Consider the following 60286-nt stretch of genomic DNA (forward strand, 5'->3'; position numbering starts at 1 on the left):
GCCCAACAGCCATGCTTTGGGGGACAATTTGAAGCGGGGAACCTCAGGTCCCAGTGATGGGCAGTAACCCCCACCCTTAGTGATCACGACCAACTAGAGGCAAAGGTGGGGAAGCCAGTTAAACGGGAGTCTGGGGCTATCTAGCAAACGCAGGGGCACAGCTGCTCCCTAGGCCAGCCAGTTCCAGGTGCAGTTTCATATTTCCCCCTCCTCCCCAATAAGGGAAAACTGCCAAGCATGTATTCTGCACCCTTTTTCTGTGGGAGCCCATCTGAGCTGGGCCACTACAATCAACAGCATTCCATAGGCTTGCAACTAGGGTAGGTGCCATGCCTAAAATAGCGCGGGGGGGGGGGGGCACAGCACGTGGCACACAGCCATGGAGACCTGCCAGCCACACGGTTTCAATTAGCTTCCCAAACTTGTACACAACAGGCCCTTCCCTCACTGCAAAAACCACGACCCATTTGTTTTAGGATTTTATTTGACAAGAGGGCAACAGAAACAGAGTTGGTAGGGGGACAAACAGGGATGCCCGGTCAGGGAAGTCAGCTCTTTGCTAAGACCCTGGGATCATGACCTGAAGGTGGTTAGCAGACCGAGGACCTAACCAGCCAGGTGGCCCAGAGGCCTTTACACCAGGTGAAGCAGCATGCTTTATATTGATAGTATAGGTCTGAGAAGTCTGCTATTTTCAGCCACCAGGAAGGAACACCTTGAAATGGGAAACGAAGTCAGAAGGGAGGTCGATCCTAGGCTTTACTAAATGCTGTTAAGAACTGGATTATGGAAAAAATACACTCAAGCTACAAAAACGCATGAAGTTAGAGAAGTGGGCAGGACAGACGGACGTGGGCAGTGGGGACAGCTGGGCTGGAGGCCGCGGCTCAGACCCCGGAACTGGAGGTAGGAGGCTGGAGAAAGCATCAATGCCACCTTGAGAACATTCACCAAGATCCCTTGCTTCCCCAGTTGGTCCCGAGAATGCAGCTGCTTTCCTCAGACAAGGACACACAAAAATGGGAGCACTTTCCAGACGGAAAACAGGAAGTGCCCTCATTTTGTGTATCCCAGCCTGAGCAGTTGGAATCTGCTCCTGCAGTCACTGCACCGCGTAAGGCAATGAGCCACACACCACTGAGGCTAATATGGAAATGAATAAAGTATGTTAACATGCACGGAAATGCTTCCCAGAATCCCCAAACTGCATGCACTCCATTTTAACTTCATCTCCCACAAAAGACTCAGCCACTGACAGATTAGTCAAGTGTAGCCCAGATCAGAGCCCAATCTGGGTACCGTGATGGTGCCCTCCAGCAACACCCAAATATTGTAGCACTTTTCACTGAGTTGTCCGAAGAGTGCTTCCACATTTGAGTGTCACAGGGGAGCCCTGCAGAGACCTGACCTTGGCCCCCTCCGAGAAACGTGGCTCTTCAGAACGATTAGGGACCCGTCCGGGACAGCTCCAGGAGACAGTCTCCGTCGGTGACACTCAAAAAATGGCGGCACTTCCCTACTCAGAACAGAAAGTGCCCCCACAGTTTGAGTTGCACAGACTGAGTCGGCACAGCCGTAGGATACCAGCGGAGCCGCTTACCAGGCAGGAAGGAGACAAGACCTTTGCCCTGAAAGTAGAAAAGGACATTGAGCAAATGAGGATACAACAGTTAAAAAAAGGCTTTTGACGTGGACCCAGGATTCTCAGGGGACAACGCCCTTTAGGTTAATGGGATTCCTCCAACCCTTCAGGCTGGGGCTCTGAAAGAAATGGGTTTTTCCTTAAAAACAAAACCACCTTACACATTCAACCACCAGAGAAAAACCCACTCACACCCACTTCTCCCCACACCAGCCCACAGAGTAAGCCCTCAGAATACGAAAGTGCTTAGAAAAAGTGGGGATTCTAGAAGGAAAAGAAAAAGTAGGACTAAATCATGCCCCAACAACCTCAGACATACAGATCGGGGGAAAAAAAGAAATCTAGAAAAAAAAAAAAAAAAAAAACAGGAGGAAGAGGTAGATCATACTCACAACCGGAAGGACCAAAAAGTCATCTGTGTTTGCTGAAGCAAGCAGTGGTCCTAGCCCTGCTGGGCTCTTATATAAGCTGATGGCCCACTCTCCCCCACCCCACAGATCCCTAGGGGAGGACCCTTTTCCCCTCCCCTTCTCCGCCCAGACCCACCTGAGAGCCTCTGATTGGACTGGTCTGGGTCAAACACTCCCTTACCCGATGAAATGTTTCCTCCTGGGCCGGGTGGCTCTCCTGGGGAAAATGCAGATTCACTCAGCAAACACTTAAAAACATATAATCTGTTTTGCGTTTATGGAGTTGACAAGATTTACCAGGCACTTTGCTAATCTCTAGGGGAGGGGGGATCAGTAAGACCATATATTGTGTTGTCTAGTACAGCGGTTTCCAACTAGAGGTGGGTGGCTTTCTCCTCAGGGGACAATTGGCAATGTCTGGGGGACTTTTTGGTTGTTACAGGTGGGTCGGGGGCAGAGTGCTTTAGGCATTTAGTGCCTGGGGGTCAAGGACTGCTTGTAAGCATCCTTCAACGCGGGCAGCCCTTCTTGGTGAAGAAGGATCCCCGCCCCCAAAGACGAGGAACTGATTAGCACAAGGCTGCAGAGCCAGGGAAAAAAAAAAAAAGCCACCCTCCCCCACCCTCTGCCCCGCAGCCACTAAGCACACAGAGGTGTAATTGCTGTTCAATTGATGCCATCTCAATGTGGCAGGATACTCATAATTGTCTGTGTTGGGAGCAGGCCTATGTGCTTTTAAATCCAACAGTGTGTTACAAAATATTTAAAATGTATCTTAGGGATGCCAGGCTGGCTGGTGGAGGGGGAGCAGATGACTTGATCTTGGGGTTGAGTCTGAGCTCCAGGTTGGGTATAGAGATTACTTTTTTTTGTTTTTGCCTTTTTTGTTTTTCTTTTTTTTTTAAGATTTTTATTTGACAGAGATCACAAGTAGACAGAGAGGAAGCAGGCGGGGGGAGGGGGAAGCAGGCTCCCTGCTGAGCAGAAAGCCCGTTGTGGGGCTAGATCCCAGGACCCTGAGATCATGACCTGAGCTGAAGGTAGAGGCTTAACCCACTGAGCCACCTAGGCGCCCCTAGAGATTACGTTTAAATAAAAATCTTAAAACGTGCTTTTACAACCATTTAAATTTGATACTTTTGAAAGTGTGCCGTTTTACTTAATTCATGCATCTTGCTGAGGTCTGAGGCCTTACTGGAATTCTCCCGTAATAGATCTTGGAGGTGTATCTGAAGTCCTTGGGACCTGATAAGGGAGGTTGGGGGAAATAGAATATATAAGCAAAGCCATTGAGAAATAGGTAAAATGTGTGTTTTATTTTTTTTTTAAAGATTTTATTTATTTATTCGACAGAGAGAGATCACAAGTAGGCAGAGAGGCAGGCAGAGAGAGAGGAGGAAGCAGGCTCCCTGCTGAGCAGAGAGCCCGATGCGGGACTCGATCCCAGGACCCTGAGATCATGACCTGAGCCGAAGGCAGCGGCTTAACCCACTGAGCCACCCAGGCGCCCCGTGTGTGTTTTTTTTTTAAAGATTTTATTCATTTATTTGACAGACAGAGATCACAAGAAGGCAGAGAGGCAGGCAGAGAGAGAGAGGAGGAAGCAGGCTCCCTGCTGAGCAGAGAGCCCGATGCGGGGCTGGATCCCAGGACCCTGGGATCATGACTTGAGCCAAAGGCAGAGGCTTTAACCCACTGAGCCACCCAGGCGCCCCAGGTAAAATGTGTTTTAAATGCCGAAGGGCAATACAGAGAATGCTTTATCATAATTTCATGAATCCTCTAAAGTTAGATGTTTTCAATTAAAAAAATATTTAGGATTTTTTTTAAGTAGGCTCCTCCTCCAATCTGGGGCTTGAATTTTGACACCCAAGATCAAGACCCGGTTGTTCTACCAACTGGGCTAACCAGGCACCCCTAAATTTTAGGATAATTTAAAAAGTTATCCCAAACTTGTCTGAGGGCAGCTCTAAGAGTGGGGGCATTTCTGACGTCATTTAGGAATCCAAGTTAACCCTCCAAAGGCTGTGGACGGTTGACGGATGCGACCACGGAGATGCAGCGATTTCCCCGGGAAAACAAGGGCCAGAAAGAAGTAAGGTTTAGAAGTCCAGGCGCCAGATTCTTGCTTTGGCCCTTGTTGAGTTGCTGGAGAGCTGTGCATTGGACGGGGCTCCTGCTCCAGATTCAGATCTGGACTGTCCTCTCCCCCTGCCTCCCACCACACCTGGACACCTGGACCTTCAGGCGTTTCTCCAAACTCAGCAAGCTCTCTCCCATCACTGCACCTGTTCCTTGCGACTTTCTGGGCCAGCAGCAGCTTTCTCCTCCCGCACTTGACCCCCATAAGCGTCCTCATACTGAAAGTTGCCTGTCTAGGGGTTCCCGTGGGCACTGCAGAGACAATACAATGTCCTATATGCCTTTTTGACCATGTGCTCCTGCTTACGAGTTCTGTGTGTTGCTTTAATGAAGCACTTAACCAGCTCTGGTTATTTCCCAGTTTTTTTACCTGCCTCTCATGCATAGCTCCTGGGGAGCGATGGCTTCTCTGTCGTATTCATCTCTCCCACCTCCCCCTGCCCCCAACCCCCACACCAGTCTTGGATTTGACACAAGGTAGAGGTGCAGCAAGCATTCTCCCCCCACACCCCCCAGGGCAATAAATGTGGTCAGTGCAATTGAATTTAAGGAACTTTAAAGATGCAAAGATGCTTTTAAGTAAATTGATAGTAAAGGACCCAATTTGATATTTTCCCAGTGATTTGTGATGTTTGTGCTGAGACAGGGAAGAGAACACACCCCTCACGCCTTCCTCTGATTCACCAGTTCCAAACTTGGTCTAACCTTGCATTTTGGCAATTTAACACATCTGTTGAGTCTCAAGTCGATATCATTGTTGGTAATTTTTCCCCCCAGTGTTCCGCTTTCTTTGTTTCCAGGTATCTTGACTTTAAGTCTCAAATTAATATTCTAAAGATTTTTGGGTTTTGGTGTTTTTTTGTTTTGTTTTGTTTTTTTTTTTTGGTTTTTTTTTTTTTTGGATTCCTGATGGAAAGAGTCAAAAATTCCACAGACTTGATTTGATAGCCTGAGGTGGAGGTCGTAGCGTGAGGTTAGAAAGACATCCAGGAGTTTTCCCTAATCAGGAATTCCTCCTGCAGAATTGGTAGATCTTCATTTGCAAGTCACTAGACCTTGTTGTCATTACAATCTCCCTAGACAGCCTCCCCCTCCCCGCCACACGCACACCCTCCCCACCCAGGACTCCGCACTCTCTGGCTGGTTTCCATACCAATGAGAATAGATTCTTCCGCAAGGAGCCCAACAGTTTTTTGAAATCCTTTTAGGTAGGTATTGTTCCCTCTAATCCCACATTCTCTGGCTCCAGTGATACCTACAGCCCGGGGGGTGGGGAGGGTCAATAATCCTATTTCCCGCCATTTTATCTAAACGTCCCGCTTTGGGAAGAGGTTTGGAAGAAAAAGTGGAGAAAGGATTCTTTCTTGAGTAGCTTAGATCCTTCTGAAGAGCACAGAGGGTGTCCCTGAGGCCTATCTCTGCCCAGCACCTCCCAAGACTTGAGACACATCCTTTAATATGGCGGGAGACTTAATGGGGGCTGGCAAGGGTAAGTGCTGGCTAAGAAACACTGAAGCAGAGTCCTGACTCACTGGGAGTTTGCATTCGAGCGGGGAAGAGAGAGGTCAAGAAACATCGTGGACCAGCAAAATGTGCGGTCACGTTAGGAAGTCACACCTGAATGGAAACCGGGAGGCCGGGAACGGAGCTTATGCAAATGCAGAAGAGTCCCTGAGCCCGGACGTGACCCCCAGGGCTCAGTGCTAGGCCAGGAATCCAATCATGCCTCCTTCTGGAAGCTTATTCCCCGTGGGATTTCTAGAGGAGCAGTCCCAGATGCTTTCCCCCACACTGAGGCCATAATAGTTCTGATGACTCCACTTGGCTATTCACAGCCCTGTCTCCATGACTAGAAGGCAAGCTTGCTAAAGGTGGAACGTTCTCCTGTTTTTGGTTTTTTTTTTTTTCAGGGTTGTATGTCCCACAGAGGCTCAGAGTATTTACTCAGCGAATCTGTCATTTGGGGAAAGGTCAAGTGTGGGGGACACTTGGGAAACTGGGGGAATCCTCGTGAATGTTCTGTGTTGTGATCATTTTGCCTTTGGAAAGTATAAGTGATGAAGTTCTAGAACCTAGGTGAGGTTTGGTGGGCTGAGGTCCGGAGCCGATGACCAAGAAAGAATTCTTGAGACATCTTTGGTGCAAAATGGTGGTTTATTAAAGCACGGGTCCTCAGCCAGCCTCCTGCTCCCTCATCATAAGCAAACCTTCACTTTTGGGAACACTAGCTGAGCAGCTAGCAGAAGACTTTAGGAGACATTTTATTTTTTCAAGATTTTTATTTATTTATTTGACAGATCACAAGTAGGCAGAGAGGCAGGCAGAGAGAGGAGGAAGCAGGCTCCCCACTGGGCAGAGAGCCCGATGGGGGGCTCGATCCCAAGACCCTGGGACCATTACCTGAGCCCAAGGCAGAGCCTTTAGCCCACTGAGCCACCCAGGCGCCCCTGGGAGACATTTTAGATGTGCATTCTTCACAAGATGTGCTCAGGGTGGGGTGGGCGTTGAGTGAAACAGCCCTAGGGTGGAACATTTTCTGAGGTGTTTTTTTTTTTTTTTTAAGTAAGCCCCATGCCCGTTGTGGGGCCGTGGGGCTCAAACTCACGATCCCGAGATCAGGAGTCCAGCCCCACCGACCAAGCTGGCCAGGAGCCCCTCTGAGGCATCTTTGCAAGTTATGTGCTGGTTTTCACCTCAATAACCTCCATTTCCTTCAGGGTGCTCGCGTACTGAAATGCCAATAGAGTATTACCCCCACCTTAAAAGACCACCAGAGACGTGAGTCAAAGCCAATCAGCAAGGGTCGTTTATTGTTCGAACCTGGACCTCTGCGCTGCTCGTTGCCAATAACGCCGAGAGGTCCAGAGCTGGGTTGGTGCAGGGTTTTTATAGACAGGTACAAACATATGGAGGGGAGCTGGTGAAGGGGGGTGGTGCAAGGCGCCAGCCTTTGCTTTGTCCTCAGCCAGCCTCCTGCTCCTTCAGTACCTTGTGCAGTTAAGAAATCCAGGAAAGGGGGTGAGTTTCGGTCTCTCCCATATGTGTCTAAGGGCTTAGGGAAGGAAACTCAGCACTTGTAATGTCAGGAACCCCTCCCCGGACCCTAGGGTTGTTCTCAAACTGAAAAACGCTGATGTTAAAACACAGTCATGAGGGGCGCCTGGGTGGCTCAGTGGGTTAAAGCCTCTGCCTTCGGCTCAGGTCATGATCCCAGCAAGGCCCGAATCGGTGGGGGAGCCTGCTTCCTCCCCTCTCTCTGTCTGCCTCTCTGCCTACTTGTGATCTCTGTCTGTCAAATAAATAAATAAAATCTTAAAAAAAAAAAATAGTCATGACCCATGCCTTTTTTTTTTTTTTTAAAGATTTTATTTATTTATTTGACAGAGAGAAATCACAAGTAGACTGAGAGGCAGGCAGAGAGAGAGAGAGGGAAGCAGACTCCCTGCTGAGCAGAAAGCCCGATGCGGGACTCGATCCCAGGACCCTGAGATCATGACCTGAGCCGAAGGCAGCGGCTTAACCCACTGAGCCACCCAGGCGCCCTGACCCATGCCTTTTAAGTCTGTTGCATTCTCCATGGTGGAGGTAGGGTTAGGGTTAGAGTAGTGGACTGGGTAGGAAATTGGGGTTTATGGTGCTAGAATGGGAGGGTTCGTGGTGGTCCTGCCCCCTGGTTTGGGGGAGTTGGCTGAAGCAAGTGCCTTCCGTGGTCATCAGCCAGAAGGCCTTAGCTTGGGGTCAGCAGGGATCTGGCCTCCAGGGTCACTCAAGGTCCCTAGATGTCTGTGCTCATCTGAGGAAGCCGGTGATGATATTCCGCAGGTGGTCTGGGGGTCTTCTAGGCAATCCTGTTGCAGAGAACCTCCTGGGGTCTGCTCACTCACTGTGCTACAGCCTCTCCCTCTCCCGCCCCCAAAATACCCCTCCTTAGAATGTCCATGACCTCAGGATTCCATCCTGCCACCCCCATCCCGCCACCTTATACCGCTTGATTTCTCCTCAATACCCTTATGACCTTCAGATGAAGTGTCCATTTTTTTGGTTTTATTGGCCAGCCTTGGGCTTTTCCTGTGTCCTGAAAGCAGCGCTGGTGAGGAAGTCCCTTCCGGACACTTCCGTGTTCCAGGAAAAGACTCTGTAAATCGCTGCCCTTCTCCATATGCCCAGGCGATTCCCCTGTCCCGAAACAAGGCCAAACACTGACCTCTACCCTTTATGCCTGCACCCGCTGACAAGGCCAGACCCGGAAATTGGGCTCCCTGTTCTGTGTCTCCCAGATGCTTTAGCTGAAGAGAAAATCCTGGAACTATAGAGAGAGATGCTCCCTGGCCGGGGGGCCCCCTCAGACCGGTGATCATGCTGTCCTGCTCATTCCTTTCTAAAAATCTTCCACAACAGTGCAGCTCTGCCCAGATGCTCTGATCATTGCTCAGTCAGCAATGGTCTGGAATGTTCTCCCAGCTGTAAAAGAATGAATACACACACTTTCCTTCTGTGTCTGGCTCTTCTCCGTGACTGCTTTGTTGCCTTTTTTGCCCGACCACCAAAATGTCGTCAGAAAATAGCTATTTGTGGGAACCTGGGCGGCTCAGTCAGTGAAGCATCTGCCTTCGGCTCAGGTCATAGTTCCAGGGTCCCGGGATCGAGCCCTGAGTCCCTGCTCAGGGGAGAGCCTGCTTCTCCCTATCCCTCTGCCTGCTGCTCTGCCTGCTTGTGCTTTTTTTCTCTCTCTCTCAAATAAATAATCTTTTTTTTTTTTAAAAGATTTTATTTATTTATTTGACAGACAGAGATCACAAGTAGGCAGAGAGGCAGAGAGAGAGAGTGGGGGAGGCAGGCTCCCTGCTGATTAGAGAGCCCGATGCGGGGCTCAATGCCAGGACCCTGAGATCATGACCTGAGCCAAAGGCAGAGGCTTTACCCACTGAGCCCCCTAGGTGCCCCATAAATAATCTTAAAAAACAAAAAACCCGGGCTCTGGCACTGACCACCTGTGGGACCTTCAGCCTCCACATCCCCATCCATGAAGTAGGGCCAATCCCACTTCTCCCCAGAGACAACAGTATGGCTTTCCTTTGCAGGGGAAATCTGGAAATTCCATCTCTTGCTTTTCAGAAAAAAAAAAAAAAAAAAAAAAGGAGTGCTTTTTGTGGATTGGCTGTGTTTCAGGTGTCTTTCACTCCAAAGAGCCAATCTGTCAGAGCAGAGTGGTATAGTTTTGGGGTGTCACGTTAAGTCCTGAAATCCTTTAGGGTCCAGACTCTCAGTGGGTGCACGGATTGAGCTCAAGGACCACGGTAACAGGGGGAAAAGAGGATTTGCAGCCGAGGAGCTGAGGGAGGGCGCAAGTGGGTGGAAATTAGTAAGAGGGACACCTCTGGTATGGGGCTCCTCCCAACCTGGCCTCAAGCTTTTTGCAGAGGATGGGGATATCTAAGAGCCGGGATGGGAACTGCATCAGATACCGAGGATCCTGAGATACCAAGGGTGGGGTGACAGGAGGATTCTTTATCAAGATTGGGCTGGGCAGGCCTCAAAGGTCGAAGGCCAAGGTCGAGGTCCGGGGAGCCTGGCTACAGTCTGGTCAGGGACAGAATTTTATGTTCAAAATGCACAGATCACAAAGGAGGAAATAATCCCAGATCTTGGGCTGGAAGCAAAGTGGGTGTTGAGCCTTAAGCACCGTTTGTGACCGTCCATCTCCTCACCCCCAAAGTCCTATCTGTGGGGCCGCAGGAATCCAAGGATGGCCAAGAGTGGTGGTGTTGGGGCAGGGGTGATCTAAACAGGACTGGGAATCAAAGGCAGGAATTCCTCCTTCCACCGGCTTTAGCAGACCGGCAGACCTTTCTCCTTTGCAAAGAATGAGACTTGAAGGCTGTTTTAGGGAATATTTTGAATACCAGGGAACACAAAGGGTAGGCCTGCATCAGTTAATAGTGGCAAATACAGTTCTGTTTACTAAGCCCTGGGGGTTGGGGGGCTGGGATGTTGGGGGTGGGGAATAGAACCAGCTCCCAGTCCAGTCGCTGGATTTCTAGGAGTTTGCCAAGCCAGAGACCTTTTTTTTTTTTTTTTTTTAAATTTAAAGATTTTATCTTTACGTAATCCATACACCCAGCCTGGGGCTTGAACTCACAACGATCAAGTCTCACATTCCAACAACCGAGCCAGACTGGTCCTCAGACTTTTTTTTTTTTTTTTTTTTTTTAACAAAACTTTAAATTTTAGAACAAGTTTAGATTTATAGAAAACCTGGGAGGATAACAGAGTTCCCATGGTACCCTGTAGGCCCAGTTCTCCTACTATAAACGGGTTGGTATTTGTTCCAGTTCCAGAGCCAGTATTACCAATGTTACTGCCCACAGGCCGCAGTTCTTTCAGTCTCCTTAGGAGCCCTGGCTCCCACCCAGGAGACCACATGCTCCATCTTCACCAGCACTCCTCAGACTTAATGTATCTCCAGTGGCAACGGCTGGGTTGGGGCATCCTGTCAGACTTTGTAGAAAGGGCTTCCGTTGGGCTTTGTCTCAATTTTTGGTCCTATTAGCCTGGGACTGTGGGATTCGGGAGAAAGAGCAGGGATGTGTATGCCTTTTTCATCACGCTCCAAGGGGACATCCTGACCCAGACGCTCTCCGTGACCAAACTGTGGTTGGGCTCCCCATCCCTAACTAGGCCTTGACCTTGGCCCCGACCTGTCTAGGGCCTGCCCTGCAGGTCTCAACAAGGAATCCTGCTGTCACCTCCTCACACCCTTGATATCTGATCAAGTTTCTCATCCTCCACCTTTGATGTCCACGTCCTCGCTGACCCTCCTGGAGAAGCCCGAGGCCAGTCCAGTAGGATCGCCCTTCCCATGGCCCCCCTCTGCAATTTCCCAGCCAGGGACCCTTTCCCCTGCACCTTGTCTGTACCTCCCTCCCTGCCTTCCTTATGGAGTTGAGCTCGGTATTTTCTCCCCACTCCTGCCATCATCATGACTCTGCAGGGGTTCGGAACGCAGCACCCTAAAACTGGCCACTTCAGCATGCTTCTTAAGGGACATGAGCGACCACAGGGGCAAGGAGGCCATTTTGACCTTCCTCTGTCCTTGAAAACAGGATATAAATTTCTCACGTGAAAGATGCCTCCCAGCAGCCAGAAGGTAGACAGCCACCTTCCTCACCAGAGAGGGGGTCCAGGCCAAGGGGGCTGTGTAAACCACTCCTGTGGACTACCCGAGGGCCAAACCCCTTTCTTTTTTATCAATTCTTCACGACTTTTTTCTAAAAGGTCTAGAACCTTCCTGCTCTGGTCACCTTACAGTCTTTAACATCTTTGGGAGCCTCTCACACGTACATCTGTGCACAATCAAATTTGTCCCTGCTCATCTTTTTATTTTGGGGGGGCACATAATAAAAAGGGGGGGCCCGGCTGGGGGAGGTCTCAGCCCAGACCCTAGTAGGGTCCTAGACAATTATTGGAATTATTTCCTCTTCCTAACAATCCCTAGTCATTTGTCTTCAATACACTCTTTCTTACCATTTTTTTAAAGCTGTAGGCCCAACATGGGGCTCATGCTCACAGCCCCAAGAGTCACCCGCTCAACCGACTTAACCAGCCAGGTGACCCCGCTGTTGAGTTTTTAGATCCCAGATGATCCAAGGAGTGTGGAGCACGTTTTACTGTGTGCCCCGTGTTCGTGTGTCCTAAAGCTTACAGCTGTCCTCCAGCACGGTAGCCCGTCAGGGTCCATGGACTCCTGAACCTTGTGTCCCCGTGCAGGACAGCGGAGACGCACACCCGCGTCCTCGCCGGATGTCTGGCTGGGCAGGGAGGTGCAAAGCAGCTGGCATGGACACCGTCAGACGTGCAGACCTGGAGGGACAGGGCTGAGGAGAGCCAGCTGGGAGGAAGGGCGGGTTTGATGGCGGTCTGGGAAATGGGAGGAGACGCCCAGGCATGAACCACACGATTTGCTGCTTTTGCAAAAAGAGATTTCAGGGGCTGGTGCATTCATTCCGAGAGTTGCTTCTGATGGCCTTGTTGCAAAAACAGTGGTGTTTTTTTGGTTTTTGTTTTTTTAAAGTGACATGGGTCAGGGATCGGGTCTGTTCCCCACAGGGAGCTTCTTTCGGATTACTGCAGAACCCCCGAGAGGACTGAGGTGGGGCAGAAATCTTTCTGCCCCTTGAGGATTTGCTAGGCAAGGACTGTGTTTAAGGTTCCAGAGCTCCCTCTTCATGATTCCTGCGAATTTCAGTCATTCAACCAGTGTCCCTCGACACCTGCCGCTTTCCAGGTCCCACAGTAAGGAGGGGAGATGGAATTCCTTCCTAGCTGGGAGCTGCGGTCCAGAGCTCAGAACCGTAAAAGGATGGGAACTGAGGCATTTGCGGGGGGGGGGGGGTTGGTTTGGGATTCCCCGCCCCCCCCCCTCGGTTTTCTAAGGTGTTCCTTAGAAAACATTGGGAGGGAAAACTTTCCTCTTCCAGCCCAAGTCCAGCGTGCGGGGGCCTGGAAATTAACTGACAATGGCCAGATTAACAGGAGAAAGACAGGTTTATTTACACGTGGATGCGGGACCTCCCGGCAAACTGCAGGAAGGGCCCGAAGAAATGTTGATGTGTATCAGCGTAACAAAAGGAAGGTCGTTAGGGCTTTGCTGGGAGACGATGGAGATTCTTTGGGGGGGCTTTTTGATGCTAAGGGAAATGGGCAGACGAGTCCATCCGGGCTGACGAGTCCATCCGGGCAGGCGACTTTGCTGGAAAATCCCCCAGAGGGAGGCTGAGGGCAGCTGTCCCTGTCGTAGCACCCACCCCCTGCGGGAGGTTCATCTAAGATTTCTCTCTGCATCTTCTCTAGCTCTGATGTTTGGGGCAAAGATAAAATAATCCCGATGGCAGCTCGGGGCTCCACGTGTGTCCCAGCCTCCGATCCCGGTGAGACGGGCACCAAGGTGTGCGCAGGCGGACGGCCGGTCTGCTAGCACTTGTACACACGGGATGAAGAGCGGTTCAGGAAGACCGGGGTGTTTCTCAGAGGGCAGTGTGCTAAGTAAAATAAGTTCGACACAGAAAGGCAAATACCATATGGTCTCACTTACATGCGGAATCTTAAAAAAAAAAAAAAAAGTTAAAAATAGAAACAACCCAAACTCCTCAATACAAGCAGCAGATCTGAGGCTGCGGTGGGGGAGGGGCAAAGGGGCTAACGAGGACAAAGTCCGTCATGGGGATGTCATGTACAGCACGGGGACTGTGGTTACACACACTCCACTGGATATCAAAGTTCTCATCACAAGGAAACATGACAAGGCGGATGGCGATGGATGAGAGTTCTGGGGGGTTAGGACCCTCCGAGACGAGTCGTGAGGCCCTCAAGCAGGGCTGCAGCCTCCAACAGGAACCTGGTCTCGGAAACAAGCAGCCCCATGAGAGCAGAGGTCAGCCCTGAAGGAATGCCCGGTGTCTTTCCAGCACAGTTGCGTCTGTGATCGCCATCTGATGAGTCATTTATGAATATTATCCTACAGTTGGCTTTTATTTTATTTTATTTTTTAAATTGTGGGTCAGCTGGAATTCTACAAACAATGTTGTCATTTAGACGGTTGGTCGCTGTCCCCATTTTGCAGATGGGCTCACAGAGATGGCGGCAGGGAGGGGGTGAGGTCCCAGCTGCCATCTCCCGTCAGGGACCAGCGAGCACATCTGAGTGAGCACAGGGCCGAGGCTGCTGGAGACGAGAAAGCAGCCCCCAGAAAGATGCACATCTGCAACGACAGGCCCTCTTGGGGTGAGGACTTGCGTTCGGAAATATCATTTGTGACTTGCCAAATACTCCACTGCTTGGGCCCCCGTGGGCTGTGGCTGCCTTCTCCTCAACCGGGGAGGGTCTCGGACACATCCCTGGTGTCATTTAGCATTGGTGCTGGTCGGCAGAAAGCTGACTGGAAGTGGACAGATGGATGGATGGATGGATGGATGGACTGATGAGCGAGTCAAGGAGCCTCAATACAGCAGAACCCAGGGAAAAGCCACCAGCCACAAGGACCCTGCTGGGTGGCTCGGTCATGAAGGCTCCATTTACTGCGTGGGCCGTGTTTGCAACTCTGCATGCCGAGAACCCGAGGCACAGTCTTTCCTGCATTTCTCTCTCCCTCACCCCATGAGGAAGGCATGGGGTATCTGAGAATCCAAAGAGGTCAAGCCATTTGCTCAAGGTCATGGAGCATGGAGGCTTCCTGCCGTTCTCGATCAATGGTACAGCACCTCAGCTGTAGTCCAGAAAGTGCAGGAAAACCTCCGTCCAGTCCCCGCTCAGAGCCAAAGGCTGGGAGTGTCTTCCTGGGGACTCTCCTCGGGGCGGAGAAGGTGGGCAGGGAAGGGAAGGGTTGGCTGAAGTTTCCTCCAAGGCCCAGGAGTCTGGAATCAGAAATAACAGGGATGTTTATAATACATGGTGATAAAAGCAGCAGTGATAATGTAATCCGTGTTACTAGAAAAATGCCACACTTCTAAGGAATAATAGTCATCAAGAAGTTACTACAAATCAGACAAGATGCCAAGCCGGCCACCCAGAGAAGCCGTCCCCACTGCTCAGCTTCATTTTGTGCAAGTCCTGAAAGGGGAGCCTGAAGATGGTGACTTCACGGTGTGACCGTGAGGGCCAGGAGGTGTGGCGTGAGATGTGGTGTGAGATAAGGAGGTATCTGGCTTTCAGATCAGTGTCCCCTGAACAGGAATGACGGCCCCCCAGAACAGATGGTCAAACACTTGGCATTCTCTGTCCCCAGCGGGCAAAGGATATGAACAAACTGTCTGTGGAACTGAACTCATTTTGCTGGAAAAGCAGTGAAGAAACAGAACAGCTCAGACACTGGTAGCGCACGCGCACATACACACACAGAAGGCAGGACCCTGTGGGGACCAGCTGGCCATTAAACTGAGGAAAACATTTGCCCTCCTCTCACTTCTTGCTGCTTCGCCTGCAGGTGTAACAGCACAGGCACAGAATTAATAGGAGAAACCATCTGTCAGGGCACCTGGCGGGCTCCCATGGTGGAACATGCAACTCTTGATCTTGGGGTTGTGAGTTCAAGCCCCACGCTGGGTGCAGAGATGACTTAAAAAAAATAAAATCTTAGCAGGACTCCTGGGTGGCTCAGTCCGTTAAGTGGCTGCCTTGGGCTCAGGTCATGATCCCAGAGTCTTAGGATGGAGTCCCACATCCGGCTCCTGGCTTGGCTGGGAGCCTGCTTCTCCCTCTGCCTCTGCCTGCCACTGCCTGCCTGTGCTCTTTCTTTCTCTGACCAAACATAAATAAACTCTTTAAAAAAAAAAAATCGGGGCGCCTGGATGTCTCAGTGGGTTAAAGCCTCTGCCTTCGGCTCAGGTCATGATTTCTGGTCCTGGGATCGAGCCCTGCATCGGGCTCTCTGCTCAGCAGAGTCTGCTTCCTCCTCTCTCTCTCTGCCTGCCTCTCTGCCTGCTTGTGATCTCTCTCTCTCTTTCAAATACATAAATAAAATCTTAAAATAATAAACTTTAAAAAAAAATCTTGGGGCGCCTGGGTGGCTCAGTGGGTTGGCTTTCTGCCTTCAGCTCAGGTCATGATCTCAGGATCCTGAAATGGAGCCCCAAATCAGGCTTTCTGCTCGGTGGGGAGCCTGCTTCTCCCACTTCTGCCTGCTGCTCTGCCTACTTGTGATCTGTCAAATAAAAAATAAATACATAAAATCTTAAAAAAAAAACTTAGTAACAATCTGTCAGTGAGGGACTACATAAAAAGGATGATACGTACGCACATACTGGAATGGTATGTACCTGGTACGCAAAAAAAGGAAGGAAGCTCAGATTTGGAAAGTTCTGCAGGACACTGCTGAATTTAAAAAAAAAAATTTTTTTTAAAGATTTTATTTATTTATTTGAGAGAGAAAGAAAGAGAGAGAGAACAAGCTGGGGGCGGGGCAGAGGGAGAAGCAAACTCCCTGATGAGCCAGGAGCTCCATGCGGGGCTCGATCCCAGGACTCTGGGACCATGACCTGAGTTAAAGGCAGACGCTTAACCCCTCATTTTTTTTTTTTTTTAAGATTTTATTTATTTATTTGTAAGAGAGAGAGAGAGTAGAGCGAGCACAGGCAGACAGTGTGGAAGGCAGAGTCAGAGGGGAGAAGCAGGCTCCCTGCGGAGCAATGAGCCCGATGTGGAACTCGATCCCAGGACGCTGGGATCATGACCTGAGCCAAAGGCAGCTGCTTAACCAACTGAGCCACCCAGGCGTCCCTTTTTTTTTTTTTTTTTTTTTTTAATGTGTAGGCTAAGGCATATAGTAATGGGAGAAAATCCTGTTCAAGATGGGAGCAGCAGGGGACACCGGGGCTCACAGGGGAAAAGGACTGGGGAAATGCTGGATCCTACTTTGTCTCCTCTCCTTTTTGGAGAGTCACAGCTCCAGGGAAGAACACAGAAGAAAAAACAAATGAAACCGGAGTGATCGTTGGTTTCCCAAATTATTTTCAGGAACACTTTGGGCTTTGTCTTCCTGGGGAGCCACTCTGCCTCCTAAGGGCATGAGCTTGGGGACCGGAGGTCACGTGGCCACCCGGGGACCAGGGCACGGGACTAACATTTGACCACAGCCAAGCAGTGTTTGAGTGGCTCATTCTATAAAGTGCATAGAGGGGGCGCCTGGGCGGCTCAGTGGGTTAAAGCTTCTGCCTTTGGTTCAGGTCATGGTCTCGGGGTTCCGGAATCGAGATCCGCAGGGAGCCTGCTTCTCTCTCTCTCTGCCTGCCTCTCTGCCTACTTGTGATCTCTGTCAAATACATAAATAAAATCTTTAAAAATATAGAAAAAAGTAAAATAAAATGCAGAGAGGTAGGGCGTCCTCGGCGGGCCTGCGGGGCAGCGGGTCTTGAACCCGGGACCGCTCCTACACCGCGGGGCGAGTCTGGCCTGGCTCGTGTTCTCCCCCTACTGGCCGAAGAAGGAAGTGCTGGCGGCCTCGGCGCCTCCGTTTACCGGGTGGCCGGCCCCGGCGCGCCCCCTGGTGGCCTCCGTGGGAAAGCGCACTCGGCTCGCCAAACGTTCACAGGATTCCGCACGCAGGGCACTTTGGGTTTACCGATCTTCGTACACTTCCCGCCGGCTGTGGAGCACTCCCATCTCCCCTACCGCCCTGGCGGGGGTTGTGGGGGACGAGTTCAAATGCGCAGTGCCTGTGAGCCACCTCCCCGACGCCCCACATCCCGCCAACCCCTCCCCACCCCCGCGGTCTCCAGCTGGGCGGCTCGGTCACCTGCTGACCAATCAGGGCGCTGCGCTCGCCCTACATCCAAGCAGGCCTCCCAGGGATACGCGCTCGAGCTGGACCAGAATGTTCCTCTCCAAACGCAAATAATTACCCTGACATGAAACCAGCCAGAAAGACCTGACTGGTCCTCAGCGTCCTTGGAAAGCCACATTCTAACCCTGCTGCAGGTTAGACCTCAGTAACCTTGTCCCTGTTCGTTTCTTGAACGTCATTACTTGCTCTCGGTCTCCCTCCTCTCGTGGCTCAGCCACGCTCGCTGGCCTTCACTTCTTTTCTGACCGAGGGCTGTCAGCCTAAGTATTCGGCTGGTTCCCAGGACCTCTGCCTGCAATGGTTTTCTAGCCCATCACCTAGCCAACCTCTGCGCGTCCCTTAAACCCAAACGCAATGCGATTTCCTTAGAAAAACTGCTCCGGACAAAACCAAAATGTCCCATTCTTCTCTTTTGCAAAACAGATCACCGTTCTTTGTTTTGTTTTTTAATTCTCAGAAGCTTCTATTATAATTTTGGTATTATTATTATTATTTTATTTTTTTTAAAGATTTATTTATTTGAGAGAGAGCATGAGAGGGGAGAAGGTCAGAGTGTGAAGCAGACTCCCCGTGGAGCTGGGGCCCGATGTGGGACTTGATCCTGGGACTCCAGAATCATGACCTGAGCTGAAGGCAGTCACTTAACCAACTGAGCCACCCATGTGCCCCTGATATTATTATTATTAAAGATTTTATTTATTTATTTGACACACACAGAGAGAGAGATATCACAAGTAGGCAGAGAGGCAGGCAGAGAGAGAGGGGGAAGCAGGCTCTCTGCTGAGCAAAGAGCCCAATGTGGATGTTGATGCACGGCTGGTTCCCAGGACCCTGAGATCATAACCTGCGCCCAGCAGATGCTTAACCAACTGACCCACCCAGGCACCCAAACCCTACTTATTTTTAGCCCTAGAAAGAAAAAGCAATGTCTGTTAGACACCCATGGCTTGTGTCTAAGAACCAGGCTGCCTTGCACAGGAGCTGGGTGGAAACAGAGGTTAGTGGTGATGTGGTACGTAATCTGTCATCTTCAGGTAGGAGCACCCGGGATGGAGTCTGGGATGGTTATGAGTAGAGGTTCAAGTACACACAGAACATTCTCTGAGCGAGACCATAAATCCCATAGGTCGAAAACAAGAGAAATACAAAAGCATGTTCTCTAACCACAAAGAAATTACCTGCGAGATCAGTAAATCTGCAAAAGCCAGCTATGTGGGAGTGAACACAACACTGAAGACCTTTCAAGTTGGGGGTTCCTAGGCAGTTTGCTCACAGTACCTTCATGGTGCTGTGAGGATGGGTATGGAAGAGATGTCAAGGTCAAGGTGGAGGGATTAAGGTCATTGACTGAGAACAAGGGCTACGCAGACCCGGGACCCTGTCTCCAGGAAGTTCACCAGCACTCACAACAACGCGGCCCCCTGGACAGCTCGCCTTGGACTGTGAAGGCCCAGCCTTGGGGGTGCTTTCCTTTCAGACATACAGAAGGCGCTGTCCAGCTTGGAGTCATAGCTGGGGTTGAGTCCCAGGAAGGACAACTTGAGGTGCCCTACTTAAATAACTGAACTTAAATTAATTCCCATTTTAAAATTATACGCTAGTCTCTTATGTCCTCTCTTGGGGGGGGGAGATTTTCAAATGGGAAGATGTCTTTTAGGGGTCTCAGGGTTCAACGAGGCTACATGCATTTCAAGGACGCTCTTCACAAAACAGACCTGATGCCCGAGCACAGGGACTTTTTTCTGAGCTTGCTTTCAATCTACAAGGTCCTGGGCATTGGAGGATTATTTCTATGCCGGCCTCTAGTCCGTTCTTTTGTATACAGAACCCCCTGGACAACCCAGGTGCTAGGGGACCCAACCATCTGAGTGTGCGGTCTAGACGTTTACACTGACAGTGGGGCTCAGGTGCCCCAAGGATAATATTCTCATTTTAGGACCCAACCCAGACCTACAGAAATTCTGTAGGCGGGAGCAGCAGCTTCTCCTAGCAAGCCTGCAGATTTTCGTCGTCACGAATTTGAGAACTTCCCGTGCAGGAAATCCTGGAGAATAAACATCTGGAAAATGGGAGTCAACCACGAATTCACAAGTAAAGAGTTACCTGGAATTCCTGGTGGCCAGAACCACGTGACCAAGCAGGCTCTCCTCGACCACAGGACTCAGTGGGACCACACCGTCCTGAGTCTTGTACCACGAAGCATTCCTCCATGGGAGGCATCCAGGCGTTGAAACTTGCAGTAGTTACTTCTGAGGCCACTGTGTGGAGGGGAACAAAGAAAGGTTTTCAGACCACCCGATAAATTTACCATCCGTGTATGGCAGATGGAGGAGGGGGTTCGCGGCAATTTGCACGAATGCAGAGCCTAGTGATACTCAAGACGTATCTGCTCATCGTGCCCCATCCTGTCTGGTCTTCTCTCATTCAGCGAGATGTTCTCGCAGCCCATCCACTTGTGCCACACGTCAGACCTTCATTCCCTCTTATGGCTAAGTAACATCCCACCGTTCGGACAGACCATATCCCACTCACCCTCGCACCTGTGGAGGAGCCTCTGGGCTGCTTCCAGCTCTGGGCTGTTGTGAATGATGCTGCTATGAACACGCGTGTGCATGGTGTGTTTTCTTTTGCACAGTTTACCTTTTCGAAAGCAAGGGTGATGGTAGGATCTCCCCATCCACCCTCCCGAGCCCTGCTTCTCTTTTATTTTATTTTATTTTTTTATTTTTTTTTTTTAAAGATTTTATTTATTTATTTGACAGAGAGAAATCACAAGTAGATGGAGAGGCAGGCAGAGAGAGAGAGAGAGAGGGAAGCAGACTCCCCGCTGAGCAGAGAGCCCGATGCGGGACTCGATCCCAGGACCCCGAGATCATGACCCGAGCCGAAGGCAGCGGCTTAACCCACTGAGCCACCCAGGCGCCCCCTGCTTCTCTTTTAATTTGGCAAACTCCTCCCTACCCTTCAGATCTCTGCCTACAAGTGTCCCGTTCTTTCCCTCTGACATGGCTCCTCTCCCCACTGACCTACCACATTATTCTCTCCTAAGCCCGATCCTCCCTTCAAGACTTAGTCCATTATACAAAACCAGGGGGACACATTACAGAACGGCATTTGCTAAGGACTGTAGGCAGGTGAGGGCACTGATCACAGTGAGGCACATGGAACTTTTCAGAAGGAAATGTGTTGTAAATGTTTCTCCAGCTTTGTTGCGATACAACTGAGATGTAACAATGTGTATGTTTAAGGTATAAGGTGATCCCATCAGATCCCTCAGATGTTCACAACCTCCAGAGGGTCATTGTATCTATCATGCCTGTAAGAATAAGGCTGTATCTAGTGTCTTTGTAGATATATATATGGAGGGTGTCCCAGCCATATTATAGAACACAACTCTGACCTGTGACTTACAGTGGCTGGCCCAGAAAACCAGCCTGCTCTCTACAAGTCAGACTACTATTTCTAGGAACCAGTGTGGGAAGCCCAACAATAACTCCTCTAGCAGTCGGCCCCAAATGACCAGGAGTTAATAACTGATAGTTTCCCTAACACCTGTCCCTGCTTTCAATTTAGGCTTACCCAGAGAGAGCCACACTGGATCCCCAGCAGATTATGTAGGCGTCTCACTCCTGGCTAGCCTGCCTCCAGGCTTCCCGTGCTAACAGCCTGAGGCTTGACTCCCCCCCAACCAATCCCCACCGCAAAACACTGCCCCTCCTTTGCCTGTGCTAGTTTGGGTGGTCTTTGTTTATTTCTGCAACTCAGAGACTGAAGGTCATCGGCTCAGTTCACACAGTGCTATGGTGGGAAAGTCAGGATTTGGGGGATCCAGTGTGAGTCCCAGAGATCCTTGACTCCCCCATCCTGAGAGGGTTCCCAAGATGAAGTCCCCAGCACCGTTTTCCCCCTCTTTGGGTCTCTGACCTCTCTATCTCTCTCTCTTTTCTGGAGCTCAAATGTGTGTTTGTGTGTTTTCAATCCTACCTTTGACTCAAAGAGACGTTTACTTTTATTTCCTGTAATGGGGAGAGGGAAGCCATGGACAGAGCATGCTGTGGGCTAGCGGCCAGGACAGGGCTGAGCCTCAGAGCGCCACTGTTGCCTCTTTCTCTTAAACATGGCGCACGCTTCCCATGAAAAGGAACAGGACGGAACACTGTTCAGCCTTAAAAATCAAGGACACGCCACCACTCCCGAAAAGCACAGACCTGGAGGTCACTGTGCTAAGTGAGATAAGCCGGACACAGAAGGACCAAGGCCATATCATCCCGCCGTGTCAGGAATCTCACAGGACAGTGAGGCCATCAGACCGGGAAGCAGAGTGCAGGGGTGGGGGTCCTGGTGCCAGGGCCTCCCCTGGGGGGCGAGAAGTTCTAGAGCCTGCAGCATGGTGACAACGGCAACTAGCAGCAGGCCGCGCACTGAAAACCTCACCACCGGCGCACCTCTTCTGTCCAGTGTTGTGATCACACACACGCACGATACACAGCGAGGATGAAATTGGGGGGTAGACACACTTGTGGCATAAACTGCTCCCAAACTCATCAAGTCGTACATACGGAATCACAACCACACCTCAGTCAAGTGGTTAAAACACACATGGAGCCTGCTGAAACTGTTTCAGAAACAGCAACAAAAGTATCGAACACGTATTGAGACAGCATGTGCCCTAGCTGTGTAAGTCCTGTTCTTCCCACCTCACACACCAGGAAGCCAGAGATCTGACAGATTAAAGATTTGTCAGGCACTTGTAGGGCTGACACGGTAGAAGTTGAACCCAGAACCCTGTATTTCCCAGGTGAGATCCCGAGGCTGAGCGAGGTACTCAAGGAAATCCCCTCGCTGTTGGTTACAGTTTCCTCCCATCAATGTCAACTGTGTGACTTACTAATATTCAAAACAATTTTTGTTTTTGGCCAAGAATTAGGTCAAAAACATCACACTTAGTTTAACTTGTATTTCTCTCTCCGATCAGGATATCCCTCTCTGCTTTAGATGGCAGTATCAAGGTCTACTTGACACCCCCCCCCCCTAAATTCACTCACCCTGCAACTCAAATTTTTATGAAGTCCACAGAGTTGTGCAAACATGGCCATGAGGCACTCTTAATTTTTCATCACCTGCAGCTCCTTTACGGTTGGGACCCCTGCTGCCAATCTCAAGCACCCATCCAACTCTTTTCAGATTTGCCTTTCCCGGACATCTCACGGAAATGCAATCATGCGATAAGCTAGTGCCCATTTGCCTGGACAGTGCCATCCTGTAAGCCAGCAAGCCTGCATCCACCTAAAGTTTGTGGCCATACTGTTCCCTCTGCTCTACCCCATGTGGGTTCCTCTAGCTTCCCGCCTGGCTCTGACACCCTCGAGCTCCTCCCAGCCCACCCAGAACCTCCGGGTCCTCTTCTATCTCTGCATTCCATTTCGCTACAATTTCCATTCATTTTTCACATTGAGTGGATTTGTCAAGGGAAGGGTCAGAGATCTGGTTGGGGGAGAGGAGGATAGAGGGTGTGTCTCACTATTTAAAGGGTGCTCTGACAGCATGTGGGAAAGGAGCCTCGGAGCCGGAGGGGAGGAGCCCAGGGTCCTGGGAGGCTCTCTGGGTAAGGTGGGTCAAGGTTCTGGGGCCTTGCCAGGGCATGAGGCTGGGAGGTTGCTGGTGGCTGAGGCTGTGCCAGATCTCGTATGACTAACCTGTCCAGTTGTCCCTTATGTGCCCAGAACCCAATGGCATGCTTGTCTTGGCCTGAACAATCCCCAAGCAGTGTATGTGGGTTAACTTGTTGAACGGAGTCATGAAGAGGAGTTAAGTTTGGATCTGTTCCTTAGGGAGCTTTCTGCCTCTAATTCTAGGAAGATGGGAACTATACCAGGGGTTCTCAACCAGCATTCACCCCTGCCTCCTCCCCATCCCCTGCCTCAGGGGACAAAGAAGAGGATGCTTTCATTGCAACAAGGAATTATTCAGCCCCAAAACACCCCCAGTATTTTTAGAACCCCTTGGTTGCAGGGCTAGAATAAGATGCACAGATTTGTGGGGTGAGATTAAGGAGGGGAGATTGGAAAGGGTTGAGGGAAGGCAAGTAGGTTTAGGAAAAGGGCTTGCTTTCCAAGGGGTGGACCAAATATCAGAGGATGAAGAGGTGTCTTATTTTCTGTGAATGATAAACAGGAACTAGAAGCAAATGTTCACACGGAGGGGCAAAGGAGATGCCAACCCCATTTTGTTAGTATAGTAGCATATGATATATTTCCATTGTTTTAAAAAAAATATCTCCCTCTCCTCCCTCTGCTCTTCCCCTTGTGCTCTCTCTCTGAAATAAAATCTTCAAAAATAGAAAGGATACAGTGAAGTCCAAAATCTGTTATTTTTTTTTCTAAGCCAGTCTAGGTTTTCCCCCAGTCTTTACAGTTATCTGCCTGCTTATATGCATGAAAAAGTTTATTTTTTAAGATTTATTTATTTTAGAGAGAGCATGAGCGAGTGGAGGGGCAAAGGAGGGAGAGATGCCCCCTGTCCCCAGGGTGCAGACTCCCTACTGAGCACAGAGCCTGACCCAGGGCTCCATCTCATGATCCTGGGATCACAACCTGAGCCAAAATCAAGAGTTGGACACTTAACCAACTGAGCCAGCCAGGTGCCCCATGAAATCATGATTATATTTTTAAGCTTTTTGATTACTAAGGCCAAATTTACATACAGTAAAATCACTCTTTTTAGTGATTTTATGCTTTTATGCTTTATAGTTTTACAAGTTTGTTCATGTGCCCATTATAATAAAGGCACAGGACAGTATCTTCACCCCAATTTCCTTGTTGTCCGCCTGTAACAATTCCCTTGGGAACTGCCCCTTTCCTTTGCTCCTGGAGTTCAGCTTTTTCCAGAATGTCCCAGCAATAAGATCATACAGTCTTTGGTGTCTGGCTGCTCTCACTCAGCAAAACTGCATTCATCCATGTTGGTTCCTTTTTCTTGCCAAGTTAGATTTTATGTGGACATACAAAGGTTTCTAAAATCCTCTCCGCTCTTGAGGGAATTTTGGTTGTTTTTGGTTTTTGTCCATTATAAATAAAACTGCTTTAAGCATTTATATAGGGTTTTGTGGGAACATTAAATTCTCACTTGGTAAACTATGTGGGCATGGGATGGATAGGTCATAAATGTGTATGATTAGCTTTTAAAGAAATTGAGAAGGTCTTTACCAGGGTAGTTAGTTGTTCCATTTTTTACTGAGTTATGGGAATTCTTTGTATTCTGTATGCAAGTTCTTTATAGGAAATATGATTTGCAAACACTGCTACTCGGTTTTGATGGGTTGCCTCTTCATTCTCTTAAGAGTGTGTTTTGAAGAAAAGTCATTAATTTTGATGAAGTCTAATTAAAAATCCTTTCTTGGGGCACCTGGATGGCCCAGTTGGTCAAGTGTGTGACTCTTGATCTGGGGGTTGTGAGTTCAAGCCCCACTTTGGGCATAGAGATTATTTAAAAAATGAAGATCTTAAAAAAAAATCCCTAACATTACATTGGTATTGTGTGACCTGGAACGTTTGAGCGTTTGAGCACAGAATAAATGAGATTTTGTTTTTAAGTAGGTCTGGCTATCTCTCTACCCCATCTAGCCTTTCTTGTGGCTGAGGGCAGCAACAAACTGACCCTTGTATACAAGACATTGGGTACTTTTGTCTTTGCTTATCTCTTTATCTTCGTCCCCTTAAAATGTAGAGGCTCTTATCTTTTCTCCCAGGAACCATACACCCATTCAGAGCCCTCCAAATGCACAGGGCACTATTCTTATTCTTATTATGTCAACTTATTTAATCCTCATAAGAACCCTGTGAGGTTTAACAATTGTTACCATTTTCCCTGAGGAGACACAGAGAAGCTAAAATAAGTTGACCTTCATGTTCTGGTCCATTCCAGAAATGGAACTTCAACTTTGGCCGTCAAAGTCTAGGGTCTGGTTTTTTGTTTTTGTTTTTTCTAAATGTGGCAAAAACCACCTAACTTTAAATTGCCATCTCAACCATTTTTAACTGTATAGCTCTTATTGTTAGGCTCATCACATGGTTGTGCCGATCTCTGGAACTAAACTAGACCGATCTCCTAAAACTGACCTTATACCCATTACACACTAACACCTCCCCTCCCCCCAGCCCTTGGCAACCACTTCTCTACTTTCTATTTCTAGGACTTTGACAACTTTGGATGCTTCATGAGCAGGTTCACACCATAGTTTCCTTTTGGGACTGGTTTATCTCGCCTAGCATGTCCTCAAGTTTCATCCATATCTTCCCACCTGACGAGATATAGAATCTTTGAGGAACCTTGGTATTTTTTTCCATAATGGGTGCACTGTTCCACATGCCCACCAACAGTGTGGAAAGGCAGGTCTTTATTCTTAATCCCCCCAAATTCTTAGCAATCTACTTTTGAAGAATACATGCTCATACATACAGAGAGGTACACACATTCAAGTTCATGACCGGATCCATGTAAGCAGAATCGTGGAAACAATCTAAGTGTCTATGTGTAAGTTCTGGTAACTTATATCATGGTGCATTTCTATGGTGGGGTATATGTGGCTCTTAAAATCTGGCCATAGACCAGTGCTTCAGACTTTTTTTTTTTTTTTAAGTTTTTTTTTTTTTAAAGATTTTATTTATTTATTTTACAGAGAGAAATCACAAGTAGATGGAGAGGCAGGCAGAGAGAGAGAGAGAGAGAGAGAGAGAGAGAGGGAAGCAGGCTCCCTGCTGAGCAGAGAGCCCGATGCGGGGCTCGATCCCAGGACCCTGAGATCATGACCTGAGCCGAAGGCAGCGGCTTAACCCACTGAGCCACCCAGGCACCCCCTTTTTTTTTTTTTTAAGATTTTATTTATTTATTTGACAGACAGATCACAAGTAGGGAGAGAGAGAGAGAGGAGGAAGCAGATTTCCCACTGAGCAGAGAGCCCGATGTGGGGCTCGATCCCAGGATCCCAGGATCCCGGGATCATGACCTGAGTCGAAGGCAGAGGCTTTAAGACATTGAGCCACCCACGCGCCCCTCCGGACTTATTTTTAAGAATATTAGTTGCTAAACAAGACATAGAGCATGATAGAATTTGTACTTAAGTTTACACTATTTAAAAATTTAAAAAGCATTTTTAGGGGCTTCCCGCATCGGGCTCTCTGCTCTGCGGGGAGTCTGCTTCCTCCTTTCTCTCTCTGCCTGCCTCTCTGCCTACTTGTGATCTCTGTCTGTCAAATAAATAAATAAAATCTTTTTTAAAAAAGGCATTTTTAGTTCGAGAATTTTAGATTATACAACAGTTGCAAAAATAGTACAAGACTTGCTGTAGACTGTTCCTCCAGCTTTTCCTGATATGATCTTTCATTTTTAATTTTTTTTAAAGATTTTATTTATTATTTTAAGTCCTTTTTTCCCAAAGATTTTATTTATTTATTTGACAGAGAGAGAGAGAAATCACAAATAGGCAGAGAGGCAGGCAGAGAGAGGGGGGAAGCAGGCTCCCTGCTGAGCATAGAGCCGGACTCTGGGCTTGATCCCAGGACCCTGAGATCATGACCTGAGCTGAGGCAGAGGCTTAACCCTTAACCCACTGAGCCACCCAGGTGCCCCTTAAAGATTTTATTTGTAAGTAATCTCTACACCCAACGTGGGGCTCAAACTTACAACCTTACAACCCTGAGAGTCACCTGCTCCACTGACTGAGCCAGGCAGCTGCCCCGTGGTCTTTCAGAATCATAGTACAAGTATCAAACCAGGAAGTTAACACTGGATCAGTACTATGAACTGAGCCACAGACTTTCTTTACATTTCACCAGTTTTTCCAACAATGTTGTTCTAATGCCGCGAGATCAAATCCAAGATCTCACTTAGCATTTAGCTGTCCTGTCCCCTTCCTCCTCCTCAATCTGTGACATTTCTTCAGTCCTTTCTTGTCCGTGTTGACCCTGACATTTTGGAAGGGTCGTGGTCAGTGACCTTGTATAAAGTCCCTCAGTCTGATTTGCCTGATGCTTTCTCCTGACTGCATTCACATCATCCTTTCTTGGCAAGATGACTACGGAAATGGTGTGTGTCCTTAGGGCATCGCAACTGGAAGTACATGATGCTGATAAACTTGTCATTGGTAATCTTTTGGCTAAGGTGGTGACAACTTTTCCTTTCAAATGAAAAACATTTGTTAGGGATATGCTGTGTGACTATGCAAATAATCTGTTTCTCCTCACACATCTGCTGATGGATTTTAGGGTCTTTAATGACTCTTGCACACAACAGTCAGTCCTGTGGTTGACTTTGTATTTCTTTCATTCTCTTTGTATTTATTCACTGGAATGCTTCCATATGGAAAAGCTTTCCTAGAGACAGGAATTCTATTCCTTTTATTTATTTTTTAAAAAAAGTTTTAAATTTAATCTCTACACCCAGTGTGGGGCTTGAACTCATGACCTGGACATCAAGAGAGCCAGCCAGGTGCCCTCTTCTATTCCCATTTTAAATTAAGACCTAAAGAGGGGCACCTGGGTGGCTCAGTTGGTTAAGCATCTGCCTTCAGCTCAGGTCAGTCTCGGTATCCTGGGATTGAGCACGAGGTCTGATTCCTGCTCAGCAGGAAGCCTGCTTCTCCCTCTCTCTCTGCCACTTTCCCCTGCCTCATACTCTCTCTCTCAAATAAATACAATTTTATTTTATTTTATTAAAATATTTTATTTATTTATTTGTCAGAGAGAGAGACACAGCGAGGGAGGGAACACAAACAGGGGGAGTGGGAGAGGGAGAAGCAGGCTTCCTGCTGAGCAGGAAGCCTGACATGGGGCTCCATCCCAGGACCCCGGGATCATGACCTGAGCTGAAGGCAGACACTTAATGGCTGAGCCACCCAGGTGCCCCTTGAATAAATAAAATTTTAAAGAAAAAAAGATTCCCTATTAAAAAAACAAAATAAATCAAGGGGCGCCTGGGTGGCTCACTGGGTTAAAGCCTCTGCCTTTGGCTCAGGTCATGATCCCAGGATCCTGGGATTGAGTCCTGCATCGGGCTCTCTGCTCAGCAGGGAGCCTGCTTCCTCCTCTCTCTGCCTACTTGTGATCTCTGTCAAATAAATAAATAAAATCTTTAAAAAAATAATAAATCAAGACCCAAAGAATAAAAAAAGGCTTCTTTTCCTTTTTTAAAAGATTTTATTTATTTATTTATTTATTTATTTATTTGACAGAGAGATCACAAGTATGCAGAGAGCCAGGCAGAGAGAGAGGGGGAAGCAGGCTCCCTGCTGAGTGGAGAGCCCTATGTGGGGCTCGATCCCAGGGCCCTGGGATCATAACCTGAGCTGAAGGCAGAGGCTTAACCCACTGAACTACCCAGGTGCCCCAGAAGGCTTCCTTTCCATTCAAACTTATGGCCAGAACTTTCTCTGAACATTTACGTTTTGTTTTTCTATGTAAAAGGAAAGCTTGCTGTTGATTTGAAAAAATTTTTCTTTTCTTTTCCACCAGGTAATCTAGTTGAGCTTCCTTCATTCTTCTGCAGCCTAGAATATCTTAGAATGAACATGCCATATTTTAGAAACACTTATGTTACAGGTAAGCACTTTGAGTACTTCCAATTTTTTTTTTTTGAAAGTAAGCCCTATGAGACACACAGACACACACACAAGCAGAGGGAGACTCACAGGGCAGGGAGCCTGAGACAAGACTCGATCCCAGGACCCTGAGATCATCACTTGAGCCGAAGTCCAAGGCTTAATGGACTGAGCCACCCTGGCACCCTTTATGTTCCAAGAATCAACACCATGAACCTCTGGCTTTGGTTGTAGCTCATTTTCCAGAGGAGAAGAGAATAGGGCTCCAGATGGGTCAAGAGGGAACCTGCTGGGATGCCTGGGTGGCTCAGTCAGTTAAGTGTCTGCCTTTGGCTTGGGTCATGATCCCAGTGTCCTGAGATCGAGTCCCACATCAGGCTCCTTGCTTGGCAGGGAGCCTGCTTCTCCCTCTGCCTCTGCATGGCACTCTGCCTGCCTGTGCGTGTGCTCTCTCTCTCTCTGACAAATAAATAAAAATAAAATCCTTAAAAAAAAAATAAAAAAGAGGGAACCTGCTGACATTCATAGACTCTTTCAACATATTTCCAGGGAAGTTGAGGTACTACCTCTCCCTGGGAAACCAACTTTCCAATGCAAACAAAACTGCATTTTAGCATTCAAACTATAATCAGTAGCCTTAATAGGGGTTGGGGGGACTTCAAACATGAAGAAAAATCAAAAGTTTCTCTTGAGATTCTATCTAAGCCGCAAGTTTTACCCCTTCCCAGTGCTTATTGCTCTGTAGGTGACTGAGCACTATTTGGTTACACCAGCGGTAACTGTTTGGTATTGACTGAATACAGAATTCATAGACTCTATTAGCATGCATTCCATCTTAATTAAAGACGCAGCATACTAAAGAAGCCTCAACACATCATGATGTTGATCATATGGACCATATTTTCTGAAGCAACGCATGTAACAAAAACATAACGCCTGAGCCAAAAGGTGGAGACAACCCACATATCAATGGCCTGAATGGATAAACAGAATGTGATATACACATATAACAGAATACTATCCAGCCTTAAAAAGGTAGGAGATGCTGACACATGCTACAAATGGGTGGACCCCCATGTTATGGGAAACACTGCTGGGTGAAGGGAGCTGATACCCAAAGTACAAATATCGTACAACTTCACTTATACGAAGTCTCTAGATGTGTTTTTTTTTTTTTTTTTTTTAAGATTTTATTTATTTGTCAGAGAGAGCGAGCGAGAGCGAGCACAGGCAGACAGAGTGGAAGGCAGAGTCAGAGGGAGAAGCGGGCTCCCTGCGGAGCAAGGAGCCCGATGTGGGACTCGATCCCAGGACGCTGGGATCATGACCTGAGCCGAAGGCAGCTGCTTAACCAACTGAGCCACCCAGGCGTCCCTCTAGATGTGTTTGTAGATGGAAAGTAGCATGGTGGTTGCCAGAGGATGGGGGGAAATGTGAAGTTACCGTCTTATTAATGGGTAGAGTTTCAGTTTGGGATGATGAAATTTTGGGGATGACTGTACAACAGTGGGAATACACTTATTGGCACTGAGCTTGTACACTTAAAAAGGGTAGAAATGGTAAATGTTATGTATATTTTAACCACAGTAAACAAACAAACAAAGAACCTAATGCAATCACAAACAGAAGCAAACTCCTAAAGACGCAACCCCTCTTTCATCTGGAAACTAAAGAAAATGAGAACTGGAGGACCAAGTGACAGCAAAGTAATTAGGCTTCGGAACTTGGGAGGGGCAGCTGCAGCCTCTATGAACGTAAAGACACGGGAGTGATCAGTAAAACGGGAAAGTAGGAAGTGATAAAATTAAGAGCAGAAATTAACTTAAAAGAATACTACAGTGAGTACCTGCTTTTGTGTTGGTTCTTACAGTGCTGGCTTGGGGATGTGGACGGACAGGGGTTTGTGTACGAGGAGCCCGCAACACCCAGTGTGCAGAGATACCACTCTCTCACAGGCTGGAGGGATTTTGTAGAGAGAGTTGGAGAGCATGTGGTTGAGGTATTCAAGGGTTCCAACCCTATAGACAAGTGCACATTAGACCTCAATGAGGAATATACTCAGATTACCTATATGGAGCCATACTTTGACATGTATGGGATGAAGGACAGAATCATGAATTTTGACCAAAATTACGATCTTTGCTGTTTCACATACTTCAGATGGTTGTGTCCATGAGGAGCTTCATGAACAGTTCAACCTCCCCTTATGCTAAGACAAGGGTCAGTGTGACTCACAGAGAGATCAGCTAAACCCAGCTGAAGCTGGTGTTGAAGATACACAGAAGACCTGACAGGTGGCATTTCCAATGCTTTGGGATCCAGCAGACCCCAAATGCTTTAGACAGCATTCTAGGGATCTGTACGTACAACCAGGAATCAGGAGCCTTTGGAAGTTGCCTAGGTATTCCTATCTGAAACAGCCAGTGACCCCAAACTTTTCAGACTTCACAATAAACTACTGATCTGCTCTGAAGATTTTACTGAAAGGCGTGTGAGGATGCTTTAAGGAAAAAACAGGGAGGTTCAGTTGGTAGAGCATGCAGCAACTTTTTTTTTTTTTTTTTTTTTTTTTTTGAGCATGCAACTCTTGACCTGGGGGTTGAGCTCATACCCCATGTTAGGTGTAGTGCTTACTTAAAAAAAAAAAAAGAAAGAAAGAAAGAAAGAAAGAAAGAAAAGTAAAATAAAACAATTTATTTTTAAAAGATTTTATTTATTTGACAGACAGAGATCACAAGTAGGCAGAGAGGCAGGCAGAGAGAGAGGGGAAAGCAGGATCCCTGCCGAGTGGAGAGCCCAGTGCGGGGCTCGATCCCAGGATCCTGAGATCATGACCTGAGCCGAAGGCAGAGGCTTATTAAACCACTGAGCCACCCAGGCGCCCAAAGTAAAACAATATTAACTGGGCCAGATCAAAAGTAGTATCAAAGTGACCTGGAGAGAAACTGTCATTGCCTTAAAAGGTTCTCACAGCCTCTGAAACAGAGAGACCCCTTAGTTGTATGAGGTCACGTGCCACAGGTGGTTTCAGTCCAATAAGCCCGTGGACTCTCTAAATGGATCTCTAAACTAGATGCACTTTGCCTCATTTGGGAAGAGCCCTGTGTTCAACACTAGGTATGAAAAGAAGTTAAGATCTATTGAAAAGCAAGACTTGGGGACTTAATTCTGGAAATCATAGCATTGACTACCCACTGAAGACCACAGAGGCCCACACAGTATCAGGTATAGATCATACAAGTCTGAGACTCATGGCCATGTCGTTTCCAAGGTGCTGGTAAGATGCTGGCGCCCTGTTTAAGGACATTTTAACGACTCCCAGGCAATGATTCACTGTGTTTAACATTTCTGATACCATAGTGAAGGTTAAATTTAAGTCTGCATTTTCAAATTTATATTACCATTTATAGATTCATTTTGGAAACTTTTAAAATGTGGTGATTTTATTTTTTTAGTGATGCTTATTTTAAAGGTGCTATTAAATGTGAGAATGCTTGCGCTTAAAAAAAAAAAAAAAAGACAAAATAAACATCTACAGATACTGAACAAGAGCGTAGAAAAAGGCACCAAAGAACATACCAGAAATAAAAAGATAGAAATATCTCTTGGCTGCTAAATGTAAAAATTAGAAAAATCTGACAATTCTCTAGAAAAATATTAATGACCTCCAAAAAAAAAAAAGAGAGAGAGAGAATGAGAGAGAAGTATTGATGGCCACATTGAGTGACCTTTAATGACCAGGGGGGATCAACAAGAGCTTTTTCTCTTAGGGGGCAGATATTTTCCTTTTTATTTATTTATTTTTTTAAGATTTTATTTATTTATTTGACAGAGAGAAATCACAAGTAAATGTAGAGGCAGGCAGAGAGAGAGAGAGGGAAGCAGGCCCCCTGCTGAGCAGAGAGCCTGATGCGGGACTCGATCCCACCCTGAGATCATGACCTGAGCCAAAGGCAGCGGCTTAACCCACTGAGTCACCCAGGCGCCCGATATTTTCCCTTTTAAAGACCAGACTATTTACAGAATGTAAATAAAGAGCCAAGGTCAACTTTGGTCGGTGGGCTGCACGCTGTCGGTCCTTCAAGTTCTTAACTAAAGTCTGACCTCGCACCTTTAAGAATAATTGAGGCCGCAGTACAACAGAGGCCCCCCGCAGCCCACCTACCCCTTGCCTGATCCTCACAATGGCTAGACAGTATCACTGACTCAAAAAGGAAGAAAAATCAGGCAAAACCTCGTGCTCCTGGGGTCACCTGGAGATCAGATTTTTAAAAAATTGCGGGGGTGTCTGGGTGGCTCAGTTAGTTAAGCGGCTGCCTTTGGCTCAGGTCATGATCTCAAGGTCCAGGGATGGAGGTCCGCATCGGGCTCCCTGATGGGTGGGGGGTCTGCTTCTCCCTCTCCCTCTGCCACCCCTTCTCACTCTGCTCTGGACTCTAATAAATAAAATCTTTTAAAAATAAAATAAAATATTATGAAAATTAAGGCAGATACATTAAAAAAAAAGACTTTTTTTTTTAAGATTTTATTTATTTATTTGACAGAGATCACAAGCAGGTAGAGAGGCAGGCAGAGAGAGAGAGGAGGAAGCAGGCTCCCTGCTGAGCAGAGAGCCCGATGTCGGACTCGATCCCAGGACCCTGAGATCATGACCTGAGCCGAAGGCAGAGGCTTAACCCTCTGAGCCACCCAGGCACCCTAAAAAAAAGATTTTATTTATTTATTTGACAGAGACAGCAAGAGAGGGAACACAAGCAGGGGGAGTGGGAGAGGGGAAGCAGGCTTCCCGCTGAGCAGGGAGCCTGATGTGGGGCTCCATCCCGAGACCCTGGGATCATGACCTGAGCTAAAGGCAGGTGCTTAATGACTCAGCCACCCGACACCCCGTGAGAGGTATTTTTGATAGATTTCAAAATTAAATCTTAGCAAAAATATTGGATTACATGAGGGTTTTGCAGTCCGGGCAGTACTGACACCGGGCACTGGATGATTTTCTGTTGTAGGGGCCGGTCCTCCACATCCTTAGTCACATTCCTGTATTGGTAACATGTATTTACTGTTCCCTGCTGTACTGGGGGCCTCTGAGTGGATGGATGGAAGCATGCCGGGGAGTAGCCTTTCAGAGGGGGCGGTGGGGGGATCTGGGGAAATGCAGGGCCTTTGGATTTACATCCTTTGTACTCCCACCCAAGGAACGGATGACGACAGCAGCAGGTCTGAGCAAAGGCTTCCTACCACCCAAGCAGGAATGGCACACCGGCCAGCAGGTAAGGGGCCCGAATCTGTACTGTCTGCCAATTACGGTGATGCAAACACTCCAAAAATATTGGATCTCAGGCCGCCGATGCATTGAGGTTTGCGAAACACGTGACCATTTAACAGTAGTGAGCCAGTACGCATTGATCTGAGCTACCACTCGAAGGTGATGGGATCCCAATGCTGGCTGGGAGGTGATAACTTTTTTTTTTTTTCCCATCTGGAATAATTCACTGTATCATGGAGTGGTCTTTCCTTAAAAATTAGGAAATCTTACCCATTTAACCCCCCCCCCCCCATGTAATATTTTGGGTGCAACTGTGAATATTTTTCTTTTGAGCTTAATACAGCTTCAGAGTCCACAGTGTTTGGCCAAATTTGGTAAATGTACATTCTCTCCGAAAAAAGAGCCCTTTCTCTAACTACCAAACCTCACTTCCTTCTAAGAGGCACCCAGAGATCCAGGAGACTGCTTAGGACCCCAGTCTGGATGGGACTGTTGTGAGCCCAGATTAAACGGGGGAAGAGTGACACCCAGAGGCACATGGTTTCCTTGAGTCAAAAATGGGAGAGGAAAAGTGGACACAGCACTGGAGAGACTGGCCTTTTCTTGTTTAGAACAGATTCTCCCACGCAGCACACGTTAGCGCTGAGCAGGAACCAAAGCGCCAGGGCAGAGAGCTGGGCTAATGAGGGGCCAGACTGAGTTCCAGGGTCTGCGCTCACACCACACAGCGAGATGGTGGGTTCGGGCTAACCAAGTGTCCCCTTCTCCTCAGCCAAACTGAAGAGAAGCCGAGAACGTACCTCCTTCACCTCACATCAGAAAGCAGAGCTGGAAGCCTTGTTTAGTCTGACTCAGTTTCCAGATTATGTCACCCAGGAGTCACTGGCATCAAAAATCAATTTGCAATACACGGTAGTGCAGGTCTGATCCCCTGGGGCGTGCGCCAGGCCTGCCCAGTGCTCCCCAGACGCTTCCCCCGCATGCCGGCTCCCTCTCCCTTCCCTTTGTCTCGAGACCAAATAATCACAACTAACCCTCCTGTATGGAGCAAGCGTCAGTAACCCGACTCTTGTGCTAGAAATACCCATTTTACACGGGGGATAAACTGAGGCACAAAATGGCATGGTAGCTTCTCCGGCACTGTCAACATGGAACTTTTATGCCTATGGAGCACTTGTCCTACACTGTGCCTCACACAAAACCACAAAGATCAGAAGGGCCATCCTTTAAAGTCAGACACGCCATTGTTTGCAGAAGCTCGTCGCAGGGACTTGCTCAGTAAGGGCACTAAGCAACCAGACCAGAGGTCTCCAGCTAGAATCACACCCAGGGCATTGCAGATCCCTTCTGGAATGCTCCTCTTCTGTGTGCATCCATCAGAGAGGATAACAAAGATCCTTCTTGAGGACCTCCTTAGCCAGACCCCATACTGTATACTGTCCTATGGAGCCTTGACCCTTTGTCCTGCAGAGAGCTCCTGGCATTTGGCAGAGTCCCCCTGACTCCTGCTCTGGGGTCCAAGCCCTCCCCTTCTTTCTTCTTTCTCCATCCTGGCCACGGGTAAGAAATAGCTCCTCCCCAGCCTCAGGTACAGTGTGCAGAAGCCCCCCTTGCCTCCCCAAGGAAGACTGGTTCCCAAGGAAGATGAACGGCCATCATCCTGGGTCCCTTTCACTTTCTGGATTCACACCCCCCCCCACCCCAATCTCCCCTCTTCACTCCACAGGTTTGGTTTAAGAACCGCCGAGTTAAATGGAGAAAGAGTGTCGAGAAAGGACAAGAAGCGGGGCTTCCACGCCCCACCCCTGCAGCCAGGAGGAACACAGCCCCAGCACCCACACACCTGGCCCACAGCAGACTCACTCTCCCCAAATGTCCCCGTCCCCCAGAGGCAGGTGTTGGAGACTGTGACCCTGAGCTGGACAGGCTGGTGGCCACGGTGCCCGCCTTGTCCTCTGCCCCTTACGACATAAGCCAGGTGATGGAAGCTTATGGGTGTCTGGGAGAGGAGGAGAGTTCCAACACCTTCACCTGCCTTTATCAGTACCTCTCCCAGACCGAGTGTCAGCCGGGGCCAGAGTCCCACTAGCTGGTCCTGTCCCAGCCACTCAGCTCTGTAAGGCTATTGATCTGTCTAGGACAGGAGCAAGCTGGAAATTCCAGAGACCTGCCAGGATGGTTAAGCCCATAGATTTTAGAAGTTACAGTTTTAGGGGTGACTGGGTGGCTCAGTTGTTAAGTGTCTGCCTTCAACACAGATCATGATCTCAGGGTCCTGGGATCGAGCCCCGCATCGGGCTCTCTGCTCAGCAGGGAGCCTGCTTTATCCTCTCTCTCTGCCTGCCTCTCTGCCTACTTGTGATTTGTCTGTCAAATAAATAAATAAAATCTTAAAAAAAATCAAAATAAAACTTTAAAAGGTGCAGTCTAATTAAAAAATGGGAAGTAAATCTGAATAGATATTTTTCCAAAGAAAACATAGTTGGCCAACAGGTCAATGAAAAGGTGCTCGACATCACTCGTCATGAAGGAAGTGTGAACCCAAACCTCCGCAGGGCATCACCCCACACCTGGCAGCATGAATGGCAGTTATCAGACAGGAAACAGGGAGCGTTGCTGAGGGTGTGGGGGGAAAAGGAGCCCTCGAGTGCTGCTGATAGGAATAAACATCTGCACAGCCATTGTGGAAACCAGTATGGAGGGTCTGGAAAAACTTAGAAGTAGAGCTACGCTCTGACCCAGCAATCGTGCAAGTTCCGACCTCTCAACAAGTTCTAGGTTCCGGGGGCCAGAGAGAGGCCTGGATTTGGTGTGTGTCAGATAGGGGACCGCCTTGAGAGCATCGGGGAGTGAGGGCCCAGGAGACAGGCGAAATGGAGGAGACGCCCAGGGCTGGCGTCCCAACATCGGGCAGGGAGCTGCATGAGGAGACCGGCGGGGCAGTGCGTGGAGCCGGCCCCACTGGCACTGTGGGTGGACTGGGCGTGTGTGGGGGGTGGGGATGGGCGGGAGCAGTGCTGGGAACTCAAAGCGCCAGGACGCTGCACACGGATGAGGATGGAGGCAGGTGCAGGTGGGCGCTGGGCAGGTGAGTGGACCGTGGAGCGGGGCTAGGGGGCTGGCATCAGAGGCGGGGTGGGGGGCGGTGCTGAGGACGGGGGAACCCTGCCACTGCGGATGTCGGCGTGGACATGCAAGACCAGCCCAGGCCCTGGTTTGCAGGGTAAGGAGGCCTGCATCGCTGTCAAGGCGCCGGACCGTGGAGGCAGAGGGGCACGCGTCCGCAGAGACTGCGGCTGGCATGTCTGTCCACCTTCTGCACTCTGGCCCGGTCCTCCTGGCTTTGAAGGCCCTGACTTTCCTACTCTGGTTCTTTTGTTCTTAGACCAAATCTGAGGAGAGAACATGTGAGTCAGGGTGAGAGGGTATGAAAAGCGTCCTCGGGGCCGCTCCCATGTTTCCCAGGACAAAAGCTGCCTTCCCAAAGAATCACAGAGCCCCCATCTCTTCCTCTGGATCCAGTCAGGGGCCTGGGGTCCAACTCCTGCTATGACTCAAGCTCCAGAAGGGAGGCATGGGGAAAAGCATGAGCCTTGGGGAGGCACAGAGGCTGTGGGTGTCGTGGTGAGACTGGGGTCCTGCTGGAAGGCTAGAATGCCACAGCTCTTTCCCTGTGGGCCTCTGTGGGTAGGGAAATTATGGGTTTTGGGCAGAAAGATGCTGCCTCAGAGATTAATGGGATATGAATGGGATGGGGCTGACCTAGGGGCCCCTAACGTTCTTCTGGTGGTGTTTCTGGCCTCACGATTAGGAAGAAAAATCGGGGTTGGAGGACCTAACCTCACAGACCTCAGTTATGTGATTGTGCAGAGTGAGTTTAAAGATTAACTAATTAAAAAAAAAAAAATATATATATATATATATATATTTATTTATTTGGCAGACAGAGATCACAAGTAGGCAGAGCAGCAGGCAGAGAGAGAGGAGGGGAAGCAGGTTCCCAGTGAAGCAGAGACCCCAATGCAGGCCTTGATCCCAGGACCCTGAGATCATGACCTGAGCTGAAGGCAGAGGCATAACCCACTGAGCCACCCAGGAGCCCCTAATTTATTTTTAATGATCTATTTATTTATTTAAAAATTTTATTTATTTATTTGACAGAGAGAGAGATCATAAGTAGGCAGAAAGGCAGGCAGAGAGAGAGGGGGAAGCAGGCTCCCCTCAGAGCAGAGAGCCCAGGACCCTGGGATCATGACCTGAGCTGAAGGCAGAGGCTTTAACTCACTGAGCCACCCAGGTGCCCCAAGATTTATTTTTTTAAAGAGATTTTATGTATTGGGGCAGGGGAGAAACAGATACCCCGCTGGGCCGGGAGCCTGACTAAAGGTTTGTTTAAATATCATTCAGTCCTAAGAAAGGAGGAGATCCTGCCATTTGTGAAAATGTGGATAAACCTGGAGGGCATGATAGTAAGTGGGACAAACCAGAGAAAGACCTACTGTACGAGCTCTTCTATGTGGAGTTTAGAAATGCCCACATCCTAGAACCAGGGAGTAGAAAAAAAGTGGTTGAGGAGTGGGGTGGGAAATTGGGGACGCTGGTCAATGGGTACAGACTTCTGGTAACTGTGAGGTGGAGTTCTGGGGATGTCACGTACAGCACAGTGATGACAGTTACCACTACTGTGTGGACTGCGGAACTGATAACTGCAAAGACCACAAGTCCACATGGAAACTGTGTGAGGCGGTGGCCGGGTTAATGAACTTGATAGTAGCGGTCATTTCTTTTTTTTTCTTTTTGTGGGGGAGAGAGAGGGAGAGAACCCCAAACAGGGTCCATGCCCAGCATGCAGCCTGAGGCAGGGCTTGATCTCAGAGCCCTGCCATTGTGACCTGAGCGGAAACCAAGACACTTGGCCACCCAGGCACCCGGCTGTGATCATTTCACAGTGTGTGCACATATCAAACCACCTTAAACTTGTACCATTTAAATTTGTCAAATTGGACTTCCTTAAAGCTGGGGGACAATACCATAGTTCCTTAAGTTGGGAGTTGGTTAGGTAGACAGTCTTGCTCCTCTGCTGGTGTTAGGAAGCCATGGCTGTTGGCCATGCAGTGCCCTTGCTGTCCTAAGAAGGAGGGAAACAGCTGACTGGGGAAACAGAGTAGCCACGGACAGGCACCATGTGCACTGCCCAGCTAGACTCTGTTTGCCTCAGCTCTAGCCCTTGTCCTTCCTCCGGGTGCCCTGGAGAGGGTGGACACTTGCTCAGACAGTGCAGCCCGTCTTCCTCCGATTCCAGGGAGAGAAGTGTACGAGCTAGCCCGATCTGGACACCACCCGACCTCCTTCCCATATCACTGCATTTAAACTCTTGTAATTTACAGACCAGCCATGGTTCCATTCCCAGTTTCACATTAGGGTTGAGGCAGAGAAGTTACTTGATGAGATGAGGAAGGAAAGTAAGAAATAACGAGATTATTCCTCCCCAACCTCATTTATACTTTGGTAGATGCCCTTTGGGAAGGTATGAGTCCTTAGCCCTTCTAGGTAGGATAACCAACGCATCTTGATTTGTTGGAGGGTGCTTTTCAGTTTTCGCCCCAAAGGGCTAGATTTGCAGAACCTCTTAGAGGCAAAGAAACTGGGACAGGGAGTCACCCAGGTTCTGGACCAAAGGTTGGCCAGTACTCTTCTCAGCTAGTCATGTGGTGAGAAAAGACTGGTTTTGCATTTTGTAGAGGTGTAGAGAAGAAAGGAGGGTGTGTAGGGAGGATGAAGGCAGGGGTAGGGTAGGCGTGGAGATGAGGATGGTCTGGGGGAGGGTTAAGGGAAGGGTGGCAGGGGAGGGGGCGCAGGGGAGGGTTGCGAGGGGAGAGAGCTGGGGGCAGACAGATAAGGATGAGGAAGGGGACAAGAACAGGGGATGGATCATGCATAGTAGAGGAAGTTTAAGTTATTTACCATCTGACTGTGTAGAATTTTTTTTTTTTTTAAAGATTTTATTTATTTATTTATTTGACAGACAGAGATCACAAGCAGGCAGACAGGCAGGCAGAGAGAGAGAGAGAGAGAGGAGGAAGCAGGCTCCCTGCTGAGCAGAGAGCCTGATGCGGGACTCGATCCCAGGACCCTGGGATCATGACCTGAGCCGAAGGCAGCGGCCTAACCCACTGAGCCACCCAGGCGCCCTGACTGTGTAGAATTTTTGCCGGCTCATGCTCTTCCTGTCCTCAAGGTTAGAGCTGGAGCTCCAGCTGCAGATGGATGAGGGGAACAGAGAGGAGAACAGAAGCCAGGGCAGCTCAGACGCCGTGGAAGGATGCTGGGCTTTCCTGCTGGGGTTGCCGTGGGAGCCAGAGAACCAGCGGGGTCAGTGGAGCGGACATGATGGGCAGGGCAGGGGTCCTCGAGGACTGGATGGCATACGAGTGTCTGTGGGACGGATGGGCTGTTGGCTTCGTGGTCCTTCTAAGGGGCAACGAGGACACATCACCCACCAGTTCTGAGTCCTTGGCTCAAGGTCACCTTCCTGAGTTTTATTTCCTTAGTGTGGGGGTGTTCATAGGGGCTGCTCAACGGTCCTGCAACTGTCCTGTTGTCAGCCCAGAGTAAGCTGGTCCACATCGGTCCTCCAGTACAGATCATTATTCCTATTAACCAGGTTGAGAAAAGTTGGGTGAAGAGGGCTTAAGCCCTACATGAGGGGTGCTGGACTCAGACACAGGCACAATGAGCCCGCCAGCCCCCAGTTCGCAGCCCCCTCCTGCCCAGACTTCTCCCCACCCTTAATCCTTCCCAGTCCTTCTCACCCTGATGACATGCTCTGCAAATTTCCCCTCTCCAGCCAATCAGATAAAACATCGTTCATCCACAGCAACTGTTTCAGGATCTTCTTGGTCATGGGGGCAGACCACAAACCAGACAGAGTCGTACGCAGCAAAACAAGGTTTATTGCAAGACAGCAAATTGATCTTACAAACCTCCCGGGGGGGAGGGCACCCGAAGGGGTTACCACTTGAGTTTCTGAAGTCTAGGGGTTTTACCCACCTGTTGGTGGCTGTTTTAATCTGATTAACTCACTCTGTGCCTGTCATCCAATCAGATTTTTGTCATCTATCTACCTTGCAGGAAAGGGTGGAGGGCTCCCTCCAAGCTGATGTAAAATCCTTTTAAGGGCAGTCGCCTCTTAGAGTGGGGCCCCTTGTCTGGGCTGGCCCGAATTCCAACTGTCCTTCTGCAGGTGCGATCAGGGAGGTGAGGAGGGTCTGGAAATAGGGCGACAATCCACAGGGAACGCTAGGGAAGCTCCCCGCGGAGCCACTATTTCTACTGAAAAGGACAGGGAGGAGGGACAGTCCGTGAGAAGAGAATGTGGGGCCGCAGGAACAACCTGGATAGAGCTTGGTGACTTGTGAAGCTAAGTGAAAACATGGGTGGCCTGTGTTTGAACAAGAGCTCCTGAGAGTTCCTGGCACCTGGGCGTATCTATGCAGACAGACAGACACACACTCACTCACATATGAAACACATACTTGGAGCCCTCCTTGCAGGAGAGATGTCCCAGAATCTGGCTTCAGAAGATTTCTTATCATCAGGCAATTTTGGGAAGGTGGCAGAAAGGGACAGAGCAGGAGTTGATGCAAACAAAATAAAACAAAACAAAACAAATGGCTGTCATTCTGAGGATGCCAGGAAACCATTCTTTCCTTCCTTTCTAGAATATTTCTTGAAAGCTTACATGTGTGTGTTTTTTTTAAAGGATTTTATTCATTCATTTTTTTAAAAAAGGATTTTATTCATTTAAAGGATTTTATTAATATTTTAAAGGATTTTATTCATTTGACACAGAGAGAGACAGCAAGAGACGGAACACAAGCAGGGGGAGTGGGAGAGGGAGAAGCAGGCTTCCCGCTGAGCAGGTCGATCCCAGGACCCTGAGATCAGGACCTGAACTGAAAGCAGACGCTTAACGACTGAGCCACCCAAGTGTCCTGAAAGCTTACTTTGTGACAGACCTATTTCCTGTGTGAATTCGAGGGCCTCATTAGTTACTACTGCTGTGTTAGGGATAATGGACAAGGAAAAGTTCTTACGAGCAGAAGCTGTCTGTCTAGTAATTGTGGAAGAAATGACTGAATTTGTTTCCATGCATTTGTAAGCTCCGACATAACATTACCTGTGTGTGGATTTAAACAACCAGCTTTGGCTGTTCTTCCCGCCCACGGGTCCTATCCCTGTGCTTTCATAAAACCACCTTTTTGCACCAAAACAAAAACCAAACCCTCCAAACCCACACCAGCTTTAAGAAGTTGCTTTGAGAACCACCACGGAAATGTGAAAATCACCCGGTATTACGTTTACCAAGGGCTTTTTTTAACTTTTATTAAGATTTTGAATTTTCAATTTAAAAATTTTTTTTTTATTTTTTTAACGATTTTATTTATTTACTTGACAGAGATCACAAGTAGGCAGAGAGGCAGGCAGAGAGAGAGAGGGAAGCAGGCTCCCTGACAAGCAGAGAGCCTGATGTGGGGCTCGATCCCAGGACTCTAGGATCATGACCCAAGCTGAAGGCAGAGGCTTTAACCCACTGAGCCATCCAGGTGCCCCTTGATTTTTTTTTTTTTTTTTTTTTTTTTAATAAACTCTACACCTAGCTCAGACTCACGATCCTGAGATCAAAAGTCCCATTCTCTACTGAGACAGACCGGTGCCCCTACCAAGGACGTTTTTAAAAAAACTCTGAATACTGTAGTCACTCTAACATGAGTCTCACCGGTGAGATGGTGAGGGAAAGAACACATGCACGCGCGCACACACACACACACACACACACACACACGAGTTCCTACGTTGTGTTTCAGTCTTTTTCAAGTTCAGCCACAGGCAAAGCAAGCAGTGAGTGGAGGTGGTCAGTGGGTCTCTCTGGGGTGAGGGAGAGGACATCTGAGCATGTTTTATGCAAACGCCTACAAGAGGGTAAGCGATTCCCCACAGTGGAGATGGGTCTCCTCCACTCAGTGTTAGAAGACAGGATGTAAGACCAGCTTTGGCGTAGCTTTGGGGTCTCCAAGTGTTCCTAGCCTCAGGGCTGTGAGAGGCATCCGGCACTGGGCCCCCCAGCCCCGAACCCACCTGTTGGGCTCCAGCCCTAGCCACCCTCTGGCTCACTGTGGGGACTTCCACGAGGGATGTCTCTGAGTCTTCTCAGGATGGGCATCTCTCTGGACCAGTTAGGCTTGGGTGTGTCTCTTGGACTTTGGACTCTCTTTTTGGTGCAAAAAGGTGGTTTTATTAAAGTACAGGGATAGGACCCGTGGGCGGGAAGAACAGCCAGCCTGGGCAGACTGGCACACACTTCTGGGGACCACAGCTTCCACTCCTGCAGTCTGGGCTTTGAAAGCTCCTCAGGTGTTCCTTATCAGGTCAGCAGGTTTGTGCCTTTCAGGACAGGTAGGTGGTAGGAGGGGCCTAGATATAAGGAAGGACTCTGACGGAAAGGCACTACGAAGCCACTCATCGTATCAACCAATCTTCCTCTCCTCCCTTTTGCTTTCCTTCCAAAAACATTTTGAAAACCTACTTGGTGGCATGCTCTGTTCCCAAAACTGGGCTAGGGCGGGACACGGGAGAGAGCTCTGCTCACGGTCAACTTACACCCTGGTGTGAGGTCCCAGGCAGTCAGTGCACACCTGCCCTTTGAGAACATCCAACCATGGGTTCCAGATGAAACTGAAAGAAGAAATTAACCAGAAAAAGAATAATTGAACTTGTTTTTCATGTTTGGAATCAACAAGGATGTAGAGTTCTTCATTCTGACCAAGGAAGAATTAAGCTTTCAGGGCTCCTGGGTGGCTCAGTTGGTTAAGCGTTTGCCCCCGTCTCAGGGCATGATCTCCAGGTCCTGGGATCCAGCCTTGCATCAGTCTCCCTGCTCAGTGAGGAGCCTGCTTCTCTCTTTCCCTCTGCTTCTCTCCCCAGCTTGTGCTCTGTGTCTCAAATAATTTTTTTTTAAAGGAAGAATTAAAATTTTAACCCGTAGTTCTGTATGGAATCTATTTCTCCATCAGCTACCATTATTTTGTGATAATTAATGAGAAATGTTCCACAAGCAGGAGCAGCTCTCTGCTGATTGTGGGAGGAGGGGCAGAATTATTTAACACCCCGATCATCTAAGTATTTGGGGCACCCTACGTGATTGGTGAGGGGGGCATATTTGGCTTTACTGGTTGGTCCTATGGTGAAAGTGAGGGTAGGGGTGACCATTAGGTCCTGGCTGCTTGGGGCCCTTTTGGGTTGATGGCTATAGAGGTTATGGGTCAGAATTCTCAGACCTGTTCTGGCTCCTGCCCACTTGCCTGTCCAGTCTCAGACTACACCTGACCTTCTGAGCCTGGATGGTACTGTCAACCTTTTGGGCAGCATTAACTGGTGCAGGGCCTGACCTTGAATTGTGAGATGTTCACAATCCTTTTGGATACATGCTAGTGGCCACTCCTTCCCCCAGCCCAACAACCCAAATGTCTCCTGGAAGTGCCAGATGTTATCCCACCCCTGATTGGGAACCACTGTGCTAGACAAGGAGTCCTTGAGATAACCCCGTACTGTCCACAATAGGCAAGGGTTTCCCTCATTACACATAAGTAATGGAAGCCACACAGGGTTCCTGCAGAATGAGTCAATCATGTGGAATTTCGGAATGGGCAAAAGTCAAAGCTATGGTTCCTTCTAGGGTAGGGGTCAGGTGCCATAGAGGGTTTAGGAGAGCTTACTTTGGAGGAACATGCCACAGGCTGAGACACCAGGACGACGCATACTGGAATGGTTGTCTCTGGCGGGGAAGACAACAGAGAGAGAGAGAGAGAGAGAGAGAGAGAGAGAGAGAAACTAATCCTCCTAAAGCCACACCTGCCCCAGGAGGAGAACACACACTGTACTCTTTCTGACAAATGAAATCTCATAAAAAGAAAAAGAAAAGGAAAGAGGATAGAGGCAGAAGCTGGGGGAAAAAAAAGGAAATTGGGAGGATTGGGAGAATGGAGATATTTGGGTGATCAGGACATAAAATGATGGCTGAGGAGGTGACCAAGAAAAAAAAAAAACAACTAGAAAGTAGAAGAATAAGCCAACTGCCCACTTACTGACATTGACTAAGTCTTTTTTTTTTTTTTTTTAAAAGATTTTATTTATTTATTTGACAGACAGAGATCACAGTAGGCAGAGAGGCAGGTAGAGAGAGAGGAGGAAGCAGGCTCCCTGCTGAGAAGAGAGCCCGACGTGGGGCTCGATCCCAGGACCCTGGGATCATGACCTGAGCCGAAGGCAGAGGCTTTAACCTCTGAGCCACCCAGGTGCCCATTGACTAAGTCTTTTTAGCTGAACAATGGTGAAGAAAAAGCAAAATCAAGACAAAGAAGCAGGATAAACACCTGTCCCTAATAGTCTCATTGTATATGTTTATTGAGATAGAATTTAAACATTGTCTCCAGCTTGACTGAGATACAAGTATAAGGTGTACAGTGCATTGATTTGATACATTTATAGATTGCAAAATGATTACCGCCATGGCTGGTGCCTTCATCCTGCCCCATGATTGCTTTTTGTGGTGTATGTAATACAGTATTGCCATTCTGTGTCTTTGGGTGAATTTAGTGCAGGGCCCTGTCATCCTAATTACAACAGGAAACATTCCTGTCACTGTAAGTTTGTTGAGTGCCTCTCTCCACTCAGTTCTACCCAACGGGCACTTGTGTGTCTTTCTTTGGTTTCACGGAGCGTGTTTCTGGAATGCATCCATGTTGCATGGATCTTGAATCTCTTGTACGGGAATCGTCGTGAATCATAGTATGTGACCTTTTGCATCTGGCTTTGCTCATTAAGTTCTTTGTGGAGATGAAGAATCAAGAGAATAAGCAGTGAAGCTTGTGGGAAGAATTTGAGATTCCATAATGGGACAAAGGGAGTAGATGTTAGGGTCTCGGCAGCAGCCAAAGTGGACGATTTTGTGGCCAACAGAATGGTCTGGGAGAACCTTCAGACTGGAGCATATGCTGAGTTGGAAGGAAGGTGTTGGGTGATCTGTATAAACCAGGGAGGCTTGGTGGGCACCACGGGGGCATCCTGGAGGGGCATCCATGGGTCCCTGGGAAGAGCGGGTCTTGACTTCTGCTCCAGCTAATTGCTGTTTGGCTTTCTTGAGTTTTGCTCTGTGGTTCTTGAACCACACCTACAGAGAAAAGAGAGCAGTAGTAGGTGGATAAATCCAAATGAGCTTCCAGATGTTTTCATTTTACCTTATACCATGGATACTGTTCAGTGAGAACAGTTAGTTCCACTTCTCTTCCTTTTAGATCCTATTGCTGGAAACTCTCCCAGCCTATGTGCAGGAGGGAGTGGAAATGGGAGGCAATGGGGACAGAAGGTGAGGCAGGGACCTGAACCCCCAGAGCAGGAGAGACTAATGTCAGCACACTTAGCTCATGGCCAAACTGGATCTGTGACTGTGATTTTGTATGGCCCATGAACTAAGAACAGGGATTTTTTTTGTTTTTTGTTTTCTAAAGTTTTTATTTATTAAAATAAATAATGTCTACACCTACCCATGGGGACCCGAACTCAATGACCCTGAGATCAAGAGTCACCCGCTCTTTCAACGGAGACAGCCAGATGCCCCAAAGAACAGGTTTTACATTTTTAAATGGTTGAAGAAAAAAAACACAAAGAATATTTGTGACATGTGAAAGTTATATGAACTTCAAATGTGTGTCCATAAAATTTTATAGGGATGTAGCAGGCACACCTGTTTCTTTAGGTATCGTTGATGGCTGCTTTTCACATCCCTGAAAAGCTGAATAATTTTGGCAGAGACCATACATATGGCCCACTAAAATGTTTACTGCCTGGCTCTTTACAGGACAAGTTTGCTGATCCTTGCTTTGTGTGTTGGGGAGAGGATTTTAGGGTAGGAGTCTGGGGGACTGGAGTAGTATGAAGCTTCAGGAATTGTCCCAGGGTCTCTGAGTGTAGTGTCTTTTGGGGAGGTAGCTTCCAACCTGCAGTACAGTGGGATGGATCTCCAGTTTCGAGGCCATTTCTTTCTGAAGGCTGGGAGCGGGGTATGGGTTCTTGCTGAACAAGGATTCCAAATCGGCCAGTTGTTTCTCAGTGAACATGGTCCGTTTCCTTTGTGAATGCTTCTGGTGCTTTCCTGGGAAGGAGAGAAAGGCACAGATGAGGTGCTAAAACAGTTCCATCCTCAAAAGCCCGAACCCCCATCCTTCTCCATAGAGGTCAACAAGCATGCCCGTCAAGAAATTGAAGACTCCCAGATACCTAGACACAGCCTGAATGACTTTCCTGCCAGGTTTCCTAGGCCTCATTTTGTTGTTCTTCCAACTATTCAGCACAGAAAAAGGTTATGTACGTATTTATTTAATATGTATTTATTTAATCAATTTAAAAGATTTTCAGTAATTTCTACACTCAACCTGGGTTTTGAACTTCCAACCCTGAGATCAAGAGTCACATACTGCTGACTGAACCAGCCAAGTGCCCCAGGAAAGGGTTATTTAAATAAGGATCCCTTGTGTGTCCACTCTTAGATTCTGTGTGTGTGTGTGTGTGTGTGTGTGTGTGTGTAGTGGGGGGAGGGTATGAGGAAAATCTCTATACCTTATGCTCAGTTTTGCTGTGAGACTAAAACTGCTCCAAAAATAGTCCACTAATAATAATAATAAAAAAAAAATAATTGCTCTCATGGATGTTATTTAGTGAAGACACACCTATACAGAAACCAAAAGTGTTAAAGTACATAGTACATTATGCAGTCCTAAGTACTCTACAGAGAAAAAAATTAGGCACGGGGATAAGGAATTTGGGTGGGGGGGGGTTAGTTTTAATGACCTGTGAGTGAAGGTCTTTCTGAAGGTCTTTCTGGAGGAGGTGAGGGAGTGAGCCATGTGTTTATCTACAGGGGGAAATGCAGACTCCTCACAGGGCAATAAAGAGATAAATATTAGGGGTGCCTGGGTGGCTCAGTGGATTGAGCTCAGTCAAAGTGGCCTTCGACTCAGGTCATGATCTCGGGGTCCTGGGATCGAGCCTCATGTCGGGCTCTCTGCTCAGCAAGGAGCCTGTTTCTCCTCTCTCTCTGCCCGCTTGTGATCTCTGTCAGATAAATAAAATCTTTAAAAAATGAGGGGAGGGAGGTATGGAGAGGATGGTTGGGTGATAGACATTGAAGAGGGTATATACTATGGTGAGTGCTGTGAAGTGTGTGAGCCTGATGATTCACAGACCTGTATGCCTGTGGGAAAAGAATACATTATATGTTAATAAAAATAATTAATTATGGGGTGCCTGGGTGGCTCAGTGGGTTAAGCCGCTGCCTTCGGCTCAGGTTATGATCTCAGGGTGCTGGGATCAAGTCCCACGTCAGGCTCTCTGCTCAGCAGGGAGCCTTCTTCCTCCTCTCTCTCTCTCTGCCTGCCTCTCTGCCTACTTGTGATCTCTCTCTGTCAAATAAATAATAAATAAATAAAAATAATTAATTAAAAAAAAACTTAAAAAGAGAGAAAACTGAATTGTCTAAAAAAAAAGAAAGATGAATATTACTGTATAGGGGAGGTGCACTTCCATCCAACATGGCGCCTGACTTGGTCTGGGTAGCCCGTAGAGTCTAGAAAATGCCATGGGATGTCTCTTCTGAACTTCTAAGTCTCTGTGCTTTCTGTCTTGGACACTTTCCCTCTTTTGGATCACTTGCTCCAGGGAAAAGCATTTTGACCATCCCTATGGCAAGGCCCTCTTGGCAAGGACCTCAGGTCTAAAGTGAGTGAGGAACTGAGGCCTCTAGCCAAGAACTTTGTGAGTGAGCCATCTTGGGAAGTGGATAGATTGTCTGGGCTCAGTTCAGCCTTAGCTGACGGCATTCCTGTTGATGGCTTGTTGCAAGAGCATGAGACCCTGAACTGAACTCCACCATGCATTTTTAGCAATTTTATGGACTCCATATAGTTGATATACAATATATAGTTGATATACAATAAACTCTGTATTTAAAGTGTGCAATCTCAATAAATTTTGTTATGTGTATATTGACACATTCATGAAATCCTCTCCACCATCAAGACAATGCATTTTACCCATCTATCCCCAGTTTCCGCTGATCCCTTTCAAAGTCATCCACCAGGAATTCTCAGGTCAATGCGGCTTTGCTCTGTACCAGTTAAGAACAATAAGGAAAGATAAAGAAATAAAGAACAGGAATAAGGAAAAGATGAATATAGGCCTATTTCACTTACAAAAGTCCTTAAAATATGTTAATTGAATCCAACATTGTTTTAAAAATAAATATATCAAGAGCAAGTAAGTTTTATCTCAGAAGGGAAAGGCTATTTAATATCAGAAAGAAAGAAATATCAAAGTAATTCACCGTGTTAATAAGTTAAAGCTAAAAATAATGATCACAATCAATGCAAAATCTTTGTTTCTGAAGATTCACACCTATGTATGATTTTAAAAAGCAAAATTGGACAAAACGTAGGAAACTGTTTTCACATGTGCAAGGTTGTGATCCCTGAGGTAAGGGAAGTTCTGTGAAAATCTTACGAGCCAGCTTGATTATTTATAGGACACTATACCCAGCGATGGAGGAAGTTATATTCTTTCCGGTGCATATGGAACATTCATCGGGACAGAGTGTACACCATGCTGCAGAACAAGTCTCAGAAAATTTTAAATGATTTAAATCATACAAAATATGTTCTCTGAAAATAGTGGAGTTAAGATAGAAATATGTAACAAAATAACTAACATCTCTCCCGCAGTGTCTGGAGATTAAACATATTTCTGAATCAAACAGGGGACAAAGAAGAAAGCAAATGGTGTTGGATTAAACTGGATATCCATATGGGGAGAAAAATCAACCTCATCTTGAGCCACGTGCAAAAATGAATTACAGGTAGATTTCAGACATAAATATAAAGTCTAACTCTAAAACTTCTGGAAGAAAATATCGGAGAAAGTCTTTTGAGACCTTGGGTCAGGCAAAGCTGTCAAGGACACAAAGTATAAGGCGCATGGGTGGCTCAGTCAGTTAAGCAGCTGCCTTTGGCTCAGGTCATGATCCCAGGATTCTGGGATCGAGTTCTGCATAGGGCTCTCTGCTTGGTGGGGAGTCTGCTTTCTCCCTCTGCTCCTCCCCCTGCTTGTGCTCTCTCTCTCTCAAATAAATAAATAAAATCTTAAAAAAAAAAAAAAAAAGAACAGGGGCGCCCGGGTGGCCCAGTGGGTTAAAGCCTCTGCCTTCGGCTCAGGTCATGATCCCAGGGTCCTGGAATTGAGCCCTGCATTGGGCTCTCTGCTCAGCAGGGAGCCTGCTTCCTCCTCTCTCTCTGCCTGCTTCTCTGCCTACTTGTGATCTTTGTCTGTCAAATAAATAAGTAAGATCTTAAAAAAAAAAAAAAAAAAGAACACAGGGGTACCTGAGTGGCTCAGTAGGTTAAGCCTCTGCCTTTGGCTCAGGTCATGATCTCAGGGTCCGGGGATTGAGCCCCGAATCAGGCTCTCTGATCAGCAGGGAGCCTGCTTCCCCCACCCCCCCCTGCCTGCCTGTCTGCCTACTTGTGATCTCTGTCAAATAAATAAATAAAATATTTTTAAAAAACCCACAAAGCATAAAAGTAAAAATAGATGCATTGAGCTTATCAAAAATAAAAGTTTGTTCTTCAAAAGACTGCCTTTAGGAAACAAAGAGGCAAGTGCTCGCTTCGGCAGCACATATACTAAAATTGGAACGATATAGAGAAGATTAGCATGGCCCCTGCGCAAGGATGACACGCAAATTCGTGAAGCGTTCCATATTTAAAAAAAAAAAAAGGAAAACAAAGAGGCAAGCACATAACAGAAGAACAGAAGAAAATATTAATAACTCATATATCAGACAAATTCACATCCAGAACATACAAACAATCCTATGACCTCACAATTCTACTCTCGATAAGTATAAGGTAAGTAGAAATGCCCACACAAAGGCTTTATGTGAATGTTCCTACCAGTTTTATTCATAGTAGCCAAAAATTTGTGGGAAAAAAAATCCCATATTCATCAGCAAGTAATGGCTAGCCAAATTGCGTTGTATTCATATAATGGAATAGCACTAACCTATGAAAAAGGAATTAGCCACTGATACGTATATCACAAATGTATGCCCAAAACATGCTGAGCCAAAGAAAGCAGACACAAAAGATCATATACCGTATATGTTGATTTGCATGCAGTCCTAGGCAGGCAAGTCATCCGTAGGGGCAAGAACACAGATCAGATAGTGCCTGGGGCAGTGGCAAAAGTGTTGTGTTTTGTGTTGGAGTGGGTGTGGAGATGATGACCACACTGGGATGGGACCCTTTTGAGGGTGATGGAGATGTTCTGTGTTTTCACTGGGATGGTAGGTAAACACATTTGTCAAAACTGACTGAAGTGTACATTTAAAAATAGGTAGACTCTGTTACAAATTACACATCAACAGAGCTGATTTTTTTTTTTTTTAACTTGGAAAGGAAAATCTTAACAAATCAAGGAGGAAAGCATCTTGCCATACTTTGAAAGTTATATACCAAATCCCTCAAGCAAGCATTATACCTAATGGAAAAACCATGTGCGGTTCTTTGAGTGTCAGGAACATGAAAGGGATTTTACAAGCACCTGACAGTGTAATGTAGTTCTACTGTCCGGGAAGGAAAAAAATATTAAGATCAGAAGGGAAGAGATAAAATGGATTCTTTGTAGATCACAGTATTTACTCAAAAATCCATCAGGATCAACAGATGGGCTTTTAGAACTATTGAGAGTTAAGCAATGTTGCTACTTAGAACACCTACAACATTTCTCTGCAAGCCATGTCCAACTAGAAATAAAAGTGGAGAAGAAAAAAAGGCATTCACAAAGCCAGTCCAAAACTCCAGGATATCTACAGATGAAATTACATAAGAGGACATAAAAACCCCCAGGACTTGAGTGAGAAAGTCACAGCTTAAAACCGTTCAAGGACATTTTTTGGGATATTTTATGACCTCTGACTAGGGAATGATTTCGGAATTAGACACAACATGAGCAAACCATGAAAGTGAAAAGGATACATTTAACTACCTTAAAATTAATAAGTTCTATTCAGAATTTTCCTAAGGGAGTGAAACAAACTGGAAGATCTTTGTAATGAGGAGAACCAGCAAAGCTGTCTTAGCTGTGATCTTGTGAGTCAAACCACACTTGGCGAATCTGTGAGAAGGCAGGAGTTTCTCTAAAAAATTAAAAGTAGAACCGCTGTCTGACCCAGCTGTTGCACTTCTGCGAATATATCTGAGGGAACAAATGCCGTCAAAGAGAGTTCTTCACCCCTTGTACTCACTGCAGCCTGATTCACAATGGCCAAGACCTGGAAACAACCCAAGTGTGTGCCCACAGATACATGGATGCAGAAGATCTATGAATATAAATATTTACATACATATATCAATGGAATGGAGTATTCCTCCAGGAGAAAGAAGGAAATCCTGCCATTTGCAACAACACAGTTGGATCTTGAGGGCATTATAATAAATGAAATCATCAGAAAAAGACAAATACTGTATGGTACCACTTACACGTGGGAACTAGAAAAGCTGAATTTGTAGAAACAGGATGGTGGTTCCCAGGCACAGAGCGGGTTGGGTGGGTTGGGGAGATGCTGTTATAGGGTACAGACTGGTAACTAGTAGATACTTAAGTCTTGAAGTTAGAACGCCCAGTATAGTGATTACAGTCAACAATACTCTAGTATAAAATTCAAAATTGCTAAGTGACTAGATCTGAAATGTTCTCACCACAAAAAAGGAAAGGGCAATTATATGCAGTGATAGAGGTGTTAGCTAAGAGCTGGTGGTAATCATATCAAATACATAAACATATCAAATCAATGCATTGTACACCTTAAATTTACACAATGTTATGTGTCCATTATTTGACTCTTCAAAAGCAAAGAAATTCAAAGCCTCACTGCACGCCAGGCACTTTTCTAAGCACTTTTGAATATTAACTGACTCAATTCTCAATGTTCCCCATGTGGTTGGTACAGATGTGTAAACTGAGGCACCAGGAGATTAAGTGATGGGTTTGAGGCTGAGCTATGGTCCATCTCTTGAGAATTGGTGGCCAACACATACTTAGTACAGTTTACTGAACTGGGCACCAGTGATAGAGTCCTAGCCTTTCTGCTTACCTGCTGCATAGCTTTGGAGCCATACAATGTTCTCTGTAAAACTGAGACTTCTGGCTGTAACCGCTTTATTATTTTTTAAAAATATTTTATTTGCGGATACCTTGGTGGCTCAGTCAGTGATACCAGAGCCCTGGGATCAAGTCCCACATCAGGTTCCTTGCTCAGCGGGGAGCCTGCCTTTTCCTCTGCCTGAGGCTCCCCCTGCTCGTGCTCTCTCTCTCTGACAAATAAATAAAATCTTTTTCTTTTTCTTTTTTTTAAAAGATTTTATTTATTTATTTGTCAGAGAGAGAGAGAGAGAGAGCGAGAGCGAGCACTGGCAGATGGAGGCAGAGGGAGAAGCAGGCTCCCCGCCGAGCAAGGAGCCTGATGTGGGACTCGATCCCAGGATGCTGGGATCATGACCTGAGCCGAAGGCAGCTGCTTAACCAACTGAGCCACCCAGGCGTCCCTAAAATCTTTTTCTTAAAAGATTTTATTTATTCATTTTTAAAAAAGATTTTATTTAATTATTTGACAGATCGAGAGATCACAAGTAAGCAGAGAGGTAGGCAGAGAAGGGGGAAGCAGGCTCCCTGCTGAGCAGAGAGCCCGATGCGGGGCTCGATCCTAGGACCCTGGGATCATGACCTGAGCTGAAGGCAGATGCATAATGACTGAGCCGCCCAGGTGCCCCAATAAAGAAAATCTTTTTAAAAAATAAAATATTTTATTTGTAAGTAATTTCTACACCCAGTGTGGGGCTGGAACTTGCAACCCCGAGAACAGGAGTCACATGCTCGCCGTGGACTGAGCCAGATGGGCGCCTCTGGTTGTAACCACTTTAGAAGATTTTAATGCTTGGTTGTGCCTGAAAGTGGTTTAGCACAAGCCAGGGAATCAAGTCAATGCTTGGTGAAATGATGAGATTTCCAGATTTCCAGGAATCCTAACCAGATATCTTGGCTAAGCAAGCCTCTGTTCTAGGAGTTAATCATTCCAGTAGGGATCAGAAGCCCCATTTCCAAAGGATTGTCGGAAATGTGACATAGCTAATAAGGGGAAGATCTGGAATTCAAAGAGAATTGGGTTTGCCTCTACTGGGTTTCCCTGTGGAGGACAGCCTTGTCTCCACTACCTGCATCAGCAGCTCTCCATGCTTTCATGTAATACCCTTCAGCTCCCATCCCTCGGCTTACCTTTAGGAAGGTCCCCTGTGCCGGACATCCCGAGATCTAGCTGTGTCCCCATGCTCTAGTCTTGTGTCAAGAGCTAGCAAGGTTGGTATCATGACTTAAATACATCCCTCGGCAGCCACACCCTAGTCCCATCCCTCCACACACCCCCCCCACCTCCAATCCATTAATCCGATCCCTGGGTTCAGCCCCCTGGTTGTCTGCTCGTTGGTTGTCTGATGTGAAGTCCACACCTAGCAGAGTCAGCGCCACCAAGGAGCTTGCTCAATGGAGAATCTTCAGGTATTGGTCAAAGGGTGGGAACTTCCAGTTATAAGATGAACAATCTCTGGTAATCTAATGTACAGCATGGTGACTGGAACTAACTAATAATGCTGTATTATAGACTTGATGGTTGCTGAGTGAGTAGGTCTTAAATGTTCCCACCACAAAAAAAAGAAAAGGTAAGTATGTGACGGGATTGAGGGCTTAGCTACTATAATGGCTAAGCAGTCTTGTTGCAACCTGCTGCAACTTGTACACATGTTGGACTGCATCTCAAGGAAACTGGAAACAACCACAAATTCTTGGGAGCTGCTGAGTCCCAGTCTGCCTTTCCCAAGAGCCCAGGCGATTTGACTAGAGACTGAGGAGCATCACTGTGCCTCAGACCAAGGGCTCTGAGCAGAAGGGAAACTCAGGATCCCCTGGAGCGCTCGCTGAAACACCAGCTGCTGGAGCCTGAGGGTCATGCTACCACCTGGGGAGCTCCCAGGTGCTGGGGCTCGGTGCTGGGAGCCCCAGCTCGCTCTGGTAGCATGTGGAGTGGCTAGAATATGCCTGACACTGTTCTAAGCACCTACAGGTACTAATTTGTTTAAGCCACTTAATCTTATTTTACAGATGTGGAAACTGGTAAAAAAGGAAATTTAATGGACTTGGCCGATGTCCCAGAACTAGTAAGTGTCAGGGGTGACGTTTTTACCAGGGCTGTCTTGCTCTGGTTATCCTGCTATAATGCATCTCAGAGATGGCCACTAGTACCACACAAGATCTGGTGGTCTGTTGAATGGGTGGAGCGAAGGGCCTAAACTTTAAAAATGAAATGGTTTCAGAAATTCCATCTGAGTCTGGAGAAAGCTCACCTCAAAAATATGCCTGCCACTTCAGTGAGAAAGAGGAACACTGTTGAAACTGAGTTAGTGGTGTTTTTCACCCAGGGCTGTATGTTGTCATCTTCTGCAGAATTTCTAAAGATGCCTGGGGCTCTACCCCAGGGTCAGTCAACCCAAATCTTTGCAGGTGGGGCCTGAGTATAAAGATTTGCATGTCATCCTCAAGGATTCCAGAGCCTAGGTGGTACTGGAAATTGCTTAATCTTTAGAAGGATTAAGCTGGTGTCTCCAGGAATTCACATTGGAGCCTGGGGAATCAAGGTGTGCCACGGACTCCTTGGGATGTCCTGTGACAGCAGCACCCTCTAGCTAACACTCATTTTTGTTTTTTAACTTTTAAAATTTATTAAATTAATTTATTTGAAGATTTTATTTATTTGTCAGAGAGACAAGAGAGCCCACAAGCAGGGGGAGCGGCAGGCAGAGGGAGAAGCACGCTCCCCACTGAGCAAGGAGCTTTAGGTGGGACTCCATCCTGGGACCCTGGGATCATGACCCGAGCCAAAGGCAGATGCTTAGCTGACTGAGCCACCCATGTGTCCTCCTAGCTAACACTCATTGCCTACCTGGAGGACCAGGCCCAGCACTAGAGGTTGGCCACTACTCCCCCAATCAATGGGATTAAGCTCTTATCAGTGCCTGGCTTGTCTCTAATCTTATAATGACTGTCAGATCTTTTATAATTGGAGGCAATCCCCACCCATCTTTCCCTGTAAACCATTTCCCCAAGCCTGCTGGCATCAGTGGTTTGACTTCAGCTACCCCCACTGGCATTTTTAATCTTCTTCTCTCACTAAGCTTTCACACTCTTGCTCTAAAATCCCCAAAGATTTGGTTTTCCCTCCAAAGTGAGTGGAGGGTTGTTATCTGTCCACATCCCATTGGGGAGTGCAATATGTACTCACTGCTCTTCGGTGCTGAAATCTATTGCTCACCCTTCATCCTTAAACAGAGCCCACGAATTTAAAACACGCGGTTAGACTGCAGCATTTGCTGCCCAGACCGCTCTTGCTGCCCAGACTGCTCTTGGCAAGGGTAGATCTTGTCCTTGGGTAGACCTCTGGCAATGTCTGGAGACATGTTTTGGTTGTGACATCCAGGGAGGGGAGGATTCCACTGCCATCTAGTGGGTCAGAAGCCAAAGATGATGCTAAACATCCCACAATTCACACGACAGCCCCCCACAGAGAAGAATCATCAGTCCCTGAGTGTCAGTGTAAGGACCTATTTAGCCAGAGAGACTCCATCTTGGGTAAATAGCCATTTTGTTGTTTGTGCAGTAAACTTAAAGTGACTCTCCCCCCACTCAGAGAAACTTACTTAGAAACGAGTCCGGGAAACCAGTAAAATGTAGTCGGCTAGTTCCTGATAACAGAGCCCAGAATCCAAGGTCGAGTCAGGCCAGACGAGACATCTAATCAGTATGAAGTACTGTTTTTAACAGTGAGAAGGTCTTGCCCAATCCTAAATGACTCCATCTTGCGAAGGACGACCATCTTATTATTTACACTGAATACATTAACTGACTAAGCCTTCCCAGAAAGTACTGTTTGTAACAGCTCCTGGTTTGGGGTAATCTTGAATAACACGTCACCAGACCGATGGAACTAGCCAATCAGCAAGAGACACACAAACCCGGTGGGTTGAGATACCAAGATATGGGTTGCAGTTTCACCCAATAAAAGGTAGCCTGTAAGATGGGGAGGGGGTGCTCTCTTCGGAGAGGGCCCTGACCGGTCAGTCAGTCAATTTTAAGCCTGTAAACTGGGGGTGGTCGCTCTCTTCGGACATGGCCCTGATGGGTCAGTCTGACTTCTAATGCTTAGCATAGAATAGAGCTTTGCATAACTCACCTTGTCTCAGTCTCGTTCCCCTGGCCGATCAGTCTAACTTCTAATACTTACCATAAAATAAAACTTTAAATAACTTTCACTTTGTCTCAGTCTCATTTTGTTCAATAACGGACCTAATAGTCAGTAGTAATGTGGTTGAGAAACTTGGCCTTAGTTTGTCCCATCCACTGGACTTCCTTAGTGAGGTTCTCTAGCCTCATCCCGACGACCTCTTTCTATAGACAGAAGACTAGAATGGTCTACCAGATAGTCACACGGCATCTCTCAACTTCATCCAGATCTGCCACCTACTCAAAATAAAAACAAGCACAACAGATCCCCCTCCATCTCAAGACCAAAACAGGTAAATGCTCAGGGAAGCATCCTATCTTAACAGTATCCATCAGTCTTCATCCCTTTGCACTGCCTTATTTTTCTCTAGCACACTTATCATTTCCTGGTATTGCATTTTATATCTCTTTGTTGCCTGTCTTGTTTACTGGAACGTAATATGTATGGAATCAGGGTCTCTTTGTTCCCCCACTGAATTCACCCATTTCTTCAACAGGTGTTAATGGGCTGATGATACCAATCACTGCTGTAAACTCCAGAGGTCCAGGACACACAGACAAACCCACGTGAGTTTATGGTTTAAGGAGGTGGTGTCAACTTTTAAAGCAGAATGCAGCTAAAGGATGGGAATGTTCTGAGCTGATTCAGGCAGTCAGTTAACTTGCCCATGTCCTTTTCGGTAATTAATGAGCTCCGGTTGCAAGTGTCTGGGGAGACAGAAAGGATCAGAGTCATTGCCCTTGTGGAGGCTTTTTACTTCCTGGCGGGGCACTCTGCGGATAAGTTAATAAACGTGCAGAAATTCACATTTTTAGAAAATGATGAGCGCCGGAGAGAACAGAGTGGGATGAAGCAGTGGAGTATGCCTGGGAAGGATGTGAGGTCGCGACAGTATTTTGGGCTAATCAAGGATGCCCCTCACTGGAGAGAATCAAAGGTTGAGAAAGATATACCCTGATGCATACACTGGGTCCTAACTGTCCCCAAATAATGGGTGCCAAAGGACCCCTTGAGATGGTTCTATTTAGAAAGTCTCCCCCAGTTTATTTCTAGGGTGATGCAAAGGCTGCTGGTTTTGGGTGGACCCTGCAACGTGTCCAGGCTGTGAGCGATACCCTTAGCTTCCTGCTCTGTATAGAGCGAGACCTGTTCTGAAATCTGGTTAGAGGTGGACTTCTGGGATGTGGAAAATTGCCTGGCTTATAAGTTGGGGAAACAAAGAAGATTGAAAGATGGGAGTCAGAGCGGTCTGTTGACAAGGCAGGTTGGGGGACCTGTGAAAAAGCACACGGAGCATGTAGAACTCTGTGTCTCGTGTTCATGCCCTCCAGGGGCACCCCCCTGCAGAGAAGGCCCTCAGCAACCGGGTAGACAATCTATGCTCTGTCTGGTGGATGTGAGGTCATTTCCTTCCTCAGACAAGCACTTGCATCTTGAGCCCTGATGTGGGGTCTGACAAACCACCACCTCATGCTGAGAAGTTCCTTTTGGGCTGCAAGGGTCTATCAGTACGTGTGTGGCTGTGAATCCACCATGATCATGGATGGCACTCCACAGCACTAGCTGCCATGGCGGGGTGGCCTGTGAAAGGCTTGGTTCTGGGATGACATCCTGTGGGGGTAGGGTGCTCTATGCGTGAGCTGGCAAGGCTCACGGTCAGGTGCTGTGCTCCTAACAGCTGGACACACAACTCTAGCTCTCAGGGGTTACAGTAGGATTGGCTCTCCTCACTCTCTTCACTCTCATTTCTAAGGACTCACTTGAAGAATCTGTGCTTCCTGCCCCCCAACCTCAGGGTCTGCTGGATGAGGAACCTTTATTTTCAGAAGGGTGAAACTTTCCACCAGGAACCAGGAAGAGCTCCCTGCTTGGTTACTTTGGGCTCTCTGTGCTGATGAACCAGTGGCAGAGAGATCGGCTACTTGACTGGCAGGGATAGTGAACCATGACAACTATCAGGGACTAGGGTTACTGCAACATAATGGGGTCGGGAACACCTGTGTCTGGGGCCCAGAAGATGTTCTGTGCGCTACAGTCATGGGGACAAGGCAACTGCATGTCTGAGACCTAGTAAAAGCAAAGTTGCTGAGATTACCCCAAGGGATGGTGAAATAAGACTCAGGTAGGTCAGAGAATTTCACTACCCAGCATCAAAATGTATTAATAATTCCAAGGACACAGATAATTGCAACACACAGGTAAAGCACAGAGAAAGTCAGAGGCAACTAACGCAACTGCTTCAACCCCTCCTCGTCCCATTGGAACGACCCTCGATTTAAGATATGAGGTCCTCATTTAAGCAATGTATATTGGGCCTCACTTACACAAAGAAGTTCCTTTGATCAATCTCCTGCCCCCCAATTCTCTGATAATTAAATAGAAGACCCATTTTCCAATAGTCATTGCCCCATA

At 47.5% G+C, this 60286-nt stretch overlaps 1 long non-coding RNA gene, 1 other non-coding gene and 1 pseudogene across 3 annotated transcripts; 2 read left to right on the forward strand and 1 right to left on the reverse strand.

The window, feature by feature from the left end:
• Positions 1 to 30868: 30868 nt before the first annotated feature.
• LOC131817671 (dedicator of cytokinesis protein 7-like) lies at positions 30869 to 36472 on the forward strand (annotated as a pseudogene).
• Positions 36473 to 45828: 9356 nt separating this feature from the next.
• LOC131817797 (uncharacterized) lies at positions 45829 to 50596 on the reverse strand. 2 transcript variants are annotated; one of them, XR_009348581.1, is made up of 3 exons: positions 49530 to 50596; positions 47439 to 47593; positions 45829 to 46612 (listed from the first exon to the last, which is right to left on the reverse strand). It is a non-coding gene; the product is annotated as an uncharacterized LOC131817797 (long non-coding RNA). The 2 variants fall into 2 exon arrangements; XR_009348580.1 differs by lacking the exon at positions 49530 to 50596 and having other exon boundaries at positions 47439 to 47974.
• Positions 50597 to 51146: 550 nt separating this feature from the next.
• LOC131819070 (U6 spliceosomal RNA) lies at positions 51147 to 51253 on the forward strand. The gene has a single exon (XR_009349049.1). It is a non-coding gene; the product is annotated as a U6 spliceosomal RNA (small nuclear RNA).
• The last annotated feature ends 9033 nt before the right edge of the window (positions 51254 to 60286 follow it).

Source organism: Mustela lutreola, chromosome 16 (genome assembly GCF_030435805.1).
Source record: "Mustela lutreola isolate mMusLut2 chromosome 16, mMusLut2.pri, whole genome shotgun sequence".
NCBI classification, from domain to species: domain Eukaryota; kingdom Metazoa; phylum Chordata; class Mammalia; order Carnivora; family Mustelidae; genus Mustela; species Mustela lutreola.